At 36.2% G+C, this 72,089-nt stretch overlaps 1 non-coding gene and 2 pseudogenes across 1 annotated transcript; 2 read left to right on the forward strand and 1 right to left on the reverse strand.

Moving 5' to 3' along the window:
- Window positions 1–13,615: 13,615 nt before the first annotated feature.
- Window positions 13,616–14,541, forward strand: LOC123289592 (olfactory receptor 4C16-like; annotated as a pseudogene).
- A 2,195-nt stretch (window positions 14,542–16,736) lies between these two features.
- Window positions 16,737–16,866, forward strand: LOC123289646 (small nucleolar RNA SNORA18). Its single transcript, XR_006533710.1, has one exon. It is a non-coding gene; the product is annotated as a small nucleolar RNA SNORA18 (small nucleolar RNA).
- Window positions 16,867–20,132: 3,266 nt separating this feature from the next.
- Window positions 20,133–56,644, reverse strand: LOC139044938 (olfactory receptor 4C16-like; annotated as a pseudogene).
- Window positions 56,645–72,089: the final 15,445 nt, after the last annotated feature.

Below are 72,089 nucleotides of genomic sequence, written 5' to 3' on the forward strand. Positions count from 1 at the left end.
CTGGTGAGAATTTTTATTATTATTTCTCTGTATGTAAAACGTCTTTTCTCATTGGCTGCATTTAAAGTTTTCTCTTTATCACTGCTTTTTACCAATTTATTATGATGTATTTTTAGTGTATTTTTCTTCCCTGATTTTTGTGCTTGTGGTTTGTTGGATTATTGGATCCATGGATTTATAGTTTTCATTAAATTTGGAAAAACTTTGGCCATTAGTTTTGTAAATACTTTTTTCCTGTCTTTTCTGTTAATCTATTCTTTGAGGATTCCAGTTACTCATGTTAGGCTGTCTAAAGTTTTTCCATAGTCCACTGGTACTCTGTGTATTTGTTTTTCAGTCCCTTCTTTATTTTTCATTTTAGACAGTTTCTATTGCTGTTTCTTAGAGTGACTAACCTTTTCTGCTGCAGTGTCCAATCTTCTGCAGTGTCCAATATTCATTTAATCTGCCATCAATTTTCCGTTAATCTGCCATAAATGAAACCTTTTGCATTTCAGTTATTGTATTTTCATCACTAGAATTTCAACTGAATCTTCTTTATATTTCCCATGTCTAGACTTACCTGTCTTGTCTCCACTTTCTTGAAAATACTTAATATAGTTATTGTAATTGTTTTCATATACAGACTTACTAATTTTATAGTCACTGTAATTTTTTGGTTTGTTTACATTGGTTTTTTTCCCCCATATTTTAGATTATGTATCACTTTATCTTTGCATGTTTGGTAATTTTTTTAATTAAGATTATGATAGTTAACAACCTTGTGAAATTACAGTTGTACACTATTGTTAGTCATGTTGTAGGTACACACCTTCACCCTTTGTGCCCTCCCCCCAACCCCGCTTTCCCATGGTAACCACCGATCAGTTCTCTTTGTCTGTATGCTAACTTCCACCTATGAGTGGAGTCATACAGGCATTGTCTTTCTCTATCTGGTTTATTTCACTCAACATAATACCCTCAAGGTCCATCCATGTTTTTGTGAATGGGACGACTTTTTCTTTTTTTATAGCTGAGTAGTATTCCATTGTGTATATATATATATATATATATATATATATATATATATATATATATATGTACACCATGTCTTCTTTATCCAATCATCAGTTGCTGGGCACTTAGGTTGGTTCCATGTTGTGGCTATTGTAAATAATGCTGCGAAGGACATAGGGTGCATGGGACTTTTGGAATTGCTGATTTCAGGTTCTTAGGATAGATACCCAGTAGTGGGATGGCTGGGTCACAAGGTATTTCTATTTTAAACTTTTTGAGAAATCTCCGTACTGTTTTCCATAGTGGCTGCACCAGTTTGCATTCCCACCAACAGTGTATGAGGGTTCCTTTTTCTCCACATCCTCTTCAACATTTGTCACTCTTGGTGTTGGATATTTTTGCCATTCTAACAGGGGTAAGCTGATATCTTAGTGTAGTTTTGATTTGCATTTCACTGGTGATTAGTGATGATGAGCATCTTTTCATGTGTATATTGGCCATCCGTATATCTTCTTTGGAGAAATGTCTGTTCATGTCTCTTGCCCATTTTTAGATCAGGTTGTTTGATTTTTTGTTGTTGAGTTGTGTGAGCTCTTTGTATATTATGGAGATTAACCCTTTGTTGGGTAAATAACTTGTAAATATTTTTTCCCAATTAGTGGGCTGTTCTTTGTTTCAATCCTGTTTTCCTTGCCTTGAAGAAGCTCTTTAGTCTGATGAAGTCCCATTTGTTTATTCTTTCTATTGTTTCCCTTGTCTGAGGTGTTATTGGGTCCAAAAGGATTCTTTTGAAGCTGATGTCAAAGAGTGTACTGCCTTAATTCTCTTCCAAAGAATTATTGTTTCCGGACTAATCTTTAGGTCTTTGATCCATTTCGAGTTTATTTTTCTCAATGGTGAAAAAGAATGGTCAATTTTCATTCTTTTACATGTGGCTGTCCAGTTTTCCCAGCACCATTTGTTAAGGAGACTTTCTTTTCTCCATTATAGGCCCTCAGCTCCTTTATCAAAGATTTGCTGTCCATAGATGTGTGGTTTTGTTTCTGGGCTTTCAATTCTGTTCCATTGATCTGTGCACCTGTTTTTGTACCAGTACCATGCTGCTTTGATTTCTGTGGCTTTGTAGTATGCTTTGAAGTCAGGGATTGTGATGCCTCCGGCTTTGTTGTTCTTTCCCAGGATTGCTTTAGCAATTTGGGGTCTTTTGTTGCCCCATATGAATTTTAGGATTCTTTGTTCAATTTCTGTAAAGAATGTCATTGGGATTCAGTTTGGGATAGCATTGAATCTGCAGATTGCTCCAGGTAGTATGGACATTTTAACTATGTTTATTCTTCCAGTACATTTACATGGAATGTCTTTACATCTCTTTATGTCGTCATCGATTTCTTTCAAGAAAGTCTTGTAGTTTACATTGTATAGATCTTTCACTTCCTTGGTTAAATTTATCCCAAGGTATTTTATTCTTTTTGTTGCGATTGTGAATGGGGTTGAGTTCTTGAGTTCTTTTTCTGTTACTTCATTGTTAGCATATAGAAATGTATGTTGATTTTATACCCTACTTCTTTGCTGTAGCTGTTGATTTTTTATACCAGTTTTCCTATGGATTCTTTGGGGTTTTCTATATATAAGATCATGTCATCTGCAAACAACGATAATTTTACTTCTTCTTTGCCTCTTTGGATTCCTTCCATTTCTTTTTCCTGCCTAATTGCTCTGGCCAACACCTCCAGTACTATGTTGAAGAAGAGTGGTGAAAGTGGGCAGCCTTGTCTTGTTCCTGTTCTCAGAGGGATGTGTTTCAGTTTTTGTCCATTGAGTATGATGTTGACTGTGGGGTTGTCATATACGGCCTTTATTATGTTGAGGTAATTTCCTTCTATACCTATTTTGTGGAGGGTTAGTGTCATAAATGGATGTTGGATCTTGTTGAATGCTTTCTCTGCATCTATTGAAATGATCATCTGGTTTTTGATTCTGATTTTGTTAATGTAGTGAATCATATTCATTGACTTGCAGATGTTGAACCATCCCTGTGTCCCTGGTATAAATCCCCCTTGATCATGGTGTATAATCTTTTTGATGTATTGCTGTATTTGGTTTTCCAAAATTTCGTTGAAGATTTTTGCATCTATGTTCATCAGTGATATTGGCCTGTATTTTTCCTTCTTTGTGTTGTCCTCGTCAGGTTTGGGGATCAGGGTGATGTTGTCTTCATAGAATGTGTTAGGGAGTGCTCCATCTTCCTCAATAGTTCTGCAATAGTTTGAGAAAGATAGGTACTGAATCTTCTTTGAATGTTTGGTAGAATTCTCCAGAGAAGCCGTCTGGTCATGGACTCTTACTTTTGGGGAGGTTTTTGATTACTGTTTCTATTTCTTTACTTGTGGTTGGTCCAGTCCGATTCTCTATTTCTTACTGATTAAGTTTGCAGAGGTTTTAAGAGCCTAGGAATTTATCCATTTCGTCTAGGTTGTTCAATTTGTTGGCATATACTTTTTCATAGTATTCTCTTATGATCCTTTGTATGTCTTTGTATCTGTTGTGATTTCTCCTCTCTCATTTCTAATTTTATTTATTTGAGACGTCTCTTTTTTTTTCTTAGTGAGTCTGGCTAAGGGTTTATCAGCTTTGTTAATTTTTTCGGAGAACCAACTCTTTGTTTCATTGATCCTTTCTACTGTCTTTTATGTTTCAATATCCTTTATTTCTGCTCTAATTTTTATTATTCCCCTCCATCTACTGACTTTTAGCTTTGTTTGTTCTTCTTTTTCTAATTCTGCTAGTTATCATTTGAGGTTGTTTATGTAAGATTTTTCTTGCTTATTGAGGTGAGCCTGTATTGCAATGAATTTCCCTCTTAGGACTGCCTTTGCTGCATCCCAAATAAGTTGGTATGGTGTGTGTTCATTTTCATTTGTCTCCAGGTAATATTTGATTTCTTCTTTAATTTCTTCAATAATCCATTGTTTGTTCAGCAGCACGTTGTTTACTCGCCACATTTTTGCCCCTTTCCCAGTTTTCTTCTTGTAGTTAATTTCTAGTTTCATAGCATTATGATCAGAAGAGATGCTTGATATTATTTCAACCCTCTTGAATTTATTGATGCTTGCTTTGTTTCTCAAGATATGGTCTATCCTTGAGAATGTTCCATGTGCAAGTGAGAAGAATGTGTAACCTGCTGTTTTTGGATGAAGTGTTCTACATATATCTAAGTCAATCTGTTCTGTTTTTTCATTTAATTCTATAATTTCTTTGTTGATTTTCTGTCTGGATGACCTATCCATTGGTGTTAATGGGGTGTTGAGGTCCCCTAGTATTATTGTATTGTTGTTGATGTGTCCTTTTAGTTTTGTTAATAGTTTCTTTACAAATTTTGGTGCTCCTGTGTTGGGTGCATATATAAGTGTTATGTCATCTTGGTGGAGTGTGCCTTTTATCATCATATGCTGCCTCTCTTTGTCTTTCTTCATCTGTTTTGCTTTGAAGTCTACTTTGTCAGATATAAGTATGGCAACACCTGTTTCTTTTGTTCATTATTAGCTTGGAGTATTGTCTTCCATCCCTTCACTCTGAGTCTGTGTTTGTCTTTGGGGCTGAGATGTGTTTCCTGGAGGCAGCATATTGTTGGATCTTATCCTTTGATCCATCCTGCCAGTCTGTGTCTTTTGATTGGAGAGTTCAATCCATTTACATTTAGAGTGATTATTGAAACGTGGGGGCCTACCGCTGCCAATTTATCTCTTGTTTTCTCGTTCTTTTGCATTTCTTTTGTTTCTCATCCCATGATTTGTGGATATCTAATTCAGGTAGGTAAATTTCTGTATTGGCTTTTCTTCTTATTTGTAATTTGTGCCTTTATTCTTGTTATTTGTTTAGTGCTTACCAGGAGGTTTATATAACACAACTCGTAGATGATATAGTCCTTTTCCTGATAGCCTCTTATTTCCTTAAATTAAAACATTCCATCTCTTCTCTCTTTCCCTTCTAGGTTGTTATTGTCAGATTTTTTTCCCTCTTCCTTCTTGTGTTGTGAGTTTGTGGTTAAAATGACTACATCATAGTTTTTCTTGGTGTTTCCCTTCCTTTTATGTTTAATGTTTCATTTAACTTTTGCAAGTACTGTGATTCCAAGGAATCTCTATAAGTAAGGCTAATCTGAAGACTACTTCATTGTCATTGCCTCAATATAGCTTATGTCCTCCAAAAATTACACTTTGGAGAAACACTTGGCGTATGTCTATAAAAGTATACATTAGCTAATAAATCATATTGGATTTTTTTATTAATCACTTTTTATTTTTCAGAGCAGTTTTTGGCTCACAGAAAAATTGAGAGGAAGATACAGAGACTTCCAATATACCCCCTGCCCCAACACTTGCTTATGTTCCCCTGTTATCAACATCACCCACCAGAGTGATACATTTGTTACAACTGATGAACTTACATTGACACACCATAAGCACCCAAACTCCCTAGTTTACTTTAAAGGGTTCTCTCTTGGTGTACATTCTATGTGTTTGGACAAATGTATAATGTCAGGTATCCATCCTTATAGTATCATGGAGAGTTTCACTGCCCTAAAAATCTTCTGTGCCTCACGCATTCATCTTCCCCCCACCTCTTCATATTGTATTTCTAAATTATGAAATAAGATGAAGATAAATCTATCTTAAATTAGGCCATCTTCTTAAATTCTTTTCTTTTAAGAAATTTCTTATAGGCTAAGTTATCTGCAGACAGAGTATGCCATTAGAAGGAACTGGGTGCACTTGGGACACTAGGTTCTGAAAGTTCATCTATTTTTGGAGCTCTTTAACAATCAATAAGAGAACAAACATGATACATCTCATTATCATTTTAAAAACAGAAGATCTTATTCTACTTTGCTAGATTTTTGAGCCCAGGCTATATTCTAGGGAACAAAGAATTTTATAATGTCATGCAATACTCTTAACTCCTTCATTGCCAAGCCACTCTTGACCCCTGAAACTTATCTTCAATTAATGTAGGTATGTAGGAGTAGATGGAAATCTTTTTATAAATATGCTTCTCATTAATATAAGCATAATCATAAACCTCATATCTAACTTTCTAGACCACATATGTTAGTGATAATTGATAAATAAAGGGACGTCTTCCTGCCTCAAAGAAACTCTCTTCCTTTCACAGGACGTGAGTCTATTTGAGTGTACAAAAATTTTATTCCCAGTGTGATACAGATAAAGTGGCTGAGAATTGACATTTTTAAATTTATGTTAAAAAAATATAAACCCAGGTTGTTTTGTGTATTACAAATTTATTCATGTTCTTAATTAAAACAGTAACAACAGTACAGAACATTCATCTACTTAATCCTTCACTCATCATGTATAGTTTTTTGATCTGTTTATAAATATTCCAGTCCTCTCCTTTTTTGTTTTAGACTGCAATTTCTGAACTCTTTGTGAAAATATATTACATTATCTTGTAAAGTTGAATATTGCCACATCCTGCAACATATCAATTACATTTCTAGAGGACGTGTTTAAAAATGTTCATAATTACTATCCATAGTAGTGAAATACTAATTGAGAGGATAATGGATGAAAACATTTTGAAATTATCACACAATAGAGTATGTATAGAAGTGAACATGAATCTACAACTATATGCAACAACTGATATAAAAGTTAGTAACATTAATGTGGATGAAAAAATGAAAACAACTCCTAGAAGTCTGCAGATAGTACTCTAAGTTCAGAATCAGGAAAAACTAAAAAAATACCTATGTGATAAAGATATTCTGTTTTTAGGAAGCAAGATAATTGTACAATTAAAAAATCAGGATATTGGTTATCTTTAGGGTGAGGCAGGGGGCAGGATATGGAAAAGGTTAAAATTGATTCAATTATTGGTAATGGTAGGTAAATACCATCTTGGGATAGTAGTAAGCTTACAAATATTCATTATATTATTTAAATAAATGTAAAAGGCAATAATATAAAATGCATCAAATAAAACACAGTAAGAAATTTTGGAAATGGGTGAATTATACAGTTGGAATTTTATTATAAGAATCCCTTTCTTCTGCTTGTCTGTTGCCTCTGCTTCATTTTGTGTTGGTTCCATTTTCAATCAGGCTTTCTCCACTCATGGTAAGATTATGAGGAGTTCCACATCTGTACTCTCAGAAACTCTATTAGGAAAAATAAAAGACTTTTCTCAATAGCTCAAGCAAAGCACTGAGACTGCATCTTATTTGCTAATAGATACATGACCCAATCATTACAGCCTGGGGGAATGCTTTCTGATTGACCACACAGGAATGATACCCATCTTTGTGAGATAGCACTGCTCATACCTTATGTAATGAAAAGGGAGAAATTGTGGTTTCTCAGAATAAAATCAAGTTTCAGTTACTCCAAGAAGGGAAATGGACTTCTGGCCAGCAAAAACAATCAATTCAGGGCCTATGAGATAGTTTTTTATAACTCATCTTTAGCATCCTTATGATGAAGGCCAGAGAAATCTACAGAAGTATTTAGATATTTTTATAGCAAAACAAATATATACCAAATGTTGAATACATCCTTCTTTGCAGGCTATATTCCACACCACAGCATGAGAAATATCATCTCTATTATAAGAACAACCTGACATTTCCAATGTCCCAGCTGATGTCTCCCAGGGCTGTTGATTCTAAATGCTGTTGAGGCACATAAATGAAAGGGATTCCTAAAGGAATATTTGTTGTGTCCCAAGACCTGACCTCACATCTACCTCTGTCCTAAATTAGTGATTTTAGTGTAGTTCAGAGAGAATCTCAACCTAGTTCTTTAACCATTACATAGGTAATTTGTCAGAAAAGGTAATTACAAATTGTTACTCAAATTATGTTCAATTAGGCTTGAATTGTTTTAATCATTCACTCACCTAGTAAAAAATTGATAATTTGAAGCACAATGTGAACTGTTGTTTATAAATATTTACTATTGTAGATATGCTGGAGAACAAGATAGTCACAAACCCTACTCTCGATGACTATCTACAATTTCCAGAACTCAATAAGAGTTTGAAGAATAAAATAGGATTTTTTTTTCTGGTTTCTGGTCTTTATGCAACATTTTCTTATTTTCAATTTCTCAATGATTCATCATTTCAATCAGGACGTTCATGTATCTGAGTTTTAGACACTAGTACTCATGTGGCCTTCTTATGCAGAAGATTCACTCACTTCTTCCTGACAGTCTAATCCTTTGGATTTCAAATCACTGTGCTTTCATGATTTACTCATGATCCTTTAAGCATGCTTCTTAAGAGTCTTCAAAAATTCTTTTAAATGTTCATGAAACTCTACATTTTGTTGTTTGCCCACTTCTCCAAACTACCTATTTTCTTTGGGTGACCTCACCCAATCTCATGATTTAAACTATCATTTACCAGTAATGATTTCCCAATCTAGTTCTACAGCCCTAACTTGAGATTCACAATTTAAAAAAAAAAACCAACTGTCTACTGAACATTTTCCCTTGTATATCCTATGACAACCTGACCCTGTCATCATTGCCCTATTATTCTAAACTCCCCAACCTGAGATACCACTGCTAGTCATTAGAAATTTTTTCTTCATCATCACTGTCTAGTACTACCTGGTTTTCAGTTTGGGCTAGTGTCACGAAAATGTGTGGAAAGAAGACAAACCATGGAAAAAGAGAGTGATTAGATCTCCATATTGAACTTATTAAATATGCAATTGGGCAAGCTGCTTAACTTCTGTGAGTTTTAGTTTTCTTTTACATGAAATGTCATTGTTAACACCTACCTCATTGAATAGTTATGTAAATGAAAGTATATAACTTATGTAGGGTGATAAATAGAGTCTAATATACAAAATGTATTAAATAAATATTTTGTGAAGTAACATTGTTTCAATAAAGTGTATTCCAAAATAAGTGTCTGTTTACTAACATTAATTAGCAAAATAAATAGAAATGAATTTAAAAAATGAGATATCTATTCATTGCTCAGTATGCATGTTAATTCTCAGTATAAATCTGTGGTTCCTTCATGAAGGATGGCTATAGCACACAGAATAGAACTTCTCATTGTGGGACACCATACTGCCTTCCCTGGATTGTACTTGCAAATAAATTACAAGAGCTAGGAAAGCATCTCTCCTAATGCACAGAGGGGTAATTTAGGGAACTAGGTGGGAGCAGAGTAGTTTCCTGCTGATCTACTTCCTCTTCCACCAAAGACACTGTTTTTTCTTCTTTCTCTTCTCTATCACCCTCTCTGCCATCCATTTATGTTTTCCTCTTCTTCCCCTGATATCTTTGCTCAGCATAACACACATAATACCTCTAAACCCTTGTTTGTATTTGGATACCGAGTATGAGGAGGGTTCACTTTCTCTTTTGTGGGCTAAATAGACAAATTAAAAGTTAAATTTATTACAGCATGTGGGATGCTTCTGATAAGCAAAGAAAAGGAAACTTTAGCACATACTACCCTCTAGGATGCTTATATTTTACATCATTATGTCAAAATATTCTCTCAGGAATTAAGACAGGAAATTTTTTCCCAGTATTCTGTGGGATGGCTGCTTTCAAAAAGGGATGGAAAGACTTGACACTACTATATAGTGTTCTAACAGGTAAGTGACAGGTTATTTACATCTTTGTACCCAGAGAAGCATCATTACAGGATAATGCAAATTAGTTTTTAAATATATTTTATGTGTGTTTATATTGCTCCTACTTCTTCTGATAAAGGAACAGATAAAAGAATAATGTTTTTAAAAAGTTTACTCTTAATATAGCAAAATAAATAGAATGAAACAGAAGCTTTAGAATAAAAAGGTCTTTTGAACTCAACAAATATGTTATGAGCACAAAGTATGTGAAAAGCCATCATTGTTGTGTGTGGATACAAGGAGGAATTCCATGCCCTAAGGTTTACCACTGATTCTTTAGATGGCAGAGTAAAAAAGCTCACAAAAGGTTTTCATGTAAGGTAGCTAAGCAAGATAAGTCCTCACTAGGGGCATTAAAACTTAGAAAAGATTATGCCTGATTAGAGCTTAGACAAAAGGTTAATAGAGGTAGTGACCTTCACATAGCTTCTGCAGAATGTCATCTCCAAGTGACAGCTTTAAATATAATGTTGTTTGTTACAGTATAGAATTACTAATCTCTGCATATTTCTAAAATGATATCATAAGAATAGAATTTGCAGTTTACATGCATCTCAGATTTAGTTTGAAAAACTGAATAACCGCTACTCATGTAAAATTCAGAAATGACAATGTGGAGGCTAAAATCTATGTAATGAAGGAGAAAGGTAATGTCCCATATGTGTGGGAGGGGAGTGTTTTTTTATCATTCTTTAATTTGGGCTTTTGAGGAATAAAGAATCTTGGGTCAACCTGTTAACCTTCCCGCAGAAAATGGCAAATTTTGTGTATACATAAAATGAGATTCTCCCAAAGATAGAATTCTAGTGTAACCAAGTCACGGAGGGTTGAGTAGTTTAAGAGAGAGTTGTTAAGGAGAGTGAAGATTCTTACTGTGGCCGCTGCAATAAAACAGATAGGATAGGTTAGAAAGATCCACCTAACACTCTATTCCACTCTCATCTATTTTCCACCTTTATCTCTCTGCTTTTCTTTCAGCTCTTTTCTGTTACCTCCCTATCCAACACATTGTTTATTATTGTTTTGACAAATTTAGCCAGTCTAAGGTTGGCTAAACTTGTTTCAGGCAAGTACAATAGTTATTAAGATGTGCTTTTTTATTTGTGTTGTCTTCAGATCATTGTTACCCATTTTTTGTGTCAGATTCCTTTGAGAACCTGATGAAAGGTGTTAAAACACCTCTCAAAAATCTGCATATGATCATCCACAAAGACATGAACAAAAACATAACCAATATCAGGAGGATATGACAAACGTCAAGGCTCTCCTCTTATTCTGTAAGGGCCAAGGTTTCATGATAAAAAATAGTTAAATGCTAAGATGATCATTTTTATGGGTGTCAGGGTCTCAAATCTTGCATGGCCATGTGGTGCTGTTCAGACTATACCATATTCTACTCCAGATTGTTGAGATGATTTACTAAGTTATTTAAAATTCATCTCAGTTTTTTTTTCTGAATTTATAAATTGGGAGTATGTTTGTCTGTCTAACATGCATAATAGATAGAAGGCCACAGAAGATTAATGATGTGAATGCATTTTGTAATCAGAATAGCACTAAACCAATCAGATAAATATATTAAGAAGTAATTGAGAATGTTCAATTTAAAAACATTTACTCAGCACCTACATTGTTCAAAGCATTGAGTTTTGAACTGTGGATAATAAAATCTGAGAATACATAGTTTTCAAAGATTTTTATTCCAAAAAGGAAGCTAAAGAGAAAGCACATATAAGTGAATTTAACTAATATTATAAGAAAAGCTATCAAAGAAGCCCTTAGGGAACAGGAGAGAGAATTTCATTCATCATAAAGACGTCACTGAAGGCCACCAGAGAAGGTTTCTTAGCAGCTGGGTCCTGGAGTTTTGGGACAGTTGAAGTAGTTAGAAATGAAGTGACATTCTAAGAAGGAAGAAAACTATTGATTGAACTGCTGATTAAATATTTATGAGAACTCATAATTATTAATAAGTTAATGAAAATATATGTATTTATAATTCTTAATCTATCTTAAACAATATATGTCCAGATGTATAAATAAACTTGTTCCTACGGCCATCCCCATGACCAAGTGGTAGAGTTCCATGTACTCCACTTCAGTGGCCCAGGTTTGTGGGTTTGGATCCTGGATGTGGACCTCTTCTACTCATCAGCCATGCTGTGGAAGCATTGCATATACAAAAATAGAGGAACACTGGCACACATGTTAGCTCAAGGCCAATCTTCCCCAAACAAAAAATGATACCTCTACCATTGGCAACAGATGTTAGCTCAGGGCAAATATTACTTAACGAAACAATAAAATAAAATAAACTTGTTCTAGAAATGAACATTTTAATGGGGTTGATAGCACAAATGAAAAGTCATACAGTCAAAGGGGTGGCCACAATTATGGGACTTAATTTCAAGTACAAAGATTTCATGATGGATCATTCTTTCAAATTAAGAAGGAAAGAATGAGCTTATTGTTTTGATTATGATACTAAGGATCAGCTTCCTCATAGTTGAAGATCTTTGTCAAAAGTTTCATAGTGCAAAGAGAGTTTTTTTAAAATCTGGTATCCTAATATAAATTACTTCACCAGGCACTTTCCTGAGAGTAGTTTTTGGTTTGGAGGAACATAAGGTATATTTCAAGTGGGATCAGGAGAAGAAAGTTTACCAAGAAAGAGGAAAAGATGTACAATGGAAATTTGCATCTGTTTATGCTATCATAGTCTGTGCTTTGGCCACTTACAACTTTCAAGACAGTGTATTGAAGAGGAACACAATGAGATACATAAGCCTTCCAAATTTTTCAAGTGCATATTGTCCCTTTCAAAATTATCTTGAAAAGAAAGATGTAGATAAAAGTTTTCTTCTAAGAAGTGAAGGCAGTGATAGTATTCCTTTCTAAGTTTGAAAAAAGAGAAATATGCATTGAAATAAGTTAAATTTCAAAGTTAAATCATCATTGACTTAGCCAGGACAGAAATAAATTGAATGAAGTCAGTTACTGACTGTCCACTACTCTTGTTGTCTAAAATTATATCTCGTTCCCTCCTCTGAATCTCTGGTTTGTTACAAGAACAAAGGAATTTTCAGGTGCTTGGATAATACAAACTCTATTGGAGATTACAACCATCATCTGATCCTACATGAACTGCGTGGTGTCCTCCCAAAATCACTTCAGATGTAAAATGTTTAAGTTAAACACTTGAATTATGAAAACAAGAACTGTTGAGTTTTAACACCCCTCTTTCATTTATATGCAACCTTAGGGACTTTGGGTCCTCTAAGGGGTGTCTTTCAGAAATGGGAAAAAGAAAAATGTAGAAATAAGGATATTTGAGATATTGTCAACTATTAAGGAATATTCACTTCTCTACATTAGTATATATCAAATACTAAATATCATAAGAGCACCACAAGGTAACATCATATTTTTAGAGAATATAAGTACTTCCTGTTTCTCTTTTCAAGCTCTAATATCTGGAAATTGGCATACAGTGAAGGGAAGCATAATACATATTAAAAAATAGACATTTCTAGAATTATGTGTAACAAATATACAATGATAAATATATGTGTAAAGAAGATATTCTTTATGGGTAGGGGCTGGGGTATAATTTTCAATTTATATTATGAACTTCCAAAAGTAGTCAGATATATCCAAAATCCCAAGTGATACACCATCTGAATATGAATGCCAATTTATTAAATATGGAAAAATCATGAAATTAATAATAAATGGAGCCACATTACAAACTGTGGAACAAAGTGTTGAGGTGAGTTACTAAGAAGCAATAGCTAAAATGCCCATGATAAGGAACATTTATTTTTGTCAAAATATTCCATAACATCATATATCACACTATACGTTACACATACAACCCTGAATTAATTCCCTTATTTTTTGCAGATGAACCATTTCACACTCCTTCTTCTCATTCAAGAAATCATGCAGCTGAATAATAATGCGACTGAGTTCATTCTGCTTGGGTTAACCCAGGAATCTTTTAGGAAGAAAATAGTGTTTGTCACTTTCTTACTTATCTATTTGGGGACTTTGCTGGATAACTTTCTGATTATTACTACCATCAAGACCAGCCGGGCACTTGGACGTCCAATGTATTTCTTCCTTTTCCACTTATCTTTATCTCATACCTTCCTCTCTACATCCATAGGCCCTAGAATGATTGTGGATGCCCTTTTGAAGAAGACCACTATCTCTTTCAATGAGTGCATGATCCAAGTCTTTTCATCACATTTCTTTGGCTGCCTGGAGATCTTCATCCTAATTATCATGGTTGTTGACTGCTATGTGGCCATCTGTAAGCCCCTATGCTACACGATCATCATGAGCCATCAAGTCTGTGGTGCATTGGTGACTGTTGCCTGGGTGGGGTCCTATGTACATTCTTCAGCTCAGATTTTCTGGCCTTGAGTTTACCCTTCTGTGGTCCCAATGTGATGGATCACTATTTCTGTGACTTGCAGCCTTTGTTGAAACTTGCCTGTGCAGACACCTACGTGGTCAATCTCTTGGTGTCCAACAGTGGGGCCATTTGTACAGTGAGTTTTGTCATGGTGATGTTCTCCTATGTTATCGTCTTGCATTCTCTGAGAAACCACAGTGCTGAAGGGAGGAAAAAAGCCCTCTCAACTTGCATTTCTCACATCATCGTGGTCATTTTGTTCTTCGGTCCTTTCATATTTATATACACACGGCCTGCAACCACCTTCTCCATGGACAAGATGATAGCTGTGTTTTATACAATTGGATCACCTTTGTTCAATCCTCTGATTTATACACTGAGAAATGCAGAAGTGAAAAATGCCATGAGGAAAATATGGAACATGAAGTTGATCTCAGGTGACAAATGATTAATAGAAGTTTCAAGTTTTCTTTATCATTAGGATTGATCAAAAAAGTCCATAGGGAATATCTTCCTCTTATTTTATAGTTAACATAATCCTAAAGTTGGGCATAAGAAATAGTTTCTTCAAGAAGATAGGCAATATGAACACATATGCTGATTACCATTGAGTCAATTTTCTATAGAAATAGAGACAGCCCCAGCTAGAAACAGTCATGTAAGACATATGCTTTACTCTGCCTCTCTTGCCTGCCTAATAGCACTGTGTTTTGATCTAGTATTATCTCTGCCCTTCCTCATATTGATTCTTTGTGTTCTCTATTTATACTTACACTTCTATATGCTTATATCAACAGCCTGGCAAGGTTTCCTCCAAACTGTTTGTTTATTAAATACTGTGGGATCATAATGTCTGACAATGAACCTTCAACTTGGTTGTCCTTCCTGACTCAAAGAAAGCACCAGATTTAAATAATTAATAGAAGCTTCATGTTGTAAAGGACAAGACATGTAATGTAGATAATCTCTCTTCTATGTACAGTGGTTATACTTTGAATTATTATCATATGTTTACTAAGATCCTTCTAGAAGTGTGACAGAACACTGTGACAACATTCACCCTTCTGAAGGAGTCTTTTTTATCTTACTAAGATTCTGATTATTTAGGTTATAGTCAATATTATTCTGTTTGTAAAAATTACTTTTTTCTCCTAAAATGATCCATTCTAATTTTGAGGAAGTTTTAAGTTTTCTCTTGAATCATCCCAATTATAATAATTTGTTCATAAGATTAGATTCTTATGATTATGGCGTAGATGACCCAAATTAATATGGATATATTTATATGGCCTATAAGAGTATATGCAGTTGATAGTAGGGAACTTGAAAATAAGAATTGATTAAAGAAAGAATATTGTAACCCAAAGGAGGATGTTTTAGGCTTTGGAACAAAAGAGTTACATCACTGATATGAATTATTTTAGTTAGATTTGATATAATCCAGAAAAGAGAGTAATTTGAATGAGACTGTGATATTTGAATGAAAATTATGTTTATGCAATGGAGATGGATATCACCATTTGTCACCATCCATCAACACCACAGACTAATTGTATGAACAGTAAGAATCTTCTGATTTCAATTTCTCCTCTTATTTGTATTTTTATCCATAGAGAAAATTCAATGAGTATTTTTGTTTATTTGGAACTTGTATCTCTATTTATAAATTACTTAACTTTATTAAGATTACTAGTTTTATATTAATTTTCTTGTACCAGGAGCTTTAGAATTTCTTTAGCTTGAGAAAATGATCATCTATTTCTCCATGTGGGAATGTAAAAGTGTGAATTCCACAATAAACTCTAGTGACATATATACATCCCTTTTTTCAGATTCTATGAATTTCAAGGCTACTTCATCTCAAGGATGTATTATTGATCACAGCTGCTGGAGTTTGATTCTCATCTTGTAAGCTTTGCAAAATAGTCAATTCCAGTTGGCATAGTTTTAGTTGATGTCCTCTTCTATTTCAAGGCATAGTAATTATAAAAAGGGGCGTATATTGGATCCAATTTACGTGCCTCCCCAGATACACTCTATCTAATATATCTTATGGACATACTTTTAACACAGAGCTTTCATGCCCAGTGTTGCCACATATCCTGCCCACAGAGATTATGGTCTAATTTTTGTCCAGGGTTTTATAATAAAAATGATAGAACTGTAAAGATGACTGAACATGCAACCTCACCAGGATTTTTTTGTTGAAGTCAGTATTCTGATAAGAAAAGAGTGGGACTCTGAGATCTAGACAGACATAATTGTGCAGGGCAGGGTGAAAACCATGAAATCACAAATTATCTTGCATCCTCCTGATTATCATAAGTAGCCTCCTCTCCCTTGAAAGAGAGGAAGGAACAGTTTTCCTTAGCCTAGACACCATGCCATTACCTTATTTGAAGAAGTTGTCATGCAATGGTATTTTCTTTCCTTCTGGGCTTCCTCCTACACCCCTTATTGCTTCCAACCAGCTAACCAGGGGAAAGCTGCAAGAAAGTCTAAATACCAATGTACATTCTAGCTCTAGGATAAAATGAAATGCATGAGAAAATTGCAGGACTTTGCTGCTAAGTACAAGTGTGAACCATGGGAGCACTTCATTACGGGAGATGTTAACACAGAATGGCAAAATATAAATCTTGGATTAAGGTCTATCCAATGGGGCTTTTTCTGTAGACTCACATTATTGGAAATGTCTCATCAAGTAACTATGTGGTTTGCTTTACTCACAGAACTATTTGTTAGATCTGTGGGAAAGAACTACAATACAGAGTTCCTAAAAGTATAAAAGACCCAATAGTTGACTTTTTTTAATCTTAGGTATTGACAGTATCTTAAATATCTGTACTATTCTTTGGTGTGGAAGCTTAGGAGTGAATATGATTTGAACTTAATTCATATTTAGAAGACCCTAAAGTAAATTTCTTGAAGAAATTAATTCCCAAAGTTTCTAGGTGGGTCATTTTTGAAGTGTGTCATCAGTATATCCATATACAAGTGGAGATAAAATAAACTCAACTAAAAAATTGTGGGCTGACTAACATGACAACTGTGGATTAAACATGGGTTATATTTATTGACTTTAGCCAGAAGAAATGATGAAATTCGGCCATTTGTGACAATGTGGATGGACCTTGAGGGTATTATGCTGAGTGAAATAAGTCAGAGGGAGACAGTAAAATTCCATATGATCCCTGTCATAAGTAGAAGATAAAAACAATGACAAACAACCACATAGCATTGGAGATTCGATTGGTGGTTACCATGGGGGAAGGACGGGGAGGACAAAAGGGGTAATTAGGCTCACATGTGAGGGGATAGAATATGATTAGTTTTCAGGTGGTGAACATGATGTAATCTACACAGAATTTGAAATATATTATGATGTACATCCACAAATAAATAAATAAGAAAAAAATAGGTGTTAATCACTATAAATTTCCCTCTTACCAATACTTTTGGGACATCCCATAATTCCTGGTATGTTATGTTTTCATTTTAATTTGTCTTAGACATTTTCCAATTTCCGTTTGATTTCCTCTTTTGCTCAATGGTTATTCAAGAGTGTTTTATTTTAATTTCAATGAATTTGTGAATTTTTCTATTTTCTCTTGTTATTGATTTCTTGTTTCACTCCACCGTGCTCAGAAAAGATATTTGGAATGATTTCAGTCTTCTTAAGTTTGTTAAGACTTATTTCGTGCCCTAACATATGGTCTATCCTGAAGAAAATTCTGTGTGCTCTTTAAAAGGATATGTGTATTGCTACTGTTGGTGGAATGTTCTGGATGTGTCTGTTAGGTACATCTCACCAATAGTATTCTAGTCTGTTGTTTCCTTATTGATTTTCTGTTTAAATGTTCTGTCCATTTTTGTAAGTGGGATATCAATACATTCTATTGTTATTGTATTCCTGTGTATTTATCCCTTTAGATCCATCAATATTCACTTTATGTATTTTGATCCTCTGATTTTGGATGCATATATATTTATATTTTTATAATTTCCTATGGAAATGACTCATCGTTTGTAATGACTTTGTCTCTATTGCCTATTTTATATTTGATGATACTGTAGTCATCCTGTCCTCTACTGGTTACCAATTACATGGAATATCTTACTGTATCATTTCATTTTCAGTCTATGCGTGTTCTTAAATTTAAAATAGGTCTACTGTAGATAGCATATAGTTAGATTTTTTTTAATTTTTTTAACATTGTGGAGCTTCCTCAAAACATTAAAAGTAGAACTACCATATGATCCAGCAATTTCACTTCTTGATATTTATCAAAAAAAAAAGCAAAACTGCTAATTCAAAAAGATATATGCACCTGCATGCTCATTGCAGCATTATTTACAATAACCAAGATATGGAAACAGCCTAAGTGGTTGAATGGATAAAGAAGATGTGGCATATATATACACACATACGCAAATATATGCATATATATGCAAATTATCCATGATCAGTAACATCATTTAAGTTAATGCTTGCAATTATATAATAATATCTCAATTAAGGATTGTTTTCATACAGAAAACACAATCTTATATATATATTCATTAATGGTATTTATATAGCATAGAAGAGTAAACTGTAAAAAACTTGGGTATATAAATATGTGGCTTAATAATATATACTTCTATTACATAATAAATTAGTATAAATAATTCAAGTAAAATATTTTAAAACATGGTGACATGTCAAATGTTCCCTTGTGAACGTAACTTTTTAAAATAGACTTTATTTTTTAATGCAGTTTTAGGCTTACAGAAAAGTTTCACAAAAAGTACAGAGAGTTCCCACATATCTTCTCTGCCCCCCTCAGTTTCCCCATTTACTGACATATAGCATCAGTTTGGTATATTTGCTACATTGGTAAACCAATATTGTTACACTTGTACTAAAGTTCATAGTTTACATTAGGGCTTACAGTTTGTATTGTACAGTTTTATGGGGTTTGGGTTATGCATTATGTCATGTTTCCATCAGTCCAGTATCATAAATATTTGTTCTCCGTCACTAAAAATGACTTGTGCTCCACCTATTCATCTCTTCTCCTCTCTCATTGAATCCCTAGCAATGACTGTTTTTTTACAGTTCCCACAGTTTTGCCTTTTTCAGAAAGGAAATTTATAATTCATAACTGTCATGTAAATATTGCCATTTTGAAACATAAATATCCTTCTTAAGGTTATCTCATTCATTGTTTTATTCTATTAATATTTTAAAATTCAATAACATCAATTGATTACTCTCTCTACTTGTAGACCATATTAATATATCACCCTTAATTTGGACCAGCTATGCTACAATTAATTCGGATGATTCAAAAGAACACTTAATACCACCCCCTGCCCCGAAGAAAGAATCAAGTTGGGAGTATAAAGTAGATTTTACCAAAAGAATGCTATTCTGAGTACAAAACCAACAGTCACAGCATTCCTAAGATCCAAGACCTACTTCAGGACGGTGAATTTTCTCACAGTTCGAGAAAGATCTAAGTAAACGCAAGCTTAGAATTTGCAGTAAATGCTCAAGAATTGGAAAGAGGATTACTAGATTTTATCTTGTTCCTTACTACATGGACTTTTTACAGTTATTTGAATCTGATACTTTCTGCTGAATCAGAAAGAACAATTAAGTTGAAGGTTGATGATCAAATGTGTCAAGACAGAAGTGTCTAATAAATGAAACCCTTTGGAAGAGGTAAAAGTAGCTAGGCTGTAGAGATAAGCATGGGGAGGAGGTTAATCTAGAAGCAGAAAGCATCAGTGGTCACCATTATGAAGAACAGCTAAACCACTAGATAAAAACCATAGGTGACAATAGGAAGGCAAAAGTCAGAGAAACAGCAGTGAACCACTAAGGCAATGGGCCTTCCATACCAGACTATACCTGGTGCTGTCACTTCCCCTTCATAAATTTGACTCGATACTAACCAGCTTATGTGTTCACATTCTTTATTTTCCTGAAGGAAGTAACTCTCATGCCCCAAGTTAGGATTATAAAACTCCACAATAAGAATATCATATTCTCTATGAACTTTTAGAAAAATTTAAAACTGCCATTCTTCTTTTGGCATCTGAGACGAACTTCTTGTTCCACAACTTTCTCATTGCATTTTCCAATTCTCCATTTCTCAGTGTACAAATCAGAAGGTTGAACAAAGGTTTTCCAATTGACAGGTGTCTTCTTGCCCATACGGAAGGTGATTGCAGGGTATGTTTATATAAATATATAAGGACCAAAGAACACGATGATCACTATGATGTGGGAGATACAGGTGGAGAAGGCTTTTCTTATTCCTTCAGCACTGTGGTTTCTCAGAGAACGCAAGATGAGAACGTAGGAGAACATCATCATGACAAAACTCACTATACAGATGGTCTCACTATTTGACACTAAGAGTAGATTTACCACGTAAGTGTCCATACAGGTAAGTTTCAACAAAGGCTGCAAGTCACAGAAATAGTGATCAATCACGTTGGGACCAGAAAGATGTAACTCAAGGTCATAAAAATCTGATCTGAAGAATGTACACAGGACCCCACCCAGGCCACAGCCACTAGTGAACCACAGACTTGATAACTCATCTTCGTTGTGTAGCACAGGGACTTACAGGTGGCTACAGAGTGTTAAAAAGCCATGAGAATTAGGATAAATATCTCTAGGCTACCAAAGTTATACATTAAAAATACATGGATCATGCACTCACTGAAAGAGATAGTGGTCTTCTTCAAAAGTTCAGCCACAATCATTCTAGAGGATATGGACGTAGAGAAGCAGGTGCCAGATAAGGATAAGTGGAAAAGGAAGTACATTGGACTTCCATGTGCCTAGCTGGTCTAATAATCAGCAAGTTAGCTAACAATGTGCCCAAATGGAAAATCAAGAAAGGGACAAACTCTTTTCTTCCTTACAGGATCCTTAGTTTACCCAAGCAGAATGAATTCAATCACATTATTGTTCAGCTGAATGATTTCATGAATGAGAAGAAGGGATGAATGTGAACTAAATTGTGTGAAAAAAATAAAGGAATTAACGTAAGTTGTGCCATGAGATATTATGGGATAGTTAAAGCAAGTTAATTCTTGGTACTATGGGAAATCATGGAATATTTTAAGCAAAAGTAAATACTATTCATGAAGTACATTCTGACAGATTTCTCAACGTCACTTCCATACTTTGTTCCTAAATTTTTAATGACCAGTTCAGTGGGCACATTGAGTCTCAAATAAACTTGTGGATGTGATACTTTTCCTACAGTGATCTTCAAATACAACCCTTTTTTAGCTTTGACATTATGTTGACTAATTTTGCCAATTTAATACATACAAAATTAAGAGCTAACCCTCATTTTATTATTTTCTTCAGTTTTGCCTTTTTTTTTAAAACTGCTGCCAATCCTCCTCTTTTTGCTGAGGAAGACTGGCCTTGAGCTAACATTTGTGTCCATATTCCTCTACTTTACATGTGGGATTCCTACCACAGCATGGCTTGCAAAGTGGTGCCATGTCTGCACCCAGGATCCAAGCCGGCAAATGCCAGGCCACCAAAGCAGAACGTGTGCACTTAACTGCTGTGCCACTGGGCTGGAGCCTTCAGTTTTCTATTTTAGTCAGTCTTGGAGCTCATGTTTTGCATGGTGCATCACTTGGCACTTAGGATATACATGGCTGCCCATGTATGTTCAAGAACATTAATAAACAATGCACATACCACTCCCAACAAGATAAAGAATGTGATCTTTATATAGTCCTTTATACAATATTGTTACAAACATTTATACAAATAATATATTTTCTAGAAATACATAATGTTCTCCACTTCTCTGCACATTATATCCCAGATATTCCACTTGAATGCAGAAACAGGAAACACTTATAATCTTTGAATAATCTACTGCATACTTTAAGCACTATTATGATATTAGTTCTTGGCAAATACTAATAGACAGAAATGAACGCTCTTTAATTGTTAATATATCAAATATCCCCATTTTTATCTGTCTTTCATCAGTTTCTGAAAAGCACCCCTTAGAGCTCCTGAAGTGACACTCCTAAATTAAAGAAGGGATATTACATAATAGTTTGTTTTCACAATTCAAGTTTTTAGCTTAAGCATTGTAGACCTAGAGTGGTTGTGCTTTTGGGTGTAACCAAGCAAATGGTTTAGGACCAAATCTTGACTGTAATCACCCAAACCCCACCTTCATGAAACAATGAAACGGAGTAGAGAAGAAGAAAGGGCAGGGAGATGTGGCTTTAGAAAGAGGGATATTAGGTCATCAGTAACTGATTTATTTATTTTTTTATTTCTGTCTTAGCAAAGTCAACGATTATTAAATGTTGAAGTGTCACTTCTTTCAATGAAGATTTCTTTTCTTTTTCAAATTTGAAAACAAATATTATAATCGCCCTTATTTCCGAGACCAAAGTCTTTCTCCAGATATTTCCTGCCAAGTTGATATTGGACGAGGCACTGTATGAAAGTAAAAATATAAACTGAAATAAAGTATATTTAAATATAATCTGGAAGGCTTACTTATCCTATTGTCTCTCTCCCCAATCTCACCCAAAAGTTCAATATATTGCCTTGTAAGTTGTGAGTTGACCAATGCTCAGCCTGTGATAGACTAACACAATAATAGTTATATATTTTTTCACTCTTTTAGTACATTTTCTGCTCAATAGACCTGAAATTTCTCTCATCTTCCTCAAAATCAAAAACAACTCTTGGGAAAAAGCCTGATGAGGTTATTCACTTTGGAGTGTCAATGATAAAAAAAAAAAAAGAAAAGTCTTTTTGGACTTTGTGATCCAGGGCAAACATCTGAAACAATGAGAAATAAGTCTTGGCATCATGACCATTACAATGAGTTTATCATTTCTTTTGTTCACTTAAATGAGAGATGTGTCATATAATATTAGCATTTGAAACTGTGGTAGGCAGTGGAAGCAAGATGATGTGAAATTCTCTCATGCTCTATTCAGTCAGTGATTTTGGTCACACACTAGAGAGTGTAGTTTTTGGTATGGATATTATCAATTCTATTAACCTGTCTGTTTCCAGGATAAATTTAATTCTTTCTTACATTTGGACATATGTACTTAAAATGACATATTTTTATAATATTTTATTCATTTATAATTTATATTTATATATAATTATATTTATAATATAATTATATTTTATACATAACAATACATACAATAATTATAAATTATTTTCTTTATTTATACTATAGTTATAAATAATAAGTATATTTAATTTGTTTAACAATAATTGTGGGTCTTTGTCAAATATTTAATCAATAGTTTCATGATGACATTAAAAGTCTAGACCCAAATCTGCATCCACAATGCTCAATTCTAGTCTTTTATGTTCCAAAAAATTTAGACTACTTTAGTCATATATTTATTAATTTCTCTGAGAAATATTCTCTGTGGCCTCAAGCATACTTCAGGGAATCTCCTCCTATGTTAAACAAAGGAATTTTAATCTATTTAGTAATCTATAATACCCTCTGATCTAGAAAAAGGACAATATCGCTCTCAAATCAACAAATATTTATTGAATTCTGTGTATAAACAGGGTATGTTCACCATGTAATGGGGCTATACTAAGATTAGTAAATATAACAAGTGTGATCTCTGTAATAAAAGTAATGTAGTAGCCAAGGATTTAAAATAGCTAGTTGTAGCAGCAACTCGCATGTAATATGGAGGAAAATTGGCAGAGATGTTAGCTCATGGCAAATCTTCCTCAGGAAAAAACATAAATAAAAATAAAAAAATAAATAGTTGTACAGGATGCAAACTCCTCTTGTCCTCTCCTTTCTCGCTGTAATATCTTTCTATTTCTAGCTGCTTCAACCTTCTGTGAACTTTAGGATCAAAATGCTGAGAAACATCCTTTAAAGGGCTTTCAGTGATTGCCTGTGAGAAGGAAAATTCATTCCCCTGTTCTCTAAACACTTGCTTTATAGCTTTTCTTATATTATTAGATACTATTGCCTTAACACAAAAAAATGAATGTGCTTATTTTAGTTTTCTTCCTGGAGTTAGAATATTGAAAACTATGTGTTCTCAGGATTTTATTCTGCATTGTTTCAACTCAATGCCTTGTACTTTGGGGGTGCTCAGTAAGAGCTTTTAAATTGAATATTTTCTACTACCCCCTTAAAACGTGATCATATTTACCTCATTTTTGTTGCACCATACTGATTACAAAACACATTCACAACATAAATTTGCTGTGGCTTTCTGTCTACTGTGTAGGTTAGAGAGAGAAATATGCTTCTAATTTATACAGCCAGGAAAAGGAAAAAAAAACCTGAGATCAATTTTAAATAACTTTTGAATAATTGTACAACTGGAGTAGAGGATGTCATACTCTGAACACTACCACATGGCATGTAAGACATTGAAACTCTGATACCCATACAATGATCATATTAAAGCACTTTTTTTAATGAATCCTAAGTACTTAGGGGTGCAAGAAGGTCCATTTTTCATATATTCCTAATATTTATTCTTGTTTTTATGTGTGATATGTGTATAATCATGTCAAATCTTTTTTCAAAGGTGCATTAACACCTTTCATCAGGTTCTCAATGGAATCTGATACAACAGGTTACAACGATCCAAAGACAAAACGGCATCAGTAACCTAGCATATCTTCCAATAACTACTGTAGTCACCTCAATTCTTCAAACAAGATAAGGCAAGTTTGAAGTGGCTAAATTTGTCAAAACAAGGATAAGAGAATGTGTTGGTTTAGGAATGGGTGCATGACAAAGAAGTATTAAAAAAAAGCAGGTGGGAAAAGGTGGAGAACTGAGGATGGTGAAATACAAGTTGTCAGTTGGCTCCTTCTGTGTTTCTGTTTTACTGCAGATTCTACAGTGGGAAGCACTTAGGCACTGTCTCTTCAACCATCCACTACTCGCCTGAGTCATGTGTCAGCTACAGCTGAGTCATGTGTCAACCACACCTGAGTCAAGTGTCAGCCACAACTGAAGCACATGCCACACACACCTGAATGACCTTTGAGCCACACATGAGTCGCGTTCCAGCCTAGCTGAGCTACACTAGCCTCCTATCTTTGGGAGAATCCCTATACTTACTTTATTTCTGCACAGAATTTACCATATTCTGTGAGAATGTTAGCAAGTTGCCCTGAGATTCTTTACCTCTTAAATGCCCAAAGAAAAGAGTAATGTAATTTATTCTTCTGAACTCCTCACTCTGGGTACTGACTCACATAATTTCTGCTTATCTGTTCAGGAGATGGACTGGAAACAGCTTTAACTGAGAACCAAAAATTCATCATGAATCTCTATACCCAATACTTACGTTTCCTATATCTGTTTGCCCCAAATTACATGAAATTAATATTTATTTGTTCCTCTTTTCAAATCTTCTAAAGAGAGCGGAGTCTTGTGGAGAGGGAAGTAGATAATATCACATGTGAAAGAACATTGGACCAGGACAAATATTGATGAAAAGGGAAGATTTTTACCCAAAATATCTTCAGTAACTCCCCTCTCACATATTGGCAAGTTATCTTTCAGTTTTTAGCATCCTCATTGTCATAATTTCTGAGCTTTCTCTGAGAAGTAGTGAGCTTTTAAATTAAATCTCAGAAATGTGTAAATTGCAAATTATATTCTTATGGTATCATATTGGAAGCATACAGGGAGTAATAATCTTATATCCTGATACAGAAACTCTATTAAATGTTGTCTTTGGAGATGGAAAAGTCGGCATTCTCCAGAAGTTACCTGTAGATCACTACCTCCATTAGTCTTTCCTAGAATTTCTAACTAGGCACGTCATTTCTAACATTCTAGAATCCAAAGCTCTTTAGTGAGGATTCATCTTGTCAAACTACCTTACATCAAAGTCATGTGTTAAATTTTCTGCATTCTGTCATCTCTAGAAACTGTAATAAAACTTAACTCAGGAAATACCTTCCTCTATCCCTATACTGCTTTTCACGTGATACCTTTTCACAGACGTGGTGCTCATACAAGATTTATTGAGTTAAAATGATCATTTTTCCTCAACAGTTATATTTATTCTATTTATTTCTTTCATTAGCATCAAATCTCAAAAAAACTAAGCTCTTTTTTTCTGTTCCTTTCTCACTGTATGTGGAAAGAATATAGTCAAAATAAATATAAAAATATATTAGAAAATTATTTTAGATTATTTTATAATGATGCATCTGTGTGTAAAAAGATAGAAATATGTGTAAATTATCTGTTAGAAGACTCTCTGAATTAGTGTCAAGTCTGACCATTCTTTTTTGATAGTGGCATTCTCATAGAACACTGAAAAAATGTTGTCTGCATTCCAGGGGGAATATTTAAAAAAATAATGTGCCGGGGTCCCGCTCCAGCTGAGTGCAGGTTCCTGAGGGAGAGATGGAGTCGGCGAGTTGGCGCAGGGGGAAATGAATGGGACATGAGACTTGAGTCAGTGCAATCAAGTCCAACATTACTGTGCACAAGTGTCGTTTTTATATTTTTCAGGATTAGTACAGAAATAGCTCTACAAATATTCTCAGAGAGATAATGAAGTAAAAACGACCACAAGAATATTTATTAGCATTCTATTCTATAGAGCATAAGGTTAATAATCGTGTTCTCCGCAATTAACTATTGTTTATTGTCTCTAAGCTAGAAGCAATAGGTACCTTGACATCTGTTGTAATTCATGGTAAAGTTAAATCAAAGAGAGAACGTCCAGACCTCTGGACAGGACAGCATTCTGGCTCTTTACATCCTGGGGGAGCCACCCCTGCCTCCCTCAATCATTTATGCCATTAGTGTAGATGGTTAATGGGAACAAAAGGCAAGTGCGGGGTATCTTATCCCCAGGGCTATTTGTGTTCTCAGAGGGCAGTTAAACATCTTTACATTCCCGTGCACCTTAGGGGGTGAAAGCATTCCTTTGTCTTTTAGGAGGCAGGGCTAACAGTCCCTTCAGCAGACTTCCTGGAGAAAATATAATTTTGCTGGAAAGGTAAAGGGCTGAAAAGCTAAGCTAAACTATATATCTTCAAGAATAAAAAGCAGAAACAAGTATAGTCATAATCTTGATAGAAAGCATGCATATAATTCAGAAAATATCAGGGGTGTCGGCCGGCCATTCTTCACCGAGGGGCATCCCTGTGCTCCTCAGCCCTTCTCAGCCCAGACCCTGTCAGATGGCTGTATAGGTGTCGGTAACACAGCTCCTGGCATAATTTATTGCTTTTAGGAGAAAACTTCTATAACATTTTAACAGAAAGCAGAAGGTCTAGAATAATATATAGATACTTCTTGATCATCCAATTAAGCAGCAAACTTGAAAGGGCGATGCATATATATTTAGACAAAGAACTGGAGGAAGAAGGAAACATTAACCAGATGGAGGCTACAAACCTAATTCGACATCTTATCTGGGCAGGATTCCTTTCTGCTGGTCTCAAAATGGACGGTGCGCTCCTCCATTAATTAACTGCATCAAACAAAATTAGCTCTCAGAAAAATATCTTGAAAGTTACCTGCAGGTGGTCACATTCTCTTACTATATTTAATTCTCCCGGGAGGTAGTGGCTCCCAAGCAGTCACCCAAAGAAGTGAAACCTGGAGGTTAAGAAAGGAAAAGGAATGAAGGGCAATTAGAAGCAGCACAGGTTTCAGAACTATGTGAGGGGCCAGCCAGTTATTCTTCACCAAGGGTCAACCCTGCACCCCTCGTGTTAATCGACTGGACCCTGTCAAGCAGCCGATCAAATGATGTAGCCACGGGTCCCGTCAATAATGATATAAGTTGTTATCCTCCTGGAAAGTATTATTGTCTAAAGTTTTCCTTACTTTGTTAGTCATAAACATCCCACATGTAATAAACTTAACTTTTGATTTGTCTGTTCAGCCTACAAGAATAGCAAATTAATCTGCCTCATGCTTGTTAACCACATACACAGATTCAGAATTGTTAGATGCTTCAAACTACCAAAACTACCAGGGAAAAAGAAGAATAAAACAAATAAATGGTGGAGAGGATGACAAAGAACAGAAAGAAGAAAAATAGTGTCACATACAAAAAAGGAAGTAGGTCACCCAGAAACAAATCTGCTCTAAACCGGAGCCCTAAGTTACTCCTCCTTACATTTCTCAGTGGAAACTTTGCAGAACAGAAGGGTGTGAGATGATATATTCAAAATGTTGAATGAAAAAAATCACAAATGAAGAATTCAATACCCATAAAAAGTATCTTTTTAAAACAAAGATGATATAAACACGTTTCTACACAAATAAAACCTGAGAGAGTTTGTCACCACCTGACCTGACTTACAACAAATGCTAAAGGGGCTTCACATTTAAAGGAAAAGACAATAAACAACAACATGAACACATATGAAATTATAACACATTTTACGTAGTTACATATGAATACAAATGCAGAATACTTTACTAAAGTAGTAAATCAAAATGCATAAATTAATTTAGTCACAGTATATAAATTTCTCTTAATTTTAGTGTAAACATTAAAAGACAAAAATTTTAAGAATAAATATAACTATGAAAGTTGCTTAATAGAGATAGCATAAATATATATAAATTGTAACATCAACAACATAAAATTATTGTAAAATATGAGGGGTGGAGTAAAAGTGTAGATGTGATTGATGTTAAGATGTCACCATTAAAATATACTATTATAATATTAAGATACTTTATGTAAGTCTCACAGTAACCACACATAAAAACACCTATATATGATACAAAAGAGAAAAATGGAAAGGAACCAAAGAATATGAGTACAAAAATTAACAAGACGGAAAGGAAAAGAACAAGAGAGGAATAGAGTAACACTTGCAAGACACTTTCACAATAAATAACAAAATGGCAATAATAAGTCATTACCTATCAATGATGTCTTTGTGTATTTGGATTAAAATCTCCAATCAAAAGATATAATGCAGCTGAATGGACTTCTTGAAAGTGTAAGACTCTACTATATGCTTTCTATAAGAAAATCAGCTTCAGATGTAAGGAAGTGAAAAGTCTGAAAATGAAGGCACAAAAAAAATAACCAATGCTAATAATAAATAAGAGGGAAGAGCTGAGGCTATACTTTATATTTGACAACAGAGTCTTTATGTCAAAATTGTTAAAGGAGACAAAGAAGAACATGATATAATGATGAAAGCATCAATTCAAGTAAACATAACAATTATATATATATATATGCACCCAACAGCAAAGCTCATAAATAAATAAAAAAATATAACTGAGGGAAAAAGAGAGCAAAATATAGTAATATAAGGATACTTCAATACTCCCATTTCAATACTGGATAGAACATCCAGGCAGAAAAACAATAAAGAAACAGCTGAGTTAGACAACCCAAAAGATGAAATTGAACTAACAGACATATACAGAACTTTTCACTCAAAAGGAGTGGAATACACATTAACTAAATAAACCCTAAAAATAGCAGAATAAAGGAAATAGTAAAGACTAGAGAAGAAATAAATAAAACAGAGAAAAGAAAAACAATAGAAGAATCAATGAAAATAAGCTTTTTTTAAAGTTAAAAAAATCAATAAAGTCTTAGCTAGAGTAAGAATAAAAGAAGGCTCAAATAAATGAAAACAGAAATGAAGGAGGAGAAATTCATGGGATGACAGAAATATAAAGAATCAGTAGAGACTATTATAAAGAATTATGCACCAGCAAACTGGATAACTTAGAAGAAATAGATAAATTCCTAGAAGCATATAACCTACCATGACTAAATCAATAAGAAATAGAAACCCTGAACAGACCAATAACAAACAAGATGATTGAATTGAAAATTTTCTAACAAATAGGAGATTGTTGGAAAGATAGTGGCGTAGGAGGCCTCTGAATTCACCTCATCCTGGGGATATAACAAATCTACAACTACCAATGGAAAAATTACCTTTCAGAGAGAACCAGAAACTGGATAAAAAGAATCTTCACAACAAGGAGCAATACTGACAGACGTGCAAGAGAGAGAAATATCCCTCTACTGAGGAATAAACCACATTCTAGCCACAGTACTCATGGCCAGGAGCAATCCCAAGATACAAAGCCTTTCCTGGAGGAGTGGTGGAACTGAGCAGCAGCGCTCTGCCACAATAAGCAGCCTTTGACTTAAGCACAACTGAAATGAATGCCACAATATGTGGCTTTGCTGGGTATTAAAACCAAACAGGATACCCCCAGAAAAGCTATTGAACATAAGAGAAAGTAAAGTCTGCTCTTAGAGGGGCTATGCACAGGTTGACCCATTCCTGATACCAACACAAACCACCAGAAAGAAAGGTGCATAGTCTTTTGGTAAAAGAGACTTGATAACCTCTGAGCATATCTCCAAGAGGCAGGCTACAGCTGGGCCCACCTACACAGGGACTGAGACATTGGCAGCAGCTATTATTGTGACGTAATACAAGCGTGCTGACACAGACACTGGCAGATGCCATTGGATTCCTTTGTCTCCTGTTTGTGCAGGGATTTGCTGCAGCCATTAGAGCACTGATTTAATCCAGTTCAGCCAGGGCAGACAGACCACCTGGAGGACTGGTCCTGCTCACCAGAAGGCCTGCAGGGAACTGATGGGCCCACGTAGGTGGGGCGTACGGGACTTCCTCAGTGAGTTGAGTGAGTCAGTATTGGCATGGCAGGAAATGCATGTAAGACAGGACTGCATTGGTTGGATGTGTGGACCCATAGGTGGTGGGGGTTGTCGGTGGCAGCAGACTTGTGCCATTGGCCATCTCAAACAGCCACACAGGGTATCTGCCCTACACTCCAACACCTGAAATGATTTTGTGATGCCATGCCTAGGAACAGCTCCATCCAGCTGCACACCTGACAAACCTGACAACAGCCTCTGAGACCAGAGGCCTACAGCAATTGTGAGCCCCTGAGTCTAGCAACCAACCATGCTGAGTGTCTGACTCACTTAACAGCAAAACAGCAGCAGTTATGTGCTATTAGACCTTGAAGGCAGCTGTGCTGGGGCTTTCCCCACCCAGTGATGTTAACAAATTGACCATAGGAGATGCACACAGCTTAGAGTTACAACCAGCCAGCCTGGGGTCCAGAATCCACAGCAAGAGTAACCCTGCCACAACAGAAGGACACATGTAGCCTTTACAGGGGAAACTCCTGAAACAGGAACTGGTGACAAGACAGAATCAAATTACTGGGCTTCATAATGTATCTCTTATATAAGGACACATTGGGTGCTGATCCGTCTAACACATAGATATAAGCACAGAGAAGTAGGCAAAGTGAGAATACAAAGGAATATATTCCGAAAAAGAAACAGGAAAATCCTCAGAAAAAGAAATAAATGAAACAGAGATAAACAATCTACCTGATAAAGTACAAACTAATACTCATAAGGATGCTAAATGATCTTGGGAGAAGAATGGGTGAAAACAGTGAGAACTTCAACAAAGAACTGGAAAATATAAAAACAACAAATCAGAACTGAAGAATATCATAATTGAAAAAATTCATTAGAAGAAGTCAATAGCAGAGCAGATGACACAAAAGAATAGATCAGTGAGCTGACTAAAGCGTGGAGGAAATCACCCAAGCTGAAAAGAAAGTAAAAAAAAAGAATTAAAAAGAATGAAAAACAGTCTAAGGGATCTCTGGGACAGCATCAAGCACACTAGCATCTGTATTATATGTGACCCAGAAGGAGAAGAGAGAGACAAAGGGGGCAGAGAACCTACATGAAGAAATAATAGCTGAAAAATTCCCTAACCTAAGGAAGGAAACAGATATCCAGGAAGAGGAAGTGCAGAGAACATCAAAAAAGATGAATCCAGAAAGGTCCACATCAAGACGAATTACAATTAAAATGTCCAGAATTAAAGATAGAGACTCCTAAAAGCTGCAAGAGAAAGTAAAAAAGATACATACAAAGGCATCCCCATAAGTCTATAAGCTGACTTCTCAGTAGTAAATTTAGAGGCTAGAAGGGACTGGCACAGTATATTGAAAGTGCTGAAAGGAGAAAACCTACAACCAAGAACACTATACCAAATAAATTTATCTTTCAAAACTGAAGGAGACATAAAGAGTTTTCCAGAGAAGGAAAACCTACAGGAGTTTGCCACCACTAAACCACCTGTACACGAAATGCCAAAGGAATCTATTCAAGTGAAAAACAAAAGATGACAAATAGGAATAAGAAAATTATCAAAGGAAAAAAAATCACTAGTAAAGGGAAATACACACTAAAGGTAGTAGTTCAACCACCTATAAAGCTAATATGAAGATCAAAAGACAAAAAGTACTAAAATTATCTATTTCCATGATAAGAATGTAAGGAATAAATACACAAACAAAAGGGGTTAAATACGACATCAAAAACATAAAATGTTAGGGGAGGGGAGTAATAATGCAGAGTTTTTCATAATAGGCCTATCTTAAGAGACTATCAATATAGATTGCTATTTTCATAGGTTATTTTGTATGAACTTCATCATAGTCACAATCCAGAAACTTATGATAAATATTAAAACATTGAGAAAGAACCCAAATGTAATATGAAAGACATCCATCAAATCACAAGGGAAGAGAGCAAGAGGAGAAGAAAGGAACAGAGAACTACTGCAACACTCAGAAAAAAATTTAATAAAATGAGAAGAAGTATACACTTAACAATAACTATTTTAAATGTAAATGTGATAAATACTCCCAAAAAAGACATAAGGTGACTGAATGGATAAAAAATCAAGACCCATGTATATGCTGCATATAAAAGACACACTTCAAACCTAAAAACACTCTCAAACAGTAAGTGAAGAAATGGCAAAAGAAACATCATGAAAATTCTAATGAAAAGAAAACTGAGGTAGCAATACTTATAGCAGACAAAAGAGACGTTAAAACAAAAAATATAACAACAAAGAAGGGTAGTACATAATGATAAAGGAAAAAATCCAACAAGAAGATATAACACTTCTAAACATATATGCACCCAACATAGCAGCACCTAAATATATAAAGCAATTATTAAGAGACGTAAAAGGAGAAATAGTAAGAATAATAGTGAGGGACTTTACCATTCCACTTAAATCAATGGATAGATCATCTGAACAGAAGATCTACAAGGAAACATTGGGCTTAAACAACACATTAGATAGATGGACTTAGATATATACAGAACATTCCATTCAAAAAATCACAGAATGCACATTCTTTTCAAATGCAAAGAGAACATTCTCCAGGATGGATCACATATTAAAATGAAAGCAATATCAATAAATTTAATATTTTAATAATAGCAAGCATCTTTTTAAAAATTAATTTATTTATTTACGGATGTACATCATAATATATTTTGAATTCTGTGTAGCTTACATCATGTTCACCACCCAATAACTAATTATAGTTCATCCCTTCACATGTGACCCTAATCACCCCTTTTTCCCTCCTCCCCCTCTCCCTATGGTAACCACCAATCCAATCTCCAATGCTATGTGTTTGTTTGTAGTTGTTTTTATCTTCGACTTATGAGCGAGATCATACGGTATTTGACTTTCTCCCTCTGACTTATTTCATTCAGCATAATACCCTCAAGGGCCATCCATGTTGTCACAAATGGCTGTATTTCGTCATTTCTTATGGGTGAGTAGTATTCCATCATGTATAAATACCACATCTTCTTTATCCATTGGACCCTTGATGGGCACCTAGGTTGCTTCTATGTCTTGGCTATTGTGTATAATGCTGCAATCAACATAGGGGTGCAAGTATCTTTAGGCCTTTGCATCTTCAAGTTCTCTGGATAAATACCCAGCAGTGGGATAGCTGGATCATAGGGTAGATCTATTCTTAATTTCCTGAGGATACTCCATACTGCTTCCCATAGTGGCTGCACAAGTTGTTGTAGTAAAAAAGACTCTGCTGAGACCAATGTCAGGGGCCAGTCCTGTGGTGTAGTGGCTAACTTCACATACTGCACTTCCACAGCCTGGGGGTTAGCAGGTTCGGATCCTGGGTGTGGACATAGCACCACTCAGCAAGCCATGCTCTCGGGGCACCCCACATAAAGTAAAGGAAGATTGGCAACAGATGTTAGCTCAGGGCCACTCTTCCTTATACACACAAAAAGACCAACTTCAAACGGCATATTGCCTATGTTTTCTTCTAGGGGTTTTATGGTTTCATGTCTTACATTAAAGGCTTTAATCCATTTTGAGATAATTTTCATGTATATTCTAAGATAATAGTGTACATCATTCTTTTTCATGTGGCTGTCCAACTTTCCTAACACCATTTATTGAAGAGACTGTCTGTTATCCATGGTATGTTTTTGGCTCCTTTGTCAAAGATTAGTTGTTCATAGTTGTCTGGTTTTATTTCTGAGCTTTGAATTCTGTTCCATCAATCTATGTGCTTGTTCCCCCCACAAAATCGTGCTGTTTTGGTGACTATAGCTTGGAAGTATATTTTGAATTCAGGGAGTGTGCTACCTCTAGCTTGGTTCTTTTCCCTCAGGATTGTTTTGGACATTCAAGATTTTTTTTTGCTGTTTCATATGAAGTTTAGGATTCTTTGCTCTACTGTGAAAAATGTCATTGGGTTCTGATTGGGATTGCAGTCAATATGTAGATTGCTTTAAGAAATATGGGCATTTTAACCTTGTTAATTGTTCCAATCCAAGAGCAGGGAACATCTTTCCATTTCTATATATCTTCTTTGATTTCTTTCCATAATGTCTTATGTTTTTCAGTGCATAGGTCTTTCATCTCCTTGGCTGAATTTATTCTGAGTTATTTTATTCATTTTGTTATAAATGTAAATGAGATTGTATTCTTGATCTCTCTTCCTGCTAGTTTCTTATCAGTGTATAGAAACAGGACCGATATTTACATGTTGATTTTGTACCTTGCAACTTTACTTTATTTGTTAATTATTTCTAATCTTTTTTTGTATATTCTTTATGAATTTCTATATAGAATCATGTTATCTTCAATAGTGACTTTTATTTCTTTCTTTCCAACTTGGATCCATTTTATTTCCTTTTCTTGTTTAATTGCTATGGCTAGGACTTCAAATTCTATATTGAATAAGAGTGACAAGGGAGGGCATCCTTGACTTTTTACTGTTCTTAAAGGTATGGCTTTCATTTTTTCACCATTGAGTATATGGGCAGTGGGTTTGTCATATATGGCCTTAATTATGTTAAATTACTTTCCTTGTATAGCCATGTCATTCAGAGTTTTTATCTTAGGTGAATGCTGAATTCTGTCAAATGTTCTTTCTGTCTATTGAGATGATCATGTGATTTCTATTCTCATTTTATTAATGAGATATATCACATCGATTAACTTGTAGATGTTGAACTATCCCTGTGTCCCTGGAATAAATCCTACTTGATCGTGGCGTAAGATCCTTTTAATGTATGATATTATTGGATTTGCCAATATTTTGTTTAGGATTTTTGTATCTATGTTCATCAGTGATATTGGCCTGTAATTTTCCTGCTTCGTGTTATCCTTGTCTGGTTTTGGTATCAGGATAATGTTGGCCTCATAAAATGAGTTTGAAAGTGTTCCATCGTGTTCAATTGTTGCAATATTTTGAGAAGGATGACTATTAAATCTTTTTTGAATATATGGTAGAATTCACCTCATCCTGGAGTTTTATTCTTTGGGAGGTTTTTTATTATAGTTTCAATATGTTCACTTGTGATTGGCCTATTCATATTCTCTATTTCTTCTTGATTCACTTTTGGGAGTTTGTATGATTCTAAGTATTTACCTACTTCTTACAGGTTATTCACTTTGTTGGTGGATAGTTTTTCATAGTATTCTCTTATATTCCTTTGCATTATTGTGGTATTTATGGTAATTTATCCTCTTTTATTTCTGATTTATTTCAGCCTTCTTTCTCTTTTACTTTGTGAGTGTAGATAAAGGTTTGTCAGTTTTGTTTCCCTTTTCAATGAATGAGCTTTTAGTTTGATTAATCACTTCTATTGTCTTTTTAGTGTATATTTCATTAATTTCTGATCTTATTTTTATTATTTTCTTCCTTCTACTGACTTTTGGCTTCGTTTGTTCTTCTTTTCTAGTTATTTTAGGTAATTAGTAATGTTAGATTGTTATTGGGGATTTTTCTTGTTTCTTCAGATAGTCCTGCATTTCTCTGTACTTCCCTTTTAGTACTGCTTTTGCTGCATCCCATAAGTTTTGATATGCTATATTTTCATTTTTTTGTCTCCAAGTATTTTGTAACTTCTCCTCTGATTTCTTCATTCATCCAATGGTTGTTCAGTATTGTATTTTTAATCTCCACATATTTGTAACTTTTCTTTCTTCTTGTAGTTGATTTCTTGTTTCATATCATTGTGATCAGTAAACAACCTTACGATATCAATCTTCTTGAATTTATTCAGACTTGGTTTTTTTCCCCAACATACAGTGTATCTTTGAGAATGTTCCATGTGTGCTTGAGAATATGTATCTGCTGCTTTTGGATGGAATATTCCATAGGTGTTTATTACGTCGATCCAGTCTAGTGTTTCATTTAAGGCCAGTGTTTTCTATTTGACTTTCTATCTAGACAATCTATCCATTGATGAAACCGGGATGCTAATGTCCCCTACTATTATAGTGTTGCTGTGAATTTTTCCCTTTAGTTCTGTTTAGTTGCTTTATATATTTTGCCGCTCCTATGCTAGGTGCACATATATTAATAAATGTTATGTCATTTTTATGGAATGTCTTTTTTTTATCATTGTTTAATGTCCATTTTAATTTCTTTCTATCTTTTGTCTTGAAGTCTACTTTGTCTGATACAAGTATGGCTACACTTGCTTTCTTTTGGTTGCCATTTCCTGGGGTATCATCTTTTATCCCTTCACTGTGAGCTTGTATTTGCCTGTCTAGCTGAGATACGTTTGCTGGAGGTGGCATATTGTTGGCTCTTACATTTTAGTCCATCCAACTCTCTCTGTCTTTTGATGGTAAATTTAATCCATTTACATTTAGAGTGATTATGGATATATGTGGGCTTAATAGTGTCATTTATGTTTCATTTTCTGGCTTTTATATATTTCTATTCATTCATTTTCCTTGTATTTCTGTCTACCATTTCACTTTGGTGGTTTTATGTGATGTGTTTCTCAGGTTCCTCTTTTTTATGTTTTGTGACTCTGCTCTAATTTTTTATTTTATAGTTACTATAAGGTTTTCATAAAAGATGTTATAAATTAAACAGTTTTTTCATGCTTAAAGCATTTTTTCTGCATTGAACTTTGTAGGTTCTGTCCTTTTCTCTTCTCCTTCTGTTTTTCTTGTCACAAGTTATCTCTTTTTGTGTTGCAGGTTTCTTACCAAGTTAAGATGGTTACAGTTATATTTAATGCTGTCTTTCTCTCCAGACTTATAATTGTTTACTAATCTCTTCTGATATAAAGTATAATTTTGATGAAGTCCAATTAATCCTTATTTTTATTGTTAAACATGTTTTTGTGTCATATCTAGTAAAGCATAACTAAACCCAATGTCATGAAATGTTTCCCCTAGGTTTTATATTAAAATTTTATAGATTTTAACTCTATATTTTGCTCTTGGAACCATTTAAGTGAATTTATGTGTATGATGTCAAGTAATGGTATAATTTCATTATTTGCATGTAGATATTAAGTTTTCTCACCAAGGTTTGTTGAAAAGACACCCCCATTGGATGGTTTTCAGACCCTTGTCAAAAGTTATTTGACCACATATGTGAAAGTGTTTCTTCTGGTGTTTCTATTTTATTGGTTTATTTGTCTTTATGCCAATACTACACTTCTTTTGTTAATGTAGTTTTGTAGTAAGTTTTGAATCGGAAAGAGTGAGTTTTCCAATTCTTTTACAAGACAGTTTGGCTATTTGGGTACCTTGAGCTTCCATATATATTTTAGGATGTATTTGTCCATTTCTGCAAAAAACCTGATTGGGATTATGATAGGCATTTCCTTGAATCTGAAGTTTGTTTATGGTAGTATTGTCATCTTCATAGTATTAAGTTTTCCAGTCCATTAACAGAGGATTTTTCCTGTTTATTTATCTCTTCTTCAATTTCTTTAAGCAATGTTTTGTGAGTTTCAGTGCACAAATTTTTTTTGCCTCCCTTGTTAAGTTTGTTCCTAAGTATTTTGTTCTTTTTGATGACATTGTAAATACAATTCTTTTCTTAAATTCTTCTTAAGATCTTACATTATTAGTGTATAGAAACAGAACTGATTTCATACCTTGCAACTTTGCTGAATTTATTATTTCAACAGACTTTTTTGTGGACTTTTTAGAATTTTCTCCATATAAGATTCTGTTGTTTTTTAACCAAGATAATTTTACTTCTTCCTACCAATTTGCATGTCTTTTTGTTTGTTTTTCTTGCCTAATTGTTCTATTTAATCCATCGGTACTATGTTGATTAGAAGTGACAAAAGTGTGCATCTTTACTTGTTCTTGATCTTAGAGGAAAAGCTTTCAGTCTTTCACAATTGAGTATAATGTTAGTTGTGAGGTAAATTTGGAACTGTGACATCAATTTTACATCACTTTAGTATCTTTCTCAAGTAATGCAAGAATATGATTTCAGCAGCCACAGAGTAAAACTGTGTTCCTGTAACCCACTACTCCAGATCCCCAAGGCAAATAATTCATATTGCTTAACACTTTTATCCTCTATTTCCATGTATTTTCTGCCAATATACTTATCTTCTAATAATTAATAAACATCGTATATAATCTTTTGACTCATCACCTCAACCACTGTGGATGGAGACTTTCCTTCTCCACGTACCACCACCTCCAGTCTTTTTCCCTTTTCTCATCCTTTCAACATAGTTACATCTCATTTTGTTCCTGGGGTGGCAAAGTTGAGAGCATTGTCCCATCTTCTAGTATATATTTCTAAAATATAAAAGCATAAACTATTTTAAAACCTTATAATATTTTGGTTACTACTCCATATATAGTTCGTTTCATTATTATTGCTATTTTCTCTGTCAAGGTGCTTTTAGGGCCACAAATTTATTGGCAATATCGACAATTTTCAGAAAATGTTTCCACAAAGATATTTATAACTTTCAATAAAATATTTCTACTTTTCTATATTCTGTACATGCTGTTGAATATGACAGATCATATATATATCAATTCCAAAAAATGTTTTCCTTTGATAATATTAACTCCATTATTATTTTGTTACATGCATTTCTAGGAATGACAATAAGCATAGATTTGTTTCCCTATATTAATTCGCTAATTCTCTTAAGCTTTCAAAATGGCAATTTTTTATGCTGCTGTTGTTGTTTTCTTTTACTTCTGGTAGATTTTTTTCACTTTGCCTTTGAAAGTTTCACTTAATTTTTAAAATCAATTATTATGTATTTTAATTAGCAAAAGACTTTCTTGTACCATGGCACTTCTTTTCATATGTCTAATAATATTTATATGGTGGATTAATAATGTCTCATACTTCTTTGAAGTTAGCAATCTTATTTCCTAAAAATGCACTCTCTTTCTGCATCTTCCCAACCACATACAACTCACTTTATATTTATGCAGATTGTGTTTGAATAGGTATGTGGGTTTGTGTGTGTGTGTATGCACATTTGTGCATCTTCATCTTTCATGTTGGGAACTTCCTTAAAAGTCTGGTAACATTGGGCGTTAAAATAATGTTTAAGACTACAACATCACATACTGTGTGGACCTTCTTCACTTATAATGTCTCTTGATAATTCCTCCTCCTACTTCCATGAAGAAGACTCTCAAGATGCCATTTCCTGTTTTCCATTTAAGTAAATGGCCATTTCTCTATCCAAATTCCTTATTTCAATCGTCCTGAATTATTTCATCTATCACTGTGTCTTTTGCTCACTTACTGTCTTTTAATTTATAACATATCTATTTCTTTAGTATCATAAGCATTGAGTTTTAAGAGGGAGAGATGGCAAATATATGGTCCTAAATTCACACACTTATCTAGACTTGGAAACAATATTAAATACAAGTAAACAAATGGGAAAAATGAATGAGTAAGACAAAGTTTAATAAAGCAATGTATAATGTTATATACATGTTAGAGAAGCAGAGAAACAGAGAACATGCTATTTGGAAGAGCCTGACCAGAGTCGTGAGAGCTACAGTGAATGTGTGTATAGATGTTCCAGTAAAGGGTCTTCTTTAACTGCAGCATTTAGAACCTAAATGAGGAGGCAGAAGAGGATGACTTTGTTTAAGTGGAACTGGACAATAAGGATTCATGCTACATTTCAGAACAAATGAAACAAATGATAATACCTGACTTCAGGAAAATTTGATTTGCCTTTACTTTGCCAAGTAGACTTAAGAAAGAAATACAACTCCTCAACATGAGCTGATAGGCTACTGTAGTTTTAAAGGTAAATTTTAGGGCTTAAATGTGATAGAAAAATCATCCTTTAAGGGTCATAAAAATTATTGATACTAGAACTCCACAATATATACATTTACATAGATTTTCTATGCTTATGTTTTGAATACAACGTCTGATTTTGCTGATATGTGGGTCTTTGTAGGGCACTAAAACATACTTATCCTAATAAAGTAATAATTGAAATGTTTTTGAAATAATTTTAAAGATTTCTTGGAAAACTCTTTGGCAACAAATGTTTGCATATTCAAATTTTAATCTCTGGGTTAGAAGACAAGTATTCTTTCTTCCAAAATAGATAAGTTCTGTTCTTCATTTAAGAGATGTAAAATTTTAAATAATACACTGTCTGACTACAATAATAAGTTAAAAATTATAGTTTTTTAAGCTTAGAAAGTTAATAGCTTATAGTTTTACACTTAGCTTACTCTTGTGTTTCCCTCTAGGAAAAAACATGTCAATGCCCCATGGAAAATTATAATCAAACATCCACTGATTTCACTCATTGGGGTTGTTTCCACCATCAATAACTGGCCTGGTCCTCTTCATTCTCATTGTTCCCATTTTCCTAATGGTTCTGCTTGGCAACTTGTCTGAGATCCTTCTCATCCTCCTAGACAGTCATCTCCACACTCCTATGTATTTCCTAATTAGTCAGCTCTCCCTCATTGACCTGAACTAGATCTCCACCGTTGTCCCCAAAATGGCTTCCAATTTTCTGTTTGGAAACAACTCTATCTCCTTCATTGGATGTGGGATTCATAGCTTCCTCTTCTTGACTTTAGCAATTGCAGAAGCACTGCTCTTGACATCTATGGCCTATAACCGTTATGTGGCTATTTGCTTTCCTCTCCACTATTCCATTCATATAAGCAAAAGAGTGTGTGTGATGATGATAATAGAATCTTGGATAATGGGCTCTATCAACGCCTGTGCCCACACCGCATATGTCTTCCATATCCCCTATTGTCTATTCAGGGCCATCGACCATTTCTTCTGTGATGTCCCAGCCGTGTTGACTCTGCTCTGCATGGATACCTGGGTTTATGAGTACACAGTGTTTATGAGCACCACCCACTTTCTTGTGTTTCCTTTTATTGGCATTGCATGTTCCTATGGCCACGTTCTCCTTGCTGTCCACCTCATGCACTCAGCAGAAAGGAGGAAGAAGGTCTATTGCACCTGAAACACCCACCTGACTGTGGTGACTTTCTTTTATGCTCACTTTGTTTACAATTATTTATGCCCAAGGTCCCTCCAATCTCCAACGGAGGACAAGATTGTGGCTGTAGTCTATACCATCGTGACCCCAATGCTCAACCCCATCATCTACAGCCTGAGAAACAAAGAGGAGATGGGGGTCCCAAGAACAGTGATTCAAAGAATATGCACTGTGAAAATGTAGACAGGGTGTTTTGCTTATGTATCCAGGACCTGGTTAAAAGTTCACTAATCATATATAGTAAGTAAAAATATGTTATGCATAGGGTTCAAGTAGTAAAATTCATCTAGACGGGAGGAAAATCACTCATATCTGGACAAAACTACCTTGTAAATATATGTAAAACTGATAATTCAAGGAGAAGTTTTTTCTGAAAAGATTTCTATTATGAGTAGATTTCAACCTATCAATTTCAATATAAATCAATTTCTTGTAAATCTGAGTTTAATTTTAAATGTAAATTTAATATATATTTTAATAATTCCTCTCAAATTTATGGTAATTTGTGGACTTTGTATAAGAAACAGGAAATGGTTTTATATTTCAAATGCCTGTTTATTCATTTTATCATTGTATCAATTGCATGTTAAAATAATGTTATTTTTCTCTTTGGTTAAAGATTTATTTTTGAAACTTCATATGAAAAGAGCATTCTTTTCCATCAGTCTTTCATATTAATTTTTAAATTATCTCTACATCTTATATATAGTTCTAAGCCTGTGGACATTTTCTTTGTAATGTTGCTGATGAATTCTAATGACTTCCAATGCTGTATTGCAATGACTATGTGTGCACTTTTATTTAAAACAATTTAGGACAAAGTTTACATCCTAATTTCCCTAGCATTCCCTGTTTTGGCACTATGGTGAGATAGTTAATAATTTTGCTAATGACACAAGGATGGTCTCTGGGATGGATGGATAAGTCAGACATTGCTCCCATCATGGGTCATTGTCCTGGCAGGCAGAGATCCTCCTCCTTTCTGTGCAGTGGCCACTTCTACCATTGATGCTCCATCTGCAGCTGCTGTTGACATCACTACCGCCCATTTAGTTACAGGTCCCAATCCAGACAATCCCTTTGGATCCTTTCATGCTTTGAACACAGGTGTGTGTGTGCACATCGGGAGGCCAGGTCAATTGCTCCATGTACATGCTTCCTGAGCCCACAAGTGCAGGTGCTATTGCTGGACCAAAATTGCATTCTAATGCTGCCATCTAGTCTAGCTCCCATGCTCACATGCATACTCAGAGATAAAATTATTGAGAATTTTGAGATTTCAACAACAGAGTATTAAACCAAGCAAAGTGTCTTTCTGAGTGTGAGGCCCCATGCAAGCACACAGGCCACATGCCCATGAGGTCAGCCCTGAGAAGAGTAAATTAAATGAGTCGGAAGGGAATAGTGTCATGCAAACCAGGAAAATGATGACAATATCTGCTGTTTGTGTCAGTTGTTGTCAATGTAAATATTCTGAGGGAGTGTGGAAAGAAGACAAACAGGCAATCAAAATTATGTTAAATGTGATTTTATATGCATCTAATTTTATTAAGCCTCATTTCCTGAGTCATGCATAGAAAAATTAATTTGAGTCTCCTATTTTTTCAAACATTTGAACAAATTTTAAAAAGCAGAATGTTTGTGAAAAACAGTGCAAACTTCTCTACCTAATCTTTGCTGCTTTACTTCTAAAATTGGAGAGAAGTCCAATCACAGTTCTTAATGTCCTTTAGAGAATCTAAAAACCCTGAGAGCCTCTTTTTATGAGGTGTTAGATCTCTGGCCAAATATTGGTGGCATTATGAGCACAAACATGAATACATTCTGAAATGTGAAAATTGTAAACTACTTCAGTGCACAGCTCCTTGTGTGGCACTGTCAGCAAGCACACTTGAGTGCCAGAAACACTTCCTCTATTCTTTTCTTTCTGGAACTGGGAAGTTGTACTTCCATGTCTAGGAATTCTGAGTATTATATACTATATATAATTTCAATGAGAATTTCCAAGCTGCACAGTTTTTTAAATCATTATTAGTAGAGGCTATGGAAGATACTCTGTACATTGGAAAAAAATGTAAGTCTCAATAAATTGTATTTTGAACACTTTATTTAAAAAAGTCATCCTTCCAAGATGGCGCCGTGAGTAGTCCTCTTTGTCTCTCCCCCTTCGAGTCTACAATTATTTGGACACTTGTTGCTTGACAAAGGATATCCAGACAGCATCTCAGGACGTCTGAGATACCCTCGCGACTATACATCGGAAGGCGGACGGACTTTCCTCTGGGAGGATGTGGAAATAGGTGAAAACTCTCCGACCCTGACGAGCAGCCTAGTACCCGCAGGCGGCTTTCTTCCAGTGGACGCCCCCAGAGGATCTACACACATCTAGGGCAGGAGCAAGCACACAGCAGAGGAGTGACGGTGGAAACAGGTGACCAGAACCCTACCTAGACCCCCGCAATTGCTCCTGAATGCAGAGGGAAACTTTGGAGTTGCACACCTGAGCCCGCGGGGAGAGTCTCTCCCCGCCATTGGCAGGGAGACCCCGCCTGGTGTTCGTGGCGCCCGGAGGGTCCCAGAGAGTGTCGCTGAGGGTACAGAGGTCTCCCAGCTGCCGTTTCCCGCCACATGGGACTAGGGATTTCTGGAGATCTCGAAGGGGACCGGGGCTGGGGGAAGTTTCAAGGGCCAGCTCTGCAACCCGGAGGGGAATCTCCGGAGTTCCGCCCAGGCAGCAGACAAAGCTCTCTGTCTGCCATTAGCAGAGGGGCCATGCCGAGCATTCAGGGCTCGGGGAGAGGCCCGGAGAGATTCCCAGAGGGCAGGGCGACCCCCAGCTGCTGTTGCCTGCCCCGTGGGACTAGGGATTGCCGGAGATCTCAGAGAGGACCAGGGGCTGGGGGAAGTTTCAAAGGCCGGCTCTGCAACCCGGAGGGGAAGCGCTGGAGTTCCGCCCGGGCAGCAGACAAAGCTCTCTGTCTGCCATTAGCAGAGGGGCCATGCCCAGCATTCAGGGCTCCGGGAGAGGACCAGAGAGAATCCCAGAGGGTGGGGCGACCCCCAGCTGCTCTTGCCCGCCCCGTGGGACTAGGGATAGCCAGAGATCTCGGAGAGGACTGGGGCTGGGGGGAGTTCCAGAGACCCAGCTTCGTAGCCTAGGGGGAAACCCTACAGGCTCACAGCAGCCTTAGGGAAAGCCTCTGCACAGCACCAGTAGAAGGCACCCAGCTGCCAGCCACAAGGCTGGAAGACCCCAAGGCAAAAGCAGCATAGCTAGGTGAACTAACCACAGACTGTAGAAGATGCCAATAGCTCTCCTGCAACCCATAGAGGACAAGTGAGATTTTGTGGGTGCTGACAGCAATGGAGCGACAAATATAAGTGATCCCACCCCTGGCCGCTGGAAAAGCCCGTAACACCATTGCAGACCCCAAGGAGAGAGCACATCTAGGTGGGCTGCAACAGTAGGCACCAGCAGCCTGAAGCCCCCCTGTGACGGCCCCCACGGCAGAGGAGGGAATCCAAAGGGCCACTGTGGCTACGAGGAGGGGCCCAGGCCCAGTTAGCACCTGCGGACAGGGTTCCTGGTTGGTGCAGTATAAACAGCTGCTCCCCCACCGAAGCAGCTGAAACAAGTGAAAGGAGCAGGTAAACTCTATCTCCATGCGGAGGCACAAATCAACAACATCAAGCAATATGAAAAAATACATTAAATCTCCAGAACAGAAAGAAAGCAACAAATACACAGAAAACAATCCCAAAGAAAATGAGATATATAACCTAAATGATGATGACTTCAAAACAGCCATCATTAAAATTCTCAATGAGTTAAGAGAGAATTCTGAAAGACAACTCAACGAGTTCAGGAGCTATGTCACAAAAGAGTTTGATACGATAAAGAAGAACCAAACAGAAATATTGGAAATGAAGAACACAATAGAGGAGATTAAGAAAAATCTAGATGCTCTGAACAGTAGGGCCGATAATATGGAGGAAAGAATTAGCAATTTGGAAGATGGCAATATAGAATTGCTGCAGGCAGAGGAGGAGAGAGAAGCAAGACTAAAAAGAAATGAAGAAACTCTCTGAGAATTATCAGACACAATTAGGAGATGCAACGTAAGGATTATAGGTATACCAGAGGGAGAAGAGAAGGAGAAAGGGGCAGAAAGTCTATTCAAAGAAATAAGGGCTGAGAGCTTCCCAAATCTGGTGAGGGAGATGGATCTTCAGGTGACAGAAGCCAATAGATCTCCAAACTTTATCAATGCAAGAAGACCAACACCACGGCATATAGTAGTGAAGCTAGCAAAAGTCAACGACAAGGAGAAAATACTAAGGACAGCCAGGCAAAAGAAACTAACCTACAAAGGAACCCCCATCAGGCTATCAGCAGATTTCTCAGCAGAAACTTTACAGGCTAGAAGAGAGTGGAATGATATATTCAAAAATCTGAAGGACAAAAATCTACAGCCGAGAATTCTCTACCCAGCGAAAATATCCTTCAAATACGATGGAGAAATAAAAACTTTCCCAGATAAACAAAAATTAAGGGAGTTCATTGCCACAAAACCTCCTCTTCAGGAAATCCTCAGGAAAACCCTCATTCCTGAAAAATCCAAAAAAGGAAAGGGGCTACAAAACCAAGAGCAGAGGAGATAAGTAGAAGGATAACAATAGAGAGTAGCAGCTCTACATCAGAACAGATTAAACCATGGGACAAGAAACAAAGGAAACTGAAGAAAACCGGAAAACAAGACACAAAATGGTAGTGGTAGGCCCCCACATCTCAATAATCACTCTAAATGTAAATGGATTGAACTCCCCAATCAAAAGACACAGAGTGGCAGGATGGATCAAAGAACAAGACCCAACAATATGCTGCCTCCAGGAAACACATCTCAGCCCCAAAGACAAACACAGACTCAGAGTGAAGGGATGGAGAACAATACTCCAAGCTAATAATGAACACAAGAAAGCAGGTGTCGCTATACTAATATCAGACAAGGTAGATTTCAAAGCAAAACAGATAAAGAAAGATAAAGAGGGACAGTATATAATGATAAAAGGGACTCTCCACCAAGAAGACATAACACTTATAAATATATACGCACCCAACACAGGAGCACCAAAATTTGTAAAGCAACTCTTAATAGAACTAAAAGAAGACATGACCAACAATATAATAATAGTAGGGGACCTCAACACACCATTAACACCAATGGACAGAACATCCAGACAGAAAATCAACAAGGAAATAATAGAATTAAATGAAAAATTAGACCAGATGGACTTAATAGATATATATAGAACACTTCATCCAAAAACAGCAGGATACACATTCTTCTCAAGTGCACATGGAACATTCTCAAGGATTGACCATATTTTGGGAACCAAAGCAAACATCAATAAATACAAGAGAGTTGAAATAATATCAAGCATCTTTTCTGATCATAATGCTGTGAAACTAGAAATCAACTACAAGAAAAAAGCAGATAAAGGTGCAAAAATGTGTCGACTAAACAACACGCTTCTCAACAAACAATGGATCATTGAAGAAATTAAAGAAGAAATCAAATTTTATCTGGAGACTAATGAAAATAAGAACACGACATACCAAATCATTTGGGATGCAGCAAAAGCAGTCCTAAGAGGGAAATTCATCGCAATACAGGCTCACCTCACTAAACAAGAAAAAGCTCACATAAGCAACCTCAAATGACACCTAACAGAACTAGAAAAAGAAGAACAAACAAAGCCCAGAGTCAGTAGAAGGAGGGAAATAATAAAAATAAGAGCAGAAATAAACGATATTGAAACAAAAAAGACAATAGAAAGGATCAATGAACCAAAGAGTTGGTTCTTCGAAAGAATTAACAAAATTGACAAACCCCTAGCCAGACTCACCAAGAAAAGAAGAGAGAAATCGCAAATTAATAAAATTAGGAATGACAGAGGAGAAATCACAACAGATACCAATGAAATACAAGAGATCATAAGAGAATACTATGAAAAACTATATGCCAACACATTGAACAACCTGGAAGAAATGGACAAATTCCTAGACTCCTACAATCTCCCCAAACTGAATCAGGAAGAAATGGAGAATCTGAATAGGCCAATCACAAGTAAGGAAATAGAAACGGTAATCAAAAACCTCCCCAAAAATAAGAGTCCAGGACCAGACGGCTTCTCTGGAGAATTCTACCAAACATTCAAGGAAGACTTAATACCTATTCTCCTCAAACTGTTCCAGAAAATTGAGAAAGATGGAGAACTCCCTAACACATTCTATGAAGCCAACATCACTCTGATCCCCAAACCTGACAAGGATAGCACAAAGAAGGAGAACTACAGGCCAATATCACTGATGAACATAGATGCAAAAATCCTCAACAAAATTTTGGCAAACCGATTACAGCAATACATCAAAAGGATTATACACCATGATAAAGTGGGATTTATACCAGGGACACAGGGATGGTTCAACATCCGCAAGTCAATCAACGTGATACACTACATCAACAAAATGAAAAACAAAAACCCCATGATCATCTCAATAGATGCAGAGAAAGCATTCGACAAGATCCAACACCCATTTATGATAAAAACCCTCAGTAAAGTGGGTATAGAAGGAAAGTACCTCAACATAATAAAGGCCATATATGATAGACCCACAGCCAACATCATACTCAATGGACAAAAACTGAAAGCCATCCCTCTGAGGACAGGAACAAGACAAGTGTGCCCACTTTCACCACTCCTATTCAACATAGTACTGGAGGTGCTGGCCAGAGCAATTCGGCAGGAAAAAGAAATAAAAGGAATCCAAATAGGTAACGAAGAAGTAAAACTCTCGTTGTTTGCAGATGACATGATCTTATATACAGAAAACCCCAAAGAATCCACAGAAAAACTATTAGAAATAATCAACAACTACAGCAAAGTAGCAGGGTATAAAATTAACGTGCATAAATCAGTAGCATTTCTATACACTAACAATGAACTAACAGAAAAAGAACTCAAGAACTCAATCCCATTCACAATTGCAACGAAAAGAATAAAATACCTTGGGATAAACTTCACCAAGGAAGTGAAGGATCTATACAATGAAAACTACAAGACTTTCTTGAAAGAAATTGACGATGACATAAAGAGATGGAAAGACATTCCTCGCACATGGATTGGAAGAATAAACATAGTTAAAATGTCCATACTACCTAAAGCAATATACAGATTCAATGCTATCCCAATCAGAATCCCAAGAACATTCTTCACAGAAATTGAACAAACAATCCTAAAATTCATATGGGGCAACAAAAGACCGCGAATTGCTAAAGCAATCCTGAGCAAGAAAAACAAAGCCGGTGGAATCACAATCCCCGATTTCAAAACATACTACAAAGCTACAGTGATCAAAACAGCATGGTACTGGTACAAAAACAGGTCCAGAGATCAATGGAACAGAATCGAAAGCCCAGAGATAAAACCACACATCTATGGACAGCTAATCTTCGAAAGAGGAGCAGAGGGCCTACAATGGAGAAAAGAAAGTCTCTTCAACAAATGGTGCTGGGAAATCTGGACAGCCACATGCAAAAGATTGAAAATTGACCAGTCTTTTTCACCACACACCAAAATAAACTCAAAATGGATCAAAGACCTAAAGATTAGGCCTGAGACAATAAGTCTTTTGGAAGAGAATATAGGCAGTACACTTTTGATTCAAAAGAATCTTTTCGGACACTGTATCTCCTCACTTGAGGGAAACAATAGAAAGAATAAACAAATGGGACTTCATCAGACTAAAGAGCTTCTTCAAGGCAAGGGAAAACAGGATTGAAACAAAAAAACAGCTTACTAATTGGGAAAAAATATTTACAAGCCACTTATCCGACAAAGGGTTAATCTCCATAATATACAAAGAACTCACACGGCTTAACAACAAAAAAATAAACAACCCGATCAAAAAATGGGCAGAGGACATGAACAGACATTTCTCAAAAGAAGATATGAATATGGCCAATAGACACATGAAAAGATGTTCATCATCGCTAATCATCAGGGAAATGCAAATCAAAACTACAGTAAGATATCACCTTACACCCGTTAGATTGGCAAAAACATCCAAAACCAAGAGTGACAAATGTTGGAGAGGTTGTGGAGAAAAAGGAACCCTCATACACTGTTGGTGGGAATGCAAACTGGTGCAGCCACTATGGAAAACAGTATGGAGATTTCTCAAAAAGTTAAAAATAGAAATACCCTATGACCCAGCCATCCCATTACTGGGTATCTATCCTAAGAACCTGATATCAGAAATCTCAAGAGTCCGTTGCACCCCTATGTTCATCGCAGCATTATTTACAATAGCCAAGACGTGGAACCAGCCTACATGCCCAGAAACTGATGATTGGATAAAGAAGATGTGGTATATATACACAATGGAATACTACTCAGCCATAAAAAAAGACAAAATTGGCCCATTCACAACAACGTGGATGGACCTCGAGGGTATTATGTTAAGCGAAATAAGCCAGTCAGAGAAAGACGAACTCTATATGACTCCACTCATAGGTGGAAATTAGTATATTGAAAAGGAGATCTGATCGGTGGTTACCAGGGAAAAGGGGGGGTGGGGGGAGGGCACAGAGGGGGAAGTGGTGTACCCACAACATGACTAACAAAAATGTACAACTGAAATCTCACAAGGTTGTAATCTATCATAACATTAATAAAAAAAGTCATCCTTCTGAAAACATTTTTATCTTTTTTTTTCTTTGCTTGAGAGAGCAAAAATGTCATCTTTGGAAGAATATGATTCCAGATCACATTTTGTTGTTTTGTTCCCCATGTCTAGGGTGTTGTAAGTGGAATCATCAAATGTGTGTATCATCATAGTTCAGCAAATCGAGGGGTACTTTTCATTTCTTTTAAACGTTAGAGAGTGCAAATTTTATTCATTCTGACTGCAACACAATTAATGTAAACTGGTTTTCCAAAATTGTTTCCCCAAATACTGAAAAATCCTTATTTTACAGTCATGAAGTAATTGAGTATGTCAAGAGGTAAAGGGAATTTGTACTATTGAAACCACCTGATAATTCATAACTTGGCACAGAAAATTGGAGATTTGTAGATGTGCAGCAGTGTGCAGTTTTATGTAACAGGTTCGACAAGGCACTGCTGACCACAAGTACCACCACATGTCCCTCCTGGTGTTAAGCCATGGTCCTTTCCACTTAGATCAACACCTTTCAGTTTATTGTGCTCACTCACCTGGTCTCCTTATCTCCAGTATTGGACTTTTCCAATTGATTACCACAATTTAACATTTCTCAAATGCATGTCTGAACATTTTACTATTGTTTGTAAAACCTTGGGTCACAAAAGGACAGGAAACTAGGCTATAAGTTGAAGCAGGAAAGAAGTGCTATTGGAACACTTACATCTCTTGCTTGTCAAACATCTCACCTTTGCTCATATTCTACCTTTTCCATGGCATCATTTCTCTGAGCACCACCCCCCTGCCCAGCTTAGTGTACTCATCTGACAACAACATTTGTCACCATTCAAAACTCAACTCCAGGGTCTTCTCTCAGCCTACTTGCTTGGCTGAATTTGCCTGTCAAAGGTAGAGGTGATGTGTCCTAATGAGCTGTACCCTTTCCACATGAGGATCAAAACAATCTATGTATTTTACTACAACAATTTGTACAAACTATGCCTACAATTCAACTTCCTTGGGGACAGTAGCCATGCTTTATTATGACTTTAAACTCATTTAGCTAGGAGCTATTATATTCTTTAATTGAGTTATTGATAGGTTACAATCTTGTGAAATTTCAATTGTACATTAATGTTTGTCAGTCATGTTGTAGGTGCACCACTTCACCCTTTGTGCCCACCCCCCACCCCACCTTTCCCCTGGTATCCACTAAACTATTCTTGGTCCATAGTTTTAAATTCCTCCTATGAATGGGGTCATACACAGATTATCTTTCTCTCGCTGGCTTATTTCACTTAACATAATTCTCTCAAGGTCCATCCATGTTACTGCAAATGGAATGATTTTGTTCTGTTTTGCAGCTGAGTAGTATTCCATTGTATATATGTACCACATCTTCTTTATCCATTCGTCTGTTGATGGGCACTTATGTTGCTTCCACGTCTTGGCTATTGTAAACAGTGCTGCAATAAACATTGGGGTGCACAGGACTTTTGGGATTGCTGACTTCAGACTCTTTGGATAAATACCCAGTAGTGGGATGGCTGGATCGTATGGTATTTCTATTTTTAGTTTTTTGAGGAATCTCCATGCTGTTTTCCATAGTGGCTGCACCAGTTTGCATTCCCACCAGCAGTGTATGAGGGTTCCTTTTTCTCCGCAACCTCTCCAACATTCGTTGCTATTAGTTTTAGATATTTTTGTCATTCTAACGGGTGTAAGGTGATATCTTAGTGTAGTTTTGATTTGCATTTCCCTGATGATCAGCGATGATGAGCATCTTTTCATATGCCTATTGGCCATCAGTATATCTTCTTTGGAGAAATGCCTGTTCATATCTCCTACCCATTTTTTTAACCAGGTGGTTTGAGTTTTTGTTGTTGAGTTGTATGAGTTCTTTATACATTTTTGATATTAACCCTTTGTTGGATGTATGACTTGCAAATACATTTTCCAAGTTAGTTGGTTGTTTTCTGTTTCAATCTTGTTTTCCTTTGCCTTGAAGAAGCTCTTTAGTCTGATGAAGTCCCATTTGATTATTCTTTCTATTGGTCCCCTTGTCTGAGAAGACGTGGTGTCCAAAAAGATCCTTTTACTACTGATGTCAATGAGTGCAATGCCTACATTTTCCTCTAGAAGCCCTGTGGTTTCAGGTCTTACCTTTAGGTCTTTGATCCATTTAGAATTTATTGTTGTGAATGGTGAAAAAGAATGGTCAATTTTCATTCTTTTACATGTGGCTGTCCAGTATTCCAAACACAATTTGTTGAAAAGACTTTCTTTTCTCCATTGTATGTCCTCAGCTCCTTTGTCAAAGATTAGCTGTCTGTAGATGTGTGGTTTTATTTCTTGGCTTTCAATTCTGTTCCATTGATCTGTGCACCTGTTTTTGTACCAGTACCATGCTGTCTTGATTACTGTAGCTTTGTAGTATGTTTTGACGTCAGGGATTGTGATGCCTCCAGCTTTGTTCTTTTTTCTCAGGATGGCTTTAGCAATTTGGGGTCTTTTCTTGCTCCATATGAATTTTAGGATTCTTTGTTCAATTTCTGTAAAGAATGTCATTGGGATTCTGATTGGGATTACCTTGAATCTGTAGATTGCTTTAGGTGGAATGGACATTTTAACTATGTTTATTCTTTCAGTCCATGTACATGGAATGTCTTTCCATCTCTTTATGTTGTCATCCATTTGTTTCAGAAAAGCCTTGTAGTTTTTATTGTTTAGGTCTTTAACTTCCTTAGTTAAATTCACCCCGAGGTATTTTATACCTTTTGTTGCGATTGTGAATAGTATTGTGTTCTTGAGTTCTTTTTCTGTTAGTTCGTTATTAGAGTATAGAAATGCTACTGATTTATGTAAATTGATCCTATACCCTGCAACTTTGCTGTAGTCATTGGTTATTTTTAAAAGTTTTCCAATCAATTCTTTGGGGTTTTCTATATATAAGATCATGTCATCTGCAAACAGTGAGAGTTTCACTCCTTCCCTCCCTATTTGGATTCCTTTTATTCCTTTTTCTTGCCTGATTGCTCTGGCCAAAACCTCCAGTACTATGTTAAGTAAGAGTGGTGATAGAGGGCATCCTTTTCTCATTCCTGATTTCAGTGGGATGGTGCTCAGTTTTTGCCCATTGAGTATGATTTTGGCTGTGACTTTGTCATATATGGCCTTTATTATGTTGAGGTAGTTCCCTTCTATCTCCATTTTGTTCAGAGTTTGTATCATAAATGGCTGTTGGATCTTGTCAAACGCTTTCTCTGCATCTATTGAGATGATCATGTGGGTTTTATTCCTCAATTTTTGGATGTGGTGTATCACGTTGATTGATTTGTGGATGTTGAGCCATCCCTGTGTCCCTGGTTTGAATCCCACTTGATCATGATGTATGATCCTTTTGATGAATTGCTGAATTTGGCTTGCCAAAATTTTGTTGAGAATTTTTGCATCTACATTCATCAGTGATATTGGCCTGTAGATTACTTTTTGCATGCTGTCCTTGTCAGGCTTTACTATCAGAGTGATCTTGGCATCGTAGAATGTGTTAGGAAGTGTTCCATCCTCCCTAAAGTTTGGAATATCTTGAAAAGGATACATATTAAATCCTCTCTGAAAGTTTGGTAGAATTCCCCAGGAAAGCCATCTGGTCCTGGGGTTTTATTCTTTGGGATGCTTTTGATTGCTGTTTCAATCTCTTTCCTTGTGATTGGTCTGTTCAAATTGTCTGATTCTTGAGTAAGCTTTGGCAGATTGTAGGAATCCAAGAATTTATCCATTTCCTCTAGGTTATCCATTTTGTTGGCATATAGTTTTTCATAGTATTCTCTTGAACTCTATTGTATTTCTGCAGAGTCTGTTCTTATTTCTCCTCTTTCACTTCTGATTTTGTTTATTTGAGCTTTCTCTCGTTTTTTCTTTGTAATTATGGCTAGTGGCTTGTCAATTTTATTTATCTTCTCAAAGAACCGGCTTTTTGTTTCATTGATCCTTTCTACTGCCTTTTTTGTTTCAATCTCATTTATTTCAGCTCTGATTTTTATTATTTCTCTCCTTCTGCTCACTTTGGGCTTTGTTTGTTCTTCTATCTCTAATACAGTTAGGTGTGGTTTAAGATTCCTTATTTGGTATTATTCCTTTTTGTGAAGATGTGCCTGTATTGCAATGAATTTCCCTCTTAATTTAGCTTTTGCTGTATCCCATATGAGCTGGTATGGTGAGTTACCATTTGCAGTTGTCTCCAGATATTTTTTGATTTAATTTCTTCAATGAGCCATTGCTTGTTCAATAGCATACTGTTTAGTCTCCACATCTTTGTGCCTTTCTCAGCTTTTTTCTTGTGCTTAATTTCTAGCTTTGTAGCATTATGATCAGAGAAGATGCTTGTTATTTTAATTTTTTTAAAATTTGCATTGGCTTGCCTTGTTTCCCAACATATGATCTATCCTTGAGAATGTTCCATGTGCACTTGAGAAGAATGTGTATTCTGCTGGTTTTGGGTGAAGTGTTCTATATATGTCTATTAAGTCCAACTGTTTTAGCTTTTTGTCTAGCTCCACTCTTTCCTTGTTGATTTTCTGTCTGGATGGTCTGTCCATTGATGTGAGTGGGATGTTGAGGTCCTCTATTATTATTGTCTTATTTTTAATATCTACTTTGAGGTTTGTTAATAGTTGCTTTATGAACTTTGGTGCTCTGTGTTGAGTGCATAGATACTTATAAGCGTTATTTCTACTTGAAGAAGTGTCCATTGAATCATTATGTATTGGCCCTCTATGTCTCTCTTTTCCTGCCTTATATTGAAATCTGTTTTGTCTGATATAAGTATTGCAACACCTGCTTTCATTTGTTTGCTATTGCCTTGAAGTATTGCCTTCCACCCCTTTTCTCTGAGTCTGTGTTTGTCCTTGGAGCTGAGGTGTGTTTCCTGGAGGCAATAAATTATTGGATCTTGTTCTTTAATCCATCTTGCCACTCTGTTTCTTTTCATTGCAGAGTTCAATCCGTTTACATTGAGGGTGATTATTGATGCATGAGGGCTTACTGCTGTCATTCTGTCACTCATTTTCTGGTTTTCTGGTGGTTCGTTTGTTTCTCTTCCTTGGTGTTTTGACCTCTGCAATTTTTTATGCTGGGTTTTTATCTTTTTCCTTACTTATGTTTTGTGTCTCTGTTCTTTCTTTTAGTTTAGTGGCTACCCTGCAGTTTGTATTGAGAATATCATGCATAACATAGTCCATTTTATGGTGGCCTGTTACTTTCTTAGCCTAAAGTGATTTAGTCACTTTCCTCCTACCCTCCTAAATTATTATTTTCATCACTTATTCCAACATGTGTTGTAAGGCTGTGGTTAGAGTGATAAGATTGTCTTTACTTTGGTGATTTCCTACCCTTTACCCTAATGCTATAGTTGAATATTTGCTATCCTATACTGGCTATACCTATTTGTCTCCCTACTCTATATTTTGTGAACCCTTTCCCCTTTTTTTCTTTTTTCAGGTCTGAGGTCCTTCTTGAGAATTTCTTGTATGGGTGGTCTTGTGACTATGAAGTCCCTAGGCTTTTGTTGTCTGGAACAGATTTAATTTCTCCCTCATATCCGTAGGATATTTTTGCTGAATATAGTATTCTTGGCTGAAGATTTTTACCCTTTAAAGTTTCAAATATGTCATTCCAATCTCTCCTGGCTTGTAAAGTTTCTGTAGAGGAATCTGCTGAAAGTCTGATAGGGCTTCCATTGTAGGTTATTTTCTTCTGCCTTGCTGTCCTGAGTATAAATTCTTTGCCATTCATTTTTGCTATTTTTACTAGTGTATGCCTTGGAGTAGGTCTTTTTACATTGACAAATTTAGGATATCTGAAAGCTTCCTCCACACACATTTCTCATGTCATTGAGCACACTTTCTGCTCCATTTTCCTTTTCCACACCCTCAGGAGTTCCGATGATTCTTAACTTGCATTTTTTCATTGAGTCAGGTATTTCTTTGAGATTTTCTTCAGTTTTTAAAATTCTTACTTCTCTTTCTTCTTCTGTCTGGAGCCAGTCAACCTGTCTATCTTTGATTATGCTAATTTTCTCCTCTATGTTGTCTACACAGTCATTCAGGGAGTCCATATTCTGTTTTATCTCACCCATGGTATTTTTCATCTCTAGTATTTCTTATTGATTTTTCTTTATAGTTTTGATCTCTTTTGTGAAGTAACTCCAGAACTAATTGATTTGTTTCTCTATATTTTCCTTTACCTCATTAAGTTTTTTGATGATAGCTGTTCTCAATTGATTTTCACTTAGTTTACCTATTTCCAAGTCCTCAGGACATAATTCTGTGTTTTTATTGTTTTCCTTTTGGTCTGGAGCTTGTATAAATTGCTGGATGGTAGAGGAGCAGTTTTTTAACATAATTCTATTATTTGGTTGCAGTTACACCCTGTTGCCAATAGAAAGGGGTTGAAAGCAGTGATTTCTGAGCCCTCTGTCTTCAGCTGCCATGACGGCACACAGCACAGGTTGGGGGAGGATGGGCACCTTCTCCCATGTGCAGACCTGGACTCTGCTCAACTTTCGTTCTCTGGTTTCCTGGGGCCTTGGTTTGATGGGGTCCCCCCACGTGAAAGCTTTCCCCCATTAGAGGGTTTCTGCTGCATGTGTCTGTGGGAGTCATGGATGATCCTACAGATGCATGGACCCTCCCCTGCTCCTTCCCTCATGGAGCCTCCTGTAGCAGTGATGCCAGTCTCTAGGGGAGGGAGCAAAGTTCTCTCTTACCCTGTTCTAGCTCTTCCAAGGGCAGCTCAAGCCTCTCTTCCTTCCAGCATTTGGCTGCTGTGGGTCTCTCACTATTTCTGTGTTATTGGGATTTCTTTGCTTGGAATGCAGTTGCTCCCCTTAATTTTAATTTGGAGCGGAGAGTGTCCTGGGTTAGCTCACTCTGCCATGTAACTGACGTCACTCATGGTTGTCTTTTCTTTTTATTCATGGTTTCCTTTGACATACAGAAGCTTCTTATTGTGATGCAGTCCCATTTATTTATTCTTTCTTTTATTTCTTTGCTTGAGTAGACACAGTCTTCAAAACGATACTCCTAAGATTGATGTCAAAGAGTCTACTGCCTATATTCTCTTCTAGAAGTTTTATGGTTTTAGGTCTCAGTAGATGCAGAGAAAATATTTGACAAGAAACAACATAAATTTATGATTAAATTTCTCACTAAAATGAGTATAGAAGAAAAGTACGTCAACATAATAAAGACAATATTGGAGAAACTCACAGCCAATAACATACTCAATGTTGAAAAATTAATAGCTATTGCTCTGAGAACAGGAACAAGACAAGGATCCCCCCCTAAACACTCTTATTCTACCTAGTACTGGAAGTTTTAGCCAGAGAAACTTGTCAAGAAAAAGAAATAAAGGGGATCCAATTTGGAAAGGAAGAAGTAAAACTGCTATTATTTGCCTATGATATGATTCTATATATGCAAAATCCTAAAGAATCCATCAAAAAACTATTAGAAATAATCAATATGGTATATTTGCAGCATGCAAAATCAACATACAAAAATTGGTTTCATTTCTATATACTAATAACAAACTAGAAGAAAGAGAAACAAGGAATACAATCTCCCCACAAAGTATAAAATACCTTCAAATAAATATAACCAAGGAGGTGAAAGACTTATAGTCTGAAAACTATAAGAAAGACATAAGACATCAATTTTTATAAAGAGCGGCACCTAAGCTAACATCTGTTGCCAATCTTTTCTTTTTCCTTCTTCCTTTCCCCAAAACCTCCCAGTACATAGTTGTATATTCTAGCTGTGAGTGCCTCTGTGCTATGTGGAACACTGCCTCAGCATGGCTTGATAACTGGTGCCACATCCATGCCCAGGTTCCCAACCAGCAAAATCCTGGGCCCCCAGAGGGGAACACATGAACTTAACCACTCAGTAATGGGGCTGGCCTCTGTAAGATATTATTGAAAGAAACCAAAGAAGAAAAAAATAAGTGAAAAGATACTCCATGCTCATGAATTGGAAGAATAAATATAGTTAAAATGTCCGTATTACCTAAAGCAATCTACCATTTCAATGCAATCCCAGTCAGAATCCCAATAATATTCTTCATGGAAATAGACAAAAAAGTGTTAAAATGTATATGGAATGTCAAAAGACCCTGAATAGACAAAGCAATCCTGAGGAAAAAAAAGAAAGGTGGAGGTATCACATTTGCTGAGTTCAAAATATACTGCAAAGCTATAGAAGTCAAAACAACATGGTACTGGCAGAAAAACAGACACACAGATATATGGAACTGAATTGAGAGTCCAGAAGAAAAAACACACACACGTGTTTGGATAGCTCATCTTTCACCGAAGAGCTAAGAATATGCAATGGAGAAAGAAAAATCTATTCAATAAATAGTCTTGGGGCAAATGGACAAGTGCATACGAAAGAATGAAAGTAGACCATTATCTTACATCATACACAAAAATGAACACTAAATGGATTAAAGGCTTGAATGTAAGACCTGAAACCATAAAACTCCTGGGATAAAACTTAGCAGATATTTAGGATTGTGATATTTGTGAACAGTCTTATAGAATAGCAGAGTCACTGACACCCACATAAGCTACATTTCGCTAGAACAGAGGGCTTGAAAGTGCAATTCATCTCATCTTAGTTGTGAGACAAATAACACTATTTTCATTAAATCTCCATTTCCTTTTTTATAAAATGCTTAAAACCATATTGTTGAACCATTTTTGAAAATAGAAAACAATCATCTATATCAAAGAATTATAGAGCATCAAATTATAATGGGTTTGGTTTACTTTATTATATGTTAATTTGATGAGTTTCTTAAATTGGAGAATCACTAAAGCCAAAAATACTGAATAAATTACTTTTATACAGGAATTAATGTAGTGTCATAAGTTACTTTGGTCTGATTTTATTGTTCTTTATGACAGCATATTCTCAACATTTTTAAAATTTCTTTAATGCAATTTATACCAGGAACTGAAAACAGAATGTGGCTAAATAATGGTTTCACTGCTTACAGGGAAATAGCTGTGTCCCATAATGAGCAAACCCATATTAGCTGTCCTTTTCAATGATTTAATCCATGTTCTGAAGGGCAGATGAAAGTATACCAGCTGCGTGAATTGTTGCAAGTCATTCATTCTCAGAATCACTGTCCTCATATTTCCATTTCATTTCACTGAATTAAACAGTTAATTAATCAATTCAACAAATATTTTCTATTTTATGCCAGTCACTTTTCTAAGTGCTGGAATATATCAGTGAGCAACAAGAACAAATTCCTACAAATCTATAACTTTATTTTTCAAATATTAAATTATACAAAATACACAGAATACTAGATGATACAGAACATTGAAAAAAGAACGTTAAGCATGACTAGAAATTTCAAGGGTAGGGCATCTAATTTTTAATTGATGATCAAGAGAGAGCCCACACAGTAGAGGAGGAGCCAGCAAATATCTGATCTGGAGGAGAGCATTCTAGGCAACAGAAATGATGAGTACCAAGGCCTGAGATGGAAGGATGGAAGATGTGTTCTAGGAGCTATGAGGAGGATTGTGCAGCTGCAGCAGAGTGAGTGAGAAGAGAGTCAATAGTGCAGGAGCCTACAGGCATGCCACTGTGAGTATGATTATTTACTTCTCAGTGAAATGGGAAAACAAAAAAGTTGTAAATGGAGGAATAACATGATTGGATTAAGGTTTTGTGGGGATAAAAAAATTTGTATGTTTTATTGAGAACAAGCTAGAGATGGCCAAGCCTTCAAGTAGGGAGCAGATAAGAGAGTTTCCAATAATTCAGTCAGGGATGATTGTGATAGTACTAAAGGTGCTGAGAAATGCACAGGCTCTTAGTACGTTTTGAAAGTAGTCCTGGAAAGATTTGCTGTTGGATTAGATATCAGGTGTCACAGAAAGAGAGAAGTCATGAATGACTCCAAGGTTTAAATCTCAAGAATTGGCATAATGAAATTCCAATTTATATTCAGGGGCAAACCTGCAGGTGGGGCAGAATGTAATGAGTTGGGTTTTGGACAAATCAATATTGTGATGAATGTTAAATATCAGAATGTTGAGATTTGATAGATTAATTTACAAATATGGAGTTTCAGGAGAAAAGTGGAGGCTAGAGATATGCATTTGGAATCAAAGCAAAGGAATGTAATTTAATTACAGTAATGAGCCAGCCAGCTCAAGGACAGGTTGGAAGTGAGCTGAGTAAGAGGGAATAGTTCCAAGTCCTGGGACCATTGATTTCTCCAACGGGAGTGGTGGAGGAGAAGAGGAGAAAACAGCAAAAGAGTCCAAATAGGGTGGCAAGTAGACAGGGAGGGAAAACATGATGACTGGTTTCTTCAGGAAAGAGAAAGGAGGTTCTCAGTGGCATCAAATGCTACAGAAAAACCTTTTAATGTGAACTCAAATGACTGTCCATTCTTCAGTGTGGAGGTCACTGGGAATATAGGCATGAGCAGTTTGATTAAGGTATTGATCTATCATGGTGAGCAATTGAGTTTAAGAGAGGAGGTGTAAGTAGAGGAACTGGGAATAGACCTTATTAAAAGCCACTTCACAGATTTCTTATAAATGAAATAAAAATCTTGCTGGAGCAAGAATGATGTGTAAAGACATAACATATGTTAAATATCCCTGACAATTCCATGGAGACCCCCCTTTCAATCCCTGTTATTTAAAATTTCTAGAGTTTTGTGAAATCACATAAACTCCTTTACCCAGAATCTACTCATCCAGTATGTAGGAATCATAATGATCATCTTGACTGTAGTTACACAGGTTAGCATAGATGATGTACTACTTATGTGACTCAGCCAGGTTTGAATATCAATAAAACATCAGTAGAAGTGCTTTAAAGACAAATAATAACAATTGTAGTAGTAGTATTTTTTATAATATTAGAAATAAAACTATGTTAATGAAATTTACTATTTTTAAATATTACTGAAGAAAAGACACTGAATATTTTACATCCTCCATTCTTTACTGGGGAGATTTAGACATCTATTAATTATGTGTACAAGTACAATTTCACATCAATCTCCCTCGGAGGGAGATTGTATCAGTATCAGTATTAAGTTTCTATTGCTGTGTAACAACTTGCCACAGATTTAGCTACTTAAAACCACACCTATTTATTAAATCATAATTCTGCTGATTATATGTCTAGGTGGGATCAGCTGGCTTCTCTGCTTAGGGTTTCACAAGATCACAATCAAGATGTTGGCCAGGCTGGTCTCCTCTTAAGGGTCTGGGGAGGAATCCAATTCCGAACTTATTCAGTTTGCTGGAATAATGCACGTCCTTGTGCTTGTAGGATTGAAATCCCCGTTTCCTTCCTGGCTATCCATTAAAGTTCATTCACCTTTCTCCTCATGTGACCCACTTCACCGTCAAAGCCAACAATGACACATAAAATCCGAATCTCTCTGACTTTCCCTTCTGCCACCAGCCCAATAGCCAGAAAAACCTTTCTGATTCTAAAGGACCCATGTGATTATGTTAGAACCACCCAGACAACCTCCCTCTTGTCATAAAATATAACACAACCATGAGAGTAACTCGAGTCTGAAGATCATGGGGTCCATCATAGAATTCTGTCTACCACAGTTACCCACTTTTGAAAATGGTAAATTTCACATTATCTAAATTTTCCTATAGAATTTGAGAAAAAAAATTACATCCCAAGGGAGGTGTAAATTTTATTTTAACTGCAAAACACCTTCCTAAGAGCACTCAAGTGTTCTGAATGTAAATGAAAGGAACCTAAATGGTTATGTACTCAGTTTGTCATACCATCAATGGTTATGTTTTTATTGGCGTGATAATGAGTCCTGAATTATGCAGAGGTAGCAGTGAAATACACGCAGAAATAGTGAAGAATATATTCAATGACTTTTAAGGTGAAATATTTATTTTGTTTTCTCCAGGAATTATTAGAGAAAAATGAGGAACAGTGTGACTATTCTCCTCGATATGATGGCTTCCTAAGTTTTTACCAGTATTTTCTGTGCTTTCAGGTGTCCCACAAAATTCTTTCCACAGTTGATGTAAAGCTGGTCCCTGCCACAGCACATCATAGCCTCCTCTTTCTGCTGAACTGCACAGTGTGCAGGATGGAGAACTGTGAAGTAATGTCCCCAGCAACCCCAAGTGATTTGATACATGGCCCTGTATCCTGGGTTTCTAGAAAGTCTTATCAGGGAGGCATTCCTGGGAAGTCATGGTGGCAGAAAGAACCGGGTAGGGTTTACATCTCTGTCAAGACCTAAATCAAGAAAGGGAGAAACCATACTGTCTCCCGAGAATGGGGTATGGGCCATGTGGCTCTGGAAATGGAGGGAGTACATGGTCCTTGCCTGCCCACCAGGAGCTCTCCTCCACCTTGGACGGCCTTGCTGTGTTGGGATTTTCTTGGACTATGAAGCAGATGAAATCTTTTATAGCATCAAAAGTGAATCTATACATCCACCCAACTGTTCTCTGGTCTTCTCTGACCTTATTTCTTCATCTGTGACATGATTCTTTTTATCTTGCCAGCTATGACAGAAGTGGATCAAGAAACTGGACATCCATGGATCATCTTGACTCTGATTCTAATGTTAGGAATTATTCTTAATATTCTCTTCCTGAGAATTTGAAGTCTAGTAAACATTCCTGGAGTGGAGTAGAAAATATAAATACTCTAAGCCTCAACAAATCAGAACTTTAATCTTTCTTTCTATGGAAACTTTCCCATAGGGAAAAAAACAGAAAATATGAAATATTTGCATTTGGAGGAGGATAGTGGAATATAATAATTTTAGAAATTGAGCAATCTCATCGCTCTTCTTCCAGGTGTCTCCACACAATTTCTTGATGAGTGTTTCTTCAAATGAATGGGTTTTGTAGTAAACAAAGATTTTTATACATTTATAGTTATTTCTTTTTATAAATTTTCGTTCCAAGATTTCATATGTTAATAATTTAAAATGGCAAATCTTAAATTGGCTCAGAATTGTCCAATATTGTTGCAGCATCAGATCCATAATTATGTTTCTCTTCCTTCTTATTTTCCTTGTCTTCTCTTGTTCTCTCTGTCTCTCTGCTTCTGAGTCTTTCTGTTTTTCAGTCTTTCTCTCTCTCTTTTTTGATCTTCCTTACTTTTTGATTTACACCACTTATTATTCAACCTTCCATTTCCTTCTAAATTAATATGTTCAGAACCACTCCTTTATGCATTCATGATTCCTAAAGACTATGTTCAACTGCTTTTTAAATTCTATTTATTCTGGGACTGATTTAGAAGGGTTATGAAATTCATTCCTCTGAATCTCATATCACTGATGCCAACACAATATCCCTCTGGAGTTGTAACATTTTCCTTCTCTTTGGGTACATTTTTTTTAAGAGTAGAAGTTTCTCAGAATTCTGATTCAACTAATTCTTTGACCCAGCCATTTAGTTGTTGTAAAACTTTAAGCAAATAGCCTCTCTCTCTGTCATTCTCAGCTACTTAATATGGTTACTATCTATGGAATAACGATATCCACCTACAATGATATGGTAAATATGTAAGGTCCTGATTGGTATTATTGGTTTAAATTCAACTTTACTACTTAAATACAACATAAAGATGTAGATGATGATGACAAAACAGTAATAATATTTGCCTTATGTTTAAAGTGTACTCTGTACTTTCCCAATAAAATTCTTGTCATTCAAGGCTAATTTTTCTGCCAGCTTAATCTTTAGCTGCATCTAATAAGGAATTGGTAGCCAAATGCTAAAATGCTTAAATGCTAAACGATTATTAATTAACCACAAATTTAGTTAATATCATCCTGCTAATAAACTGGCAAATCTTTAATCTTCTTCTTTACCTGTACCTTGAATTTTGAGGTATTGTACTCTTCTAGGGAGTTTTCTTTGACTGAAATCTTTCACTCACTTTCCAATAATATTTTTGATGTCTCTTTCTTTCTAGATTTTTAAACATTTTTCTTTCTAGACTTTTTGCATTAGAAGGAGCATTATGGAATACAACAATTTGGAAATGGAACAATTTCAAACTCTATTTCCAGATGGGTCCATCTATCTTATTGATAACTCCAGATATTAAAGGAAGATTTCTATATATTCATGTTTGATACATTTATCCTTGCTCATAAGCAAAGAATTACCCTTCCATCTCTCACTTACAAACAGAAGTAATGGTAAAGTATCCTCCCATCTCTCTTTTTGATGTCTTACAGAACATTCAGGCTCTAGGACTCTTCCATGCATGATCTGTGTAGGGAAGATGTTCATGCTGTGGACCTCAGCTCATGACTCCCTATCCTCAGAGGCTAAGTGGGGCCTGGAAACTCAGTGTGACATCTGAGTGTTTGTGTCACTGCGAGGCCAGCATTTTGTGACAGAAGTCATGACAGAGGATATACACTCAGAGCAGCAGAGCCCCTTCTCCATGGGGATCAGGAGGGACAGAGTCACTGGTACGAGATCATGCATCCCCAGGTGGATCAACCCTTTTACCAGGACAAGGACACCCAGTTGGTGAAAGGAGACCACCACACAGGCTCAAACCTTCAACTCTCCTCAAGAGGTGAGCAGGGAGTCCAAGGAATGCCTCCTCCCTACGTAGAAAGCTAACATTTTGGTCTCCTCTGTCTCCTTTGGATTCAGTCATCTCATTGTGCATTTTATCATGATTTAAGTCAGTCATTAAACCAACTTGAGTATTTCTTCATCCTTTGCATTCCAAGATTCACAAAACTTTGTGCACCTCCTATTATGATCTGCTTTTTTCCCCCTTCCCAATTGTTAAAAAAGGGTCTACTATTCTTTCTGGAATTTTGTTTCTCTGACAGTAAAATCCTCCAAATCCACACCTATTCTCTGACTTCCCCTTTACTTTCTTCCTTACCTTTTCTGCTGAATGCTAGACTTCTATATTCAACTGTCCACTTGACATCAAAATACACATTTTAAACTCAACATATCTAAACTTAGCCCTAACTTTCTGCTAACCAAAACACACACACACACGTAAGTACATGCACACACAGACTTCTCCATCTCAATGGATAGTAACTCTATTTATTCAGTTACTCATGTCAAAAATCTGGTTGATTCCTCTCTTCTTTTTTGAGGAAGATTAACCCTGAGCTAACATCTGTAAATCATCCTCTTTTTTCTAAGGAAGACTGGCCCTGAGCTAACATCCATGCCCATCTTCCTATACTTTATATGTGGGACGCCTACCACAGCATGGCTTGCCAAGTGGTGCCATGTCCACACCAAGGATATGGCTGGCAAACCCCGGTTCGCTGAAGCAGAACATGAGTACTTAGCCACTGTGCCACTAGGCAGGCCCCTGATTCATCTCTTGATTTCATTAGCCCACATCTAGTCCATTAGCAATCCTTATTGGCTTTGCCTTCAGAATACATCCAGAGTTCAGTCAGCCCTAACCACTCCACTTCTATAACCCCAGGGAGAGCTTCCATCCTCTCCCCTTGGAGCTCTACATTAATTTCTTAACAGTTATCATGGCTGTACTCTGGCATCTCCCATATGCATTCTCAATGTGACAGCTGAACTGATCCTTTTAGCATCCAAGATGGTAACTCCACTGCAATGACCTCTCATTCAACTTAAATTTAAAGAGACAAACTTTACAATGAACGCTAATACTCTAAGGATATGGACACCAATTCCTTCTCTGATTCTGACTTCTCCTTACTTTTCTTTTCATCCTGCTCCCTCTATCATGGCTTCCTGGCTGGGTAATTTCCACCATGGGGTCTTTATCCAAGATGTGCCCTCTACCTAAAATTCCAGAGGTAGGAAAACAGAGAGGTAGGAAAGAACTAAGGGCAAAGGGTGAGATGGGCCTCACCAATCTGGTTGTCATTTCCATCAGGGACCAGTGATGGCATCTGGAGCTGTTGGACCAGATCTGGGCTTGACCTGGGCTTCCAAACTTATGTCTTAATCCAGACTACTATAAGACTGTTTCAGTTACAACATTAAGTGTTCTGATGAGTGAACTGCACAACACACATCATCCAAAACTCCTTTATATGATCTGTAAAGCAGGCCCAAAGAACAAAGCAGGATAAGTGTGTGGTTATAAAGATAAGTTCCCATAACGTGTACCAGAGTGCCAAGGAGGAAACCGCTTTTCTCCAACAGAATTTGTTTCTGTAGTTGTTTGTTTTCAATTCGTTAACAACTTTCTTAGGATTTTAGACAGAATGATCACAATCAGCCACTTCTCTTGGCTGACAGCCATCAAACAGGGGAAGTCAGCACAGCTGGTTGTTTTCTATTTCCTAAATTCCCATCAAAAGGCTTTAATCAAATTGTGTTGCTTTTTCTGCCTTTTTCCCAACATTTGGCATTTTCCATAAAGTCTGGTGAAGATTCTGATAAACCAGGAAGTTAACCTATAACATTGATGCATGTTTACTTTAAATTTTAAAGCATCACTATTTCTCAGGTATGTTTTTTTATTAATGAGCAGGACCTAGTGTTTATTAAGCTCCTGCTCTGAATCACATGCTCATAATTCATTTACTCTTCTCTGCTTTTGTGGGAGGTCAGCATGATGCTCACTGTCCCTGTTTTTACCTATGTGGTACTTGAGGCTTGGAGGTTAAATCATTTGCTCAAATAGAACTGAACCAGAGATTTACTCCAAGTTCTGTGTCTGTCAATTCCTGTTGTTTCTATTGCTACATGAATTTTTAAAGAGCAAAAATCCAAAAGTGTTTAACAAGTAGTGTCAAAGACTCTTTAGACCTAAGAAACATGACTGGTTTCTGTTCCTTACATAATACAGTCCAGGGTGTATGGGGGGAAAGTGTTTCCCTGGAACCTCTTACTGTTCCTTATGGATTTAAAACTTTAGCTGACAAGGATAGCTTAACAGAGAAAAGCATACAATTTAATTTAATATAAATTTTATATGACACAAAAGCCTTAAATTAAACATCCAAAGATTGATTTTTATGATGGATTTGATGAAGAGTTGACAGAGGTGGAGAAATATGATAGGACAAAGGAGGTACAAGCTGAATCTAATAAATTAGAGAATCATAGCAGGTCCTGTTTGTTCAGATTCCTCTCCACATCCCTCTATCTTGAAAATAACTATAGTTCCTCCCCCTAGGTATGGTGGGCACCTTTCGCATGAAGATCATATGACCTAGTTTAAGGGAAGATCAGAAAGTCCTTCCTGCACCTGCTGTTTTCCAAATTTCTTTAGCTCAAAATATTCAATATGCCAAAATGCCACATTTTGACATAGCTCATCATGAACAATGTCAAGGGTTTCTCTCACTTAATGTAAAAGTGAATTACCTGATATAATTAATTGAGGATTCTTATTCAGTAGGTCTTGGAAGGGGCCAGAGACTTTGCACTTCTGCACACTTCCCAGGTGAGGTCCTCACTCACTCACTGCTGTCTCTCAGACCGTAGTTTAAGGATCCTACAACTTTCATTGCAGACATGCAGAGGGCAGATGCATTCTGGAATAAGTTGAGATTGGATTCATAGACTAAATGAAATGGGGAGGGAATAATGAGAAAAGCCAAGTTGAGGGGGGTCCTCATTCTTCTGCCATCACTTCAATTCTCTGTCCCCTCAGCTTCAGAGCCTCTTTTCCAAGATGGACTGTATTCTCACCCTTTCCTTTCTAACCTCCTCATTCCTTCACCTCACCTCACCTTCAAGGGCACCATCCCCAGTGGGGTCATTTAAGCATAAGCAAAACCAGGTCTACTATAAGGGTACTTCCTGTGCTTCCAGGGGACCCTGCTCTGAATACTCAAAACTGCTGTTTTTAAGAAACTGTGATGCAGATGGTCTGTTACTCAATGACAGAATGAGAGTTGTTGGCATGACAGTCGGTTTACTTCCATGATTTATAAAACTCCACAATACCACCTTGGTACTGAACCAAGTAAGAGGGAGATATAATAAAGAATTAGGGTGGTGCTCCCAAGACTTCTCCAAATTTGTCTTCTTGGAAAGTACTTGGTGGCCATCCTGTGTGAATCAGCAGAGCAGCCCTGTGGGTTCTGAGGTCACAGTTTGCCAACATTTCTGCCTCCAGAAAAACGTCCTGGAGAGAACAAAAAACGTTTCCATAACTCTAGTGAATACAAGTAGTTAGTTTGCACAGGGGTGAGTGATTTTTATTGTGTTTAGTCTGCTAAAGAACAAAATTCAAGAGAATAAACTTTAACAACCTTATTGACTTTATTCGTTAATTCATGAATCATGCAACATACAATCTAGCAGATTGAAAGAAGCTCTGGGGAGATGTATGAAATGAAACAGTTTTATAGCCAGAAGGAAGAAGGAACAAGGAAGTCATACTGAGAAAAGGCAGATTGGTTGTTGCAAGGATGATTTCCTCAAGAGTGTTGGCAGGTGTTTCTCAGGCAGATTGCCTAACTGGTGCTGATCAGGTGATTCCTGATTGGTGTAAGGTTTCATTTCTGGGAAAGCTGAAACTGTGACTAAGTTGTCTCATTTTGGTGACATGGGACTTAGCATAAGTGACTCCATTGAGGGCCTATTATTTTATTTTAAACACCTCTGATCATTTTATGATGTGGGGTCACCAATAAAGATAGCTGCTGTGGAATTGTGTAAGAGACTTAACTCAATGGGTCTAAGTCAGAGAAAAGTTGATTTGACCTGAGCCCTAGGCTCCCAGAAAATGGCAACAGATGAGAAATCTCCAGTACACTTTTGTGCCCCAGGCAAGGGCTAACTTTGAAGAGTAGCTCTTCCCCACATGATTCAGAAGAGACCCCTCTCTCCTGTTCCTCAGATTCATAACTCTCTTGTTTAGCAGCTCTGTAAATCACCAGGCTCATTCCTTTTCTAGAATATATTCCTCTTGTTGAAGTAAACTTCTACACCTAAGATGGAGTCACTCCTACCCAGGGTGCCACATCAGCAAACCAAAATTTTCTGTTCCTGTAAATGCTCTGCTCGACCAGAAACACAGTACACCCAGTCTGCCAACCCGCAAATGCCAAGCCAACTCTGGGCTGCATACTGATTTGATTGTTCCTTGATCATTCTAAATAAGGTCACATATGCAACCTCAGCCAAGCGTGCCCTTCTTCTTCAGTGCTGCTTCTAGTGCTTTATGAAATTTGCTGTTGCCCACACAACTCTAGGAAGAGCACTTCACTGCTTGTGAGGCACTGTAGTTCCCTAACCTATGGATTGTTTTCCCTTTAAAAAAAGCATCAAACTCATTAATAAACCATTTGATTTTTGTCATTTGACACTTGATAAGTAATGCTGTCTATCTTGTAATAGCCTGGATAAGGTCATCTCATTAATTTCCAGTGCATTTGGTTTCACAGTAATTTTTCCTACACCATGTAAAAACATTAAGATTACAATTGTGTCAAACTGTGAGGCAGAACAGAATAGAATAGAATTGTCCTCTCCATTAGGTGAATCATTTTCTGTTCCCATTATTGGTTGATAACTACTGCTTTTACTTCCTCTCTTAATCCTCTGTGTTCCTCTTCCCTGAATAGCCACTAGATTTTATTTATTGTCTTATCTTTCCTTTCTCTTCTTCTTGTTAATCACTCTTTATACTGCTGTAGTCAAGTCTTTTCTTTTTTCACTTTTACTACAGCCATAGGTTTCTCTTCTACAAATGCCACTTCCATCATGCATATTACTAACAGATAATTTTCATAAAAAGGTAAAATTATGACTCACACAATATAAAAGCAGTCTCATGTCCAAGGATTTGTTTTATCCATAGAACCTGAGCCAATTAGGCAGATGCTATAGCCAGCTTAACAGAAAAGTCAAACCAATGTAAATTTACTGAGTAGAGGGATATTTAGCTGAATTGCAAATGAAGCAAAACTGATTTTCCACTGGGAGGAGGAATGTCAATTAACTATTAAACATGGGATAATTTTCATATCTATCAGTAGCTTACAACTTACAACAAGTGCAAAATTGCTCAAATCCAAGGAAAGGGGTCTAGAATCTTATAGCCAGAACTTGTGCCATAGATAATGCATAGCTTTCTATTGAAACAAATTTTTTCTATGTTATTAATAATAGGATGTTTGGGGTACTTGGTATGTGGCTGCCACTCTTAGGGTTTTACTTGTGTTTACTCATTGAATCCTCAAGAAGGATATCATAGTGTGAAATATCACATACTTTTTACAAGTGAGAAAGTTATGTCTCAGAGATTTTAATATTCAGTTCCTGAGAGTGGGAATGCAATAGTATAGTCACTTGGCTATAGTACTTATATGAAACCCTGAGCAGGCTGATAGGATTCAGGAAATGCTACCCCAAAATATGGCAACGACATATCAAATAATTTAAACTTAAGGAGTTTGAAAAAACAGCAGAAGCAGGAAGGTCATTCTGACTTTCCACCCACCATCTCCCCAGAAACAGATCATAAAGCCCTCATGTGAGAGGTGCTCCCCCATACCTGGAGGAGAGGAACATCCTTATATCCAAAGACAAAGGGACCCCAAGAAAAATCCTAACAAACAGGCATTGTTAGGTTTTTACCAGTTTACTACAGTTAATTCATACTCCTTAACCTGTCATATTCCTCTGTGACTGTCCACTCTTCATGGAGCCTAGCATAACAACACACAGGTCTGTTTCTCTAGGTCTTCATTTCCTTATGAAGGGTCCTATATCATGTAAAACTTATATTAAATAATTTCATATGCTTTTCTCCTGTTAACCTGTCCTTGCCAGTTTAATTATTAGATGCAGCAAGGGATCCTAAAAGGGTCAAGGAAAACTTTCACCTCCCCTACAAGGCCAAGTCTTAGCAAATCCTACAGGATCCAGAATGTAAAAGAATTGTAGCATTTTTCCACCTAGGAAAGTGGTAGTTTTGTTTTAACCAGAATAATATTTCCTCCTCTCACCATCAATACCCTCTAGTGAATCATCTAAATATTTCTCAATTTATGTGTAAACTTGTGTAGGGGAGGAAAGAATTCTTCTTAACCCTCTTAGGGTCCCTGGCTTGGTCTAAAAATTAAACTAACAAAGATAGATTAATAGGAGAAAAGCATGTAAATTTAGTTGAATGTACATTGGATCCTTCACAAGAGAATGAATACCCAAAAAAGTGACCAGAGTAGGAAATTTTATATATTTTAGAAAAAGAAACATTATTTGTGAAGAATTGACAAGAGAAAAGAATTTAGGCTAGGGATTATAAAATAATGAAGAAGTAACAAGGTTTGTTTATGCAGCCTTCTCAAGCTAAATTCCCTGTCTCTGATATGTTTAAAGACAAGCTAAGGCATATTTTTTAAGAGTTTATTTGAGCAAAAACCATTTTGAATTGGGCAGGATCTAATGTAGTGGATAAAAGGAGCTCAGAGGAGCTGTATAAAATGAAAAACTTTTATAGGCAAAAGGAAGCAGGGAAAAGGTAGTTACACTGGCAAAAAAGCGAGTTGGTTGTCGCAAAACTACTTTCCTTTAGAGGATAGCGGGG

The sequence above is a fragment of the Equus asinus genome, chromosome 3, assembly GCF_041296235.1.
Source record: "Equus asinus isolate D_3611 breed Donkey chromosome 3, EquAss-T2T_v2, whole genome shotgun sequence".
Lineage (NCBI taxonomy): Eukaryota > Metazoa > Chordata > Mammalia > Perissodactyla > Equidae > Equus > Equus asinus.